General features: G+C 36.7%; 3 protein-coding genes across 3 annotated transcripts; 1 reads left to right on the forward strand and 2 right to left on the reverse strand.

The window, feature by feature from the left end:
* The first annotated feature begins 29,847 nt into the window (after window positions 1-29,847).
* On the forward strand, window positions 29,848-39,736 carry LOC147381137 (uncharacterized). Its single transcript, XM_086430800.1, has 2 exons — window positions 29,848-30,369; window positions 39,524-39,736. The coding sequence occupies exons 1-2, from the start codon at window positions 29,848-29,850 to the stop codon at window positions 39,734-39,736; spliced, it is 735 nt and encodes a 244-aa protein (XP_086286926.1).
* Window positions 39,737-57,171: 17,435 nt separating this feature from the next.
* On the reverse strand, window positions 57,172-58,287 carry LOC147381138 (uncharacterized). The gene has a single exon (XM_086430803.1). The coding sequence runs from the start codon at window positions 58,285-58,287 to the stop codon at window positions 57,172-57,174; it is 1,116 nt and encodes a 371-aa protein (XP_086286929.1).
* A 97-nt stretch (window positions 58,288-58,384) lies between these two features.
* Window positions 58,385-62,937, reverse strand: LOC147381139 (putative disease resistance protein RGA3). The gene is made up of 2 exons (XM_086430802.1): window positions 61,292-62,937; window positions 58,385-58,839 (listed from the first exon to the last, which is right to left on the reverse strand). The coding sequence occupies exons 1-2, from the start codon at window positions 62,336-62,338 to the stop codon at window positions 58,459-58,461; spliced, it is 1,428 nt and encodes a 475-aa protein (XP_086286928.1). The 5' UTR covers window positions 62,339-62,937; the 3' UTR covers window positions 58,385-58,458.
* Window positions 62,938-72,089: the final 9,152 nt, after the last annotated feature.

The raw sequence follows: 72,089 nt of genomic DNA on the forward strand, positions 1-72,089 counted from the left end.
GATATTTATTCGAGGACCCCTCTATCTGGGCGCTCAAAGAATTAAGGATATAATAAAATGGGGTTCTCCAAAAATTAAAGTCAATCTAGTAAGACTAAAGTCAAGATATTAAAAAGTCAATCAAGAAAGACTAAAGTCAAAGTATTAAAGTCAATCTCGTAAGACTAAAGTCAAAACCCTAATCTTAACTAATTTAGTCAATCTCATAAGACTAAAGTCGAAACCCTAAATCGAAACCTTAATCTAAACTAATCAAGTCAATCCCATAAGACTAAAGTCAAAACCCTAAATTAAAACCCTAAAGACTAAGTCAACCTCATAAGACTAAAGTCAAAACCCTAAAAGAAACCCTAATTCTTCTAAAAAACTTTATAAATAGGAGCCTCCACATCCTATTTTCGTATCAAATCAAAAACCCTAAGAGAAGTAGGTAAAAAAGCTTCCCTAACCTCCCACAAATCCTAATTTTGAAGTCTCAACTCCTTACCTAACACCCATACTTCGACTTTAGCTTGAAAAATACCCAGAAGCCCTTCAAAAACACCCCAAAATTGATAACAAAATTCCAAGAATCTAGATCTAAGGAAGAGATACCTTGCCTCTGAGATCCGAAATCAGATCCGGAGACGGAACGAAGTAAGGAGTACGGTACAAGGAGTAGTTTTATCAAATCTGAGGGAATAGAACCGTTGCGTTCGAAGGTAAAATCTCTTTTATTTTTTCTATCTAGGTTTTTGTTAGCAATGTAGTCTTATTTGAGATAAGTAGAGACTGGCATTGGCCGGGCGGGGTTGGTGCCTAACACCTTCCAACCCCGTAATGTGATCTCAAGATTCAATTTTTTCTTTAGTAGATTAGTTTCTTTATCCGTTTAGAGTCAGTATTCGGTTCCTAGACCGTAATAAGTAGGTGGCGACTCCCAAACCTCAAGGGTCAAAAGCGGATCCGCGCACCCCGCAGGTCGAGGGCGCTTTCACCCACACACAACGGACTTGACTATAGGCTGAGGACTCTGGATATTTCTTATAACTAGCAGGATTGAGGCAATGTGATCTTCAGGGAACAATTGTAATTTTTAGAGATTCAAGGGCCATTTTTTATTGTTGACTTGGTACTAACGTTTCTTTTAGTTGACCGGACTTCCAAACCTAACTAGGCGGTGGAAAATTGAGCTTAGGTGCAATGATAATTCTGAAACCATATCAAAGGTGGAGTAGGCTTTTAGCAATTAGAAATAGAGGTCCCTCTTAATAGCATTGGTTAGCCCCCTAGATTCAAAAACTCTAACCGATGAAATATTCCGATTACGAAACATTACATGAAGATGATTTACCAATTGATCATGAATCTTAGAAAATTTTGAATCACGATTAAGGACTGTACGATTTTCTAAAAGTAAGATCCAGATTGTACTAATCAGTACATCCATTAATATGATTTTTTTACTGATCCTGATCTTATTAAATATGAAATATTCAGTCCATTGAATTAAATTGGCCGATACGAGGTGATTGGGACCATCTACCCATTTGAATTTGGGTAGGTTTGACCCAATAGATCTAAATATTCTACTTGAATCACTTCATCAACTATTTTTTTAAGCTAATTAATCCAATCGGTCCATGTGTTGATTTATAAGATTCATTTACCAATTGGGCTAACTAACTTAATTTGATATTGGTCAGTATGTCTCATCAATTAAATTTACTGGGTGGGATCGGTATTACGGGTTGGATTGAAGTAGTGTGAATCGATCTAGTCACTTACCTTTGGGTTGGATTAAATAGAGCAACCCGGGAACACCCATAGTCAGTTCGGGTTGTGACATATAGGAAGGCTCCTAGACTCTAGGTTTACTATGTTCAATGCAATTTATTTGGCTACCCTTGCCCAAGTACACCTATATACCTCTCGAGCGTACTCAATCAGACGGTATGTGGTGACTTGATTTTATAGGTGATAATTTAAAACTTCAACCCACTTCTCTGAAGTCAAAAGCAGTCAGTTTAATCCCCAGATCAGAGGGTGGCGCGTGATGCTTGAGCATAGGCACTCTTAAATCACTTCTTTTCTAGAATAAACGTAGTCTATCCTTCTAGTACTATAGTACATCGGAGCAGGATCTCACTTAGGTACTGATTTTGATCAAGAAGTGCAACTGATGTACTTGGATCATCTTTGATATACCTATGGGTAATAGTCAAGAGTTGTAGCTTTCATAAATGATTTGGCATCTCACGAGGGGACCGACCACGTACTAGTACTACGTTGGCAAACGGGACATGTGACCGTGTTGCTCACAATAGGTCAAAGGCTCAGGTTGCTCCAGCCTGGGTGCATCGATATACCTTTCAGAGTCACCTGAGCAGACGGTACTGATGCCCCAGTTTGATATACCTTAAGGTACATGACTGGAGTTGTGATTTTCATGAATGACATCGCATCTCCGAAGAAACCGGGCCAAGCACTAGTGCCACGTTGGCAATATTGGGACATGCAAGTGTGCAAAACAGTAAACGTGCAAGTGGTGTGTGCAAAACAGGGTAAGGTGTGCTTGGGGCCTTTTTCAAACAAATGGGCCCATGGGCCAAATCAAACCAATCAAAATTTGGACATCACATAAAATCCATAGCATTGAGATCCACATAACGACACGCACATCAAAGTGTATAACAATCAAGATCATGGCATATCTAATGGCAATCAATCTGGGAAGTGAAACAAAGAGCAATGACGATCAATCAATTAGAATAGTATGGAAATAATATTAATCATTGAGACAGGCGCAAAATTTTTTCTTATTGTCCAATTGGGGATCAGTTTGGGTGGCTAAAAATAATTTAAGATTTCTATGAACATTGAATTGAGGGTAGATCGATAATTGTAGAGATGAGGAGTTATGACTTTTTTTTTTTTTAATTTAAAGAAATAAAGAAATATTGAATTCAGTTTTAACAAAATTGTTCCATTTGTTTTTAAAAAGAAAAATTGAATATTGTTTAAAATAAAAAATGTTGAAATAAATTTTTTTTTTAAAAATTTTTTTTTTTAAATGTTTTTTTTTTTTGTTTAAACGTTTTTTTTTAACTTTTTTTTTAAATTTTTTTTTATTTAAAATGTTTTTTTTTAAAACTTTTTTTTTAAACGTTTTTTTTTTTCTTTTCTTTTTAACGATTTTTTTTAACGTTTTTTTTTAAATGTTTTTTTTTTAAACATTTTTTTAAAACATTTTTTTAACTTTTTTTTTGAATTCTCTTATCATCACGAACAATATTAAAAAGACAATTTTTTTTATTTCCTATCACATCACTCATAAATAATTTATTTTCACAACTCGCCGCCTATGCCTAGTAATGTGCTAAAAAAAATTCATCCAACATTTAAAAAAAAAAAAATCATAACTCTCATCCCAACCACCATTATTCCGTCCTCAATTCATATGTCAATTTGAATATTTCATTATTTAGGGTCATTCTAAATGACTCTCGATTGAACCAAAAAGAAAAAATTATATGCCAAATCTAAAATATCTAAAATTGAACCAAAGGGTACCAATAAAGGATAATACAAACCCAAAAATAATCAAAACAATAAAAATGGATCAAATCCTTTTGATATCCTGCATTATTTAGGGTCATTCCAAATATCCCTAAATTGAATCATAGCAAATAATTTTTCATAATAATACATTAAAAATGATGCTGAGAGAATATAATTCAATCTCAGAAATAAACGAATCAAATAAACTAAAAATAAACAAAACAAATATAAAAAACTAGGTCTAAATGGCAATGTTCCCATACTTGGGAGTTTTCAAGTTTGATCCTCAATAATCCCCAGTGGAGTCGTCATTGAAAGCGCCCTCGATCGGCGGGTTGCGTGGATCCGCTTTTGATTTTTGAGGTTTGGGAGTCACCACCTTGTTATTCCGGTCTACGAACCGAACATTGACTCTAAAAGGTAAATAACATTAATCTATGAAAGAAAATACGGGTCTAGGGATCACGTTAAGGGGTTGGAAGGTGTTAGGCAATCCTGTCCAGCAAACGCCAGTCTCTACTATTCCCCAAAGAAGATTACATTGCTAAAGGACCTAAAAAAATAAATAAAATAATAAAAAAATAAAAAAATTTACCTTGATAATCGGAACAATGGTTCCCTCAGAACTGGCGGAGAGATTCCTTACTTCGTTTTTGTCACTGGATTCGCTTCTGATCTTCTAAGATGAAGTATCTTCTTCCTAGATTTGAGTGTTTTTTTATTTTTTGATGGATTTTTGGGTTTTTTTTGAGTTAAAGTTAGGGTATGGATGTTAGGTAAGGAGTTAGGACTTCCGAATTAGGATTTTGGAAAGGTTGAGGAGGCTTCTTGACCTATTTTTTCTAGGATTTTCTCTTGGATACGAAAATAGGTTATATAAACCCTTATTTATAGATTTTTTAGGTGCTTTTTAGATAGAGTTAATGTTTAATTACAATTACATTAGGTAGTTTTAGAGTTTAATTAGAATTCTATTAGGTTTAGGGTTTAACTTTGGTCTTATTAGATTGAATAGGGTTTTGACTTAAGTCTTACTTGATTGACTAGAATCTAGGGTTGTAACTTAAGTCTTACTTGATTGACTTGTGTAGACACCCCATTTTTGCATCCGCCTGATTAATCAACTCGTCAACCCGATCGCAATGATTCCCAATGATGGATGTTTCCATTGCTTTATTTTGTTACTAGAAATGTTTCAGAAATTCGGATGAGGTATCTCGAACTGATAAAACTGTAGAAACCATGCTACTCTAGGAAAATACGACTCTAGAAACATAGAAATCATCATTTTGCAGACAAAAAGAAGTTTCACGATAAAAATCACAAAAAAATGACCAAATTACCAAAATACCCTTAACCTCAAAATATCCCTAGAGTCTACGTTACGCTTAAGAAAACCCACTCAAATACATAAAACAACAAATCGAAACTAAATAAATCATTTCACCAATTTTAACAGAATTTGACAAAATTATGAAAATGCCCCTCATAAAGTTCACGTCCATTTTACACAAAAAATTTCATAAATGACACAAACCAACATTCCCATTGAATTTCTAACCAAAAAACTAATTCTAAAACATCTTAGAACATCAAAAATCGACTTGAAACGCGAAAAGTCCTCTCCGAGGGTAAAACGGTAATTTCATAATTTTTATAAATAAATTTTTTAAAATTAATAAATAAAATATTAAATAATTAAAGTGAAACATTAAAGAAATTAATTTAAAAATTTGAACCAAAAAAATCGATCAATCAGGCTCTTAGGTAAAATTGTTGAGGGTTGCCAAGATATTTTTTCAAGGACCCCTCCATTTGGGGGTCCAAAGAATTAAAGATATAATAGAGGGGGATTCTCCAAAAAATTAAAGTCAATCAAGAAAGACTAAAGTCAAGGTATTAGAGTCAATCAATTAAGACTAAAGTCAAAATCTTAAAGTCAATCAATTAAGACTAAAGTCAAAATCTTAAAGTCAATCAAATAAGACTAAGTCAAAATCTTAAAGTCAATCAAATAAGATCAAAATTCAAAACCCTAATAGAGTTCTAATTAAATAATAACTCTATTTAATAGAATTCTAATAAAATATAACTCTACCTAAAATAATTCTAATTAAAATACAACTCTACCTAAATAATTTTAACTAAAATACAACTATAACTAAAAGAATTCTAATTAAACACTAATTCTATCTAAATCAACCCTTAAAAAAAATTATAAATAGGGGTCCTCACACCCTATTTTCGTATCAAATCATAAACCTTAGGAAAAGTAGGTCAAGAAGCCTCCCCAACCTTCCCAAAACCCTAATTTTGAAGTCCTAACTCCTTACCTAACATCTATTCCTCAACTTTGGCTCAAAAAACACCCAAAAATCCTTTCAAAATACCTTCAAATCCATAAGAAAAATCAGAAAACTCACAGATCTAAGAAGAAGATACCTCAACTTGGAGATCAGAAATCAAATCCGGTGACGGGCGAATAGCAAGGAAATACATACGTAGATACTCTTCGTTGGTGCTGAGGGAAACATTGTAATCGACAAGGTAACTTTCTTTTATATTTTTTTTATTATAATTATTTGTTATTTTTTGTCTATTTTGCAATGTAACCGATTTTTGGGAAGAAGTAGAGATCGGCACTTGCCGGTCGGGGTTGGTGCCTAACACCTTCCAACCCCGTAACGTGATCCCCAAACCCATATTTTCTTTCGTAGATTAGTTGTCTTTGTTTTTAGAGTCAATGATCGGTTCTTAGATCGTAATAACTAGGTGGCGACTCCCAAACCTCAAAGGTCAAAAGTGGATCCGCGCACCCCGCGGATCAAGGGCTCTTTCAGTAGCGACTCCATTGGGGACCATTGAGGATCAGACTTGAAAAACCCCAAGTGTGGGATGCATTGCTAGTAAGACCTTTTTTTTTATTTTATTCTTAGTTATTTGTTTATTTTATTTTTTTTATCATTCTCTTTGGCTTAATTATGGATCATTTGTTTGGATTCCGAATATTTTATTTTGGCACATTTTCATGATTCAAACTATGATCATTTGGACTGACCCTAAATAATGCAGGATGTCAAGAGGATAATAGTGGGAAAAAATGGCTGTTGAACCATTTTCATTATTCAGTTTATTTAATATTTTTGGGTTGTATTATTTTTCTTGGCATTATTTGGATTGATTTTGGGTATGTCATTTTGGAATATTACTTTTTAAGATTCAATCTAGGGTCATTTTGGGATGACCCTAAATAATGAAATATTCAAATTGACATAAATTGATGATAAAATGATGGTGGTTGGGATAAGAGTTATGATTTTTTTTTTTTTAAAAGAAGAAAAAAAATAATTTTGGATGATTTTTTTTGGCACGTTACTAGGCATAGGCAGCGAGTTGTGAAAATAAATTATTTGTAAGTGATGTGGTAGGAAATAAAAAAAAATATTTTTTTTAATGTTGTTCATGATGAGGAGAGAATTTCAAGAAAAAAATCAGAAAAAAAAAAAAAAAAAAAAAAAAATTTACGTGGTGTGCCATTAGCAGAAAACACGTTATGCTATTTGTATCTTCTTCTCCATCTGTTGAAAAATGAAAAAACAGCAAGAGAGAGACGTCTCTCTCTCCTTCCTCTCTCTCTCTCTCTCTCTCTCTCTCTCTCTCTCTCTCTCTTTATCAATGGAGCTCATCAGCCGTTCTAATCACAATGAGAATCTCCCACCATTCTTTTCCAAGCAAACAAACCCACTTCTCTCTCTCTTTATCAATGGAGCTCATCAGCCGTTCTAATCACAATGAGAATCTCCCACCATTCTTTTCCAAGCAAACAAACCCACTTCTTGCAATTTCTTCATTTTCCACCATTAACAAGAAGAGAACCAGAATTCCTCTTTAGGACATTACTCATCTCTTCCACATATCTAAACAATACAATCCAATTCCAGATATTAATTCTCTTTTCTTCCTCAATTCGATCTGCCCAACAAATCCTAGGAAGAGAAAAGCACTCGAAGTTCTTGATTCGGTGCGGATGACTCGTTGGACGTTTCTAAGAAAGGATTTCAGATAGCGTTTTTCTGCATTGATTTCTTGATTGATCGAAAGATCAATTTTCATAGATGAAGCTAAGGGAAATTGCAGAAAATAAATGTATCAAATGTGGGGAAAATTTGGGATTTCTTGTTCTGATTTGAAGGGATTGATTCCTAATAAATTAAACCATGATTGTTTGAAAAAAAAAGGGGAGAAAACTCTTGATCCTAAAACTCGATCACCGAATCACATTGTTCCTCACCAAGAACTGATTTTACGAATTTTGGAGTTTTGATTTTGAAAGTTGGTATCCAGTACATCGAATCGTTTATATAACCTCATATCTGGGTTTCATAGTCTCAACTACCATAATCGATTGGACTATGAGGTTTCTCCAATTTGCGGTCCACACTCGTGAGACTTCCATGTTAACGACTCCGTTCTTTGCATCTAACGATTGCCTATGTTTTCGTTAAAGATCTTTGGTGTTCCAGTCTTGGGCTTGTCACAATTTGCCGTGGTTACATCTCGAGGTCTGTTGCTGGATCTTTAAATGACGAAGTTGACTGGCGGCCATTGAATTAGGCATTGGGTTGTAAGTAATGATGTTAGTGGCTTTCGATGTTCAAATCTATAGTTTAGTTTTCATTTTTTTTTATTTTTTTTCCAAATGAAAATAAAAAAAATAAAAATGATTTACTGGCAGCCCTTGCTTTATTTCAAGGAAAGAATGGTTATTTGGGAGTTATTACTACCACACCAATTGTTACTAACGCAACATCAGCAAGGTGCAGGTATTTTAATGATTTATAATGATGGGGCATTAGTAAAAATTGGAGGGGCAATAGCAGCTCTCTTCTGTTTTAATTTTTTTTTTTTAGTAAGATGCACTGTATTAAAGGTTTAGGGGATCCATTGTATCATGCAAAGTGTGTCTGATCACAAATGAAAATATTAAAAAAAAAAAATGTTTGTTTTCCTCACTAGTTAGTAAGATCTCAAATCTTGCTAAATGTCGATTTCGCCACGTGGCATCCAATAGTGATCCAATGCCACGTGCTTGTGGCAGATGAAATTTAAAAAAAAATTTAAAAGTAATTCCAAGAAAATTCTTAAAAATCAATTTTTATTTAAAATTTGATTTCATAGCCACTCATTTTCAAAACGTTGGATCAAAGTTATAAAAAAAATGTGAATTCCGCTTTTGGATCTGAGTTTTTCCATTAAATCTAGAGAGCTATGGTATTGGATTACCGATGAAATGACCACGTTGGCCTAGTGACCCTTAGTAAATTTTGAAATCTCTTTATGTTGGTCAAATTAAATTTTTTTTTTTTCAATTTACAAAAAAAAAAAAAGAATTTCATCATTCCTCATCTCAACAACTCAATATTTTATCCTCAATCCCATATCCTTCGAGAATCTCAATTTGGTTAGGGCCACCCAAAATAACCCTCAATTGGACCTTAAAAATTATAAAAATTATGGCTATTGCACTGTTTGGGTTTGATCAATTAGTTTATGCCATGCTCGTTAATTGATTTGCCATTAATCTTGATTAGATATATAATTGATGTATTTATTTGTGATTTTAATAACATTATTGGATTGGTATTTCTTTTGGCTAATATTTATGTGAAATCCAATATATGATGATATGATCAGGCCCATGGGCCCATTTGTTTGAAAAGGTCTCGGGCACACCCCACCCTGTTTTGCACACACCACATACACGTTTACTGTTTTGCACGCTTGCACGTCCAATATAGCCAACGTGACACTAGTGGGTGGCCCGGTCTCTTCGGAGATGCGACGTCATTCATGAAAACCACAACTCCAGTCACGTACCTTAGGGTATATCAAATTGGGGCATCAGTACCGTCTGATCAGGTGACTCTGAAAGGTATATCGATGCACCCAGGCTGGAGCGACCTGAGCCTTTGACCTATTGTAACCCACACAGTCATATGTCCCGATTGCCAACGTAGTACTAGTATGTGGTCGGTCCCTTCGTGGGATGCCAAACCATTTATGAAAGCTACAACCCTTGACTCGTACCCATAGGTATATCAAAGATAATCTAAGTACATCAATTGCACTTCTTGATCAAAATCGGTGTCTAAGCGAGATCCTGCCCCGCTGTACCCTACTGTACGAGGGGGATAGACTATGTCTATTCTAGACGAGAGGTATTTAAGTGGGCCCTTGCTCAGCATCGTGTGCCACCTCTCAACTGGGGATCAAACTGGCTGTTTTTGACTTCAGAGAAGTGAGTTGAAGTTTTAGATTATCACCTATACGGTATATCAAACCAAGTTACCACGTATCGAGAGGTATATAGGTGTATTTGGGCAAGGGTGGCCAGATAAAAATGCATTGCACGTAGTAAGCCTAGAGTCTAGAAACCTCCCCTATAGGTCACGACTCGAACTTATCATGGGTATTCCCAGGTTGTTATTTGAATGATGTATGAGATCAAAATGTATGGTTGTCCTCAAAGATAAAAAATTTTGCTTTTGAAAATTAAAATGGGTGCACCAATAAAGAATCTATTTCTTGTAATAATCCATAATGACCCAGTCCATCTCGATCCAACAATCATAATGGGCCGGGCCATTTAGATAAAAATGGAAATCAAATTCCTTGCTAAATTCGGGTTTCAACCCATTTTCAAAGAAAAAAAATGGTTTACAAAAGGAAAGTATTTTTCAGGAAAAATGTTTTCCAAAAGAAAAGAAAATGAAGGAAATGATTTACAAAAGATCTATTTTTACATGGAAAATTTTTGAAATATGTTTTTTACAAAAAATCTATTTTTGCATGGGTCTTGAAAAATTACCAAAATATGTTGCAAAAAATAATCAGATTTGTGAAAATTTTTATATAATAAAAACATTATTTTTCAATAATTTTCAAGAGTGTAATAGAATTATTTTCTTTCTGAATAATAATTGAACGGATGAATTGTTTTATAGATTGATGCACAGAATTCAATAAAATCTCAGGGTTCATTTAAAATGTTATTAAGGGGGTAACACTAAAGTTGATTAAATACATATTCGATTAGATTTCAGGATTATCATTGTACCTAAACTCAATCGTCCATCGTTTAGCTAGGGCTGTAAATCCGGTTAGTTAGAGTAAACGTCAATATCAAGTCAACAGTTAGAAATGACCTCAAAATTTCTCAACATCGCCCAGCTGTTCTTTGAAGATCACAGTGCCTCAGTCATGCTGGTTGTTAGCAATGTCTCAGTCCTCAGTCTTAATCAAGCCCGTTGTAGGTAGTCTTGAGTTTTCATGAGTCATTTGGGTTAATTTGAGTCCCTTTTTTTCAGTAAGGTGTAGACACCTCATTTTTGCACTCGCCTGATTAATCAACTCGTCAACCCGATCGCAATGATTCTCAATGATGGATGTGTATTCCATTGCTTTATTTCGTTACCAGATGTGTTTCAGAAATTCGGATGAGGTATCTCGAACTGACAAAACCTTAGAAACCACGCTACGCTAGGAAAATACGATTCCAGAAACATAGAAATCATCATTTTTCAAATAAAAAGAAGTTTTACGATAAAAATCACTAAAAATGACCAAATTATCAAAATACCCCTAACATCAAAATAACCCTAGAGCCTACGTTACGATTAGAAAAATCCTTTCAAACACATAAAACAATAAATCGAAATCAAATAAATCACTTCACCAATTTTCACAAAATTTGACAAAATTACGAAAATGCCCCTCATAAAGTTCACGACCATTTCACACAAAAATTTTCATAAATAACACAAAATAATATTTCCATTGAATTCCTTACGAAAAATCAATTCTAAAACATCCTAGAACATTAAAAACCGACTTAAAACGTGAAAAATCCTCTTTGGGGGTAAAACGGTAATTTCAAAATTTTCATAATTAAGAATTTTGAAATTAATAAATAAAATATTAAATAATTAAAGTGAAATATTAATGAAATTAATTTAAAATTTTTAACTAAAAAAATCGATCAATCGGGCTCTCATGGAATATTGTTGAGGGTTCATGAGATATTTCTTTAAAGACCCGTCCATTTGGGGGTCCAAAGAATTAAAGATATTTTAGAGGGGGGTTCTCCAAAACTTTAAAGTCAATGAAGCAAGACTAAAGTCAAGGTATTAAAGTCAATCAAGTAAGACTGAAGTCAAAATTAAAGTCAATTAAGCAAGGCTGAAGTCAAGATATTAAAAGTCAATCAATTAAGACTGAAGTCAAAATATTAAAAGTCAAACAAATAAGACCAAAAGTCAAAATCATAATAGAATTCTAATTAAATAATAACTCTATCTAATAGAGTTCTAACTAAAAAACAATTCTACCTAAAACAATTCTAATTAAAACACAATTCTACCTAAAACAATTTTAACTAAAACACAACTCTAACTAAAAGAACTCTAATTAAATACTAATTCTATCCAAATCAACCCTTAAAAAATTCTATAAATAGAGGTCCTCACACCCTATTTTCGTATCAAATCATAAACCCTAAGAGAAGTAGGTAAAAAAGTCCCCCTAGCCTCCCATAAACCCTAGTTTTGAAGCCCCAACTCCTTACCTAATACCCATACTTCGATTTTAGCTTAAAAAATACCTAAAAGCCCTTCAAAAACACCCTAAAATCCATAAAAAAATCCGAAGAATCCAGATCTAAGGAAGGGATACCTCGCCTCGAAGATCAGAAATCAGATCCGGAGACAGACCGAAGTAAGGAATTCTATACAAGGAATTACTTAATCAGATCTGAGGGAACGAAAAAGTTGTCTTCGGGAAGGTATAATTTCTTAATTTTTTTTATCTAGGTTTTTTTTAGCAATGTAATTTATTTGAAAAATTAGTAGAGACCGGCTTTGGTCGGGCGGGGTTGGTGCCTAACACCTTCCAACCCCGTAACGTGATCTCCGGACCCTTTTTTCTTTCGTAGATTAGTAATGTTTGCCTTTCTTAGTGTCAGTTTGGTTCCTAGACCTTAATAATTAGGTGGCGACTCCCAAACCTCAAGGGTCAAAAGTGGATCCGCGCACCCCGCTGATCGAGGACGCTTTCAGTGGCGACTCCACTGGGGACTATTGAGGATCAAACTTGAAAAACCCCAAGTATGGGAGCATTGCCAAGATGACCTAGTTTTTTTTATTATTTAGTTCGATTTATTTTATTTATTTTTTCTATTTATTTATTTTTGTGACTTGATTGTAGATGATTTTGGGTATTGCTTTTTTTTTTCAATTAAGGATCACTTTTTGATGACCCCTAAATAATTGAAGATTCAAATTGACATATGAAAATGATGGAATGATGAGGGTTGGGACAGTAATGTTAAAACATTTTTACAAAATATTCTATTAAGAATTAAGTCTAGGAACCTCTTAATAAAATGTAGATCTCATCGAGTAAATTAATTTAGAATCTGAGTTCACTCAATTTCTTTATCGGAAGCCTTAGATATCATCGACGCAAGTTCAATCTTTAAATCTAGAATTGTTGCTGAATGAAGGTTGGGACAACAATATTAAAACGTTTTTACAGAATATTTTAGTGAAAATTAAATCTGGGAACCTGTTAAGAAAACGTAGATCTCATCGAGTAGATTAATTTAGAATCTGAGTTCACTCAATTTCGTTATCGGAAGCCTTAGATATCATCGATGCAAGTTCAATCTGTAAATCTGGAATTGTTGCTGAATGAAGGTTGGGACAGAAATGTTAAAACGTTTTTACAGAATATTTTAGTGAGAATTAAGTCTAGAAACTTTTAATAAAACGTAGATCTCATCGAGTAGATTAATTTAGAACCTGAGTTCACTCAATTTCGTTATCAGAAGCTTTAGATATCATCGATGCAAGTTCAATCTGTAAATCTGGAATTGTTTTTGAATGAAGGTTGGGACAGCAATGTTAAAACGTTTTTACAGAACATTCTAGTGAGAACTAAGTCTGGGCACTTTTAATAAAATGTAGATCTCATCGATTAGATTAATTTAGAAGTTGAGTTCACTCGATTTCGTTATCGGAAGTCTTAGATATCATCGATGTAATTTTGGATTGTATTTTCCTAATTCACAGAAAATCTGAATTTATCTAATATTAGCACAATTAATGTTCCTGAGAGTGAGCTCATCTCAACCATTGTCATTCTATCATCAATGTAACATCTATTGGAATCTCGATTTATTTTGGATCACCCAAAAATGATCATTGATTGGACCTTAAAAATTATAAAAATTATGCTTATTGCAATGTTTGTTTAATCAATTATTATATGCCATGCTCATTAATTGATTTGCCATGATCTTAATAGATATTTTTTGATGTGCATGATTTGATCTTAATCTTGATGTGATGAATTATGTGAGTAATATTCATATGATATTCATGTTGTGGTGGTTTAATCTGGCCCATGAGCCCATGTATTTGAAAAAGATCCGGGCACACCCCACCCTATTTTGCACACACCACTAGCATATTTATCGTTTTGCACGCGTGCATGTCCCATATAGCCAACATGGCACTAGTGCGTGGCCCGATGTCTTCGGAGATACGACGTCATTCATGAAAACTACAACTCCAGTCACGTACCTTAGGGTATATCAAACTAGGGCATCAATATCGTCTGATCAGGTGATTCTGAGAGGTATATTGATACACCCAGGCTGGAGCGACTTGAGCCTTTAACCTATTGTGAGCCATATAGTCACATGTCTCGATTGCCAACGTAGTACTAGTACGTGGTCGGTCCCCTCGTGGGACGCCAAACCATTTATGAAAGCTACAACTCTTGACTCGTACCCGTAGGTGTAAAAGATAATCTAAGTATATCAATTGCACTTCTCGGTCAAAATCAGTGCCTAAGCAAGATCTTGTCCTGCTGTACCCTACTGTACGAGGGGGATAGACTACGTCTATCCTAGACGAGAGGTATTTAAGTAGGCCCTTGCTCAGCATCGTGCGCCACCTCTCAACTGGAAATCAAACTAGCTATTTTTGACTTCAGAGAAGTGGGTTGAGGTTTTAGATTATCACCTATACGGTATATCAAACTAAGTCACCACGTATCGAAAGGTATATAGGTGTGCTTGGGCAAGGGTGGCTAGATAAAAATGCATTGCATGTACTAAGCTTAGAAACTAAAAACCTTTCCTGTAGGTCACGACTCGAACTTATCGTGGGGATTCTCGGGTTGTTTATTGAATGGAACCTTTGGATTGATGAATATATGTGAATGATGTGAATGATGAGATCAGAGTGTATGATGTCCCTAAGGATCAAAAATGTTATTTTTGAAAATTAAAATGGGTGCACCAACCCAATAAAAAATCTATTTTAAACTTGACCCTGTCCATCTCGATCCAACGATCATTATGGGCCGAGCCATTGGAATCAAAATGAAATTCAAACTTTTTTCTGATTCGGATTTTAAACCCATTTTAAAAGAAGAAAAATGTTTTCCAGAAGAGAAATGCTTTTCAAAAGTAAAATATTTTCTGGAAGAATAAGATTTTCCAAAAGGAAATGCTTTCCCAAAAAGTTTTCTAAAAGAAAATGTTTTCTAAAAAAAAGAAAAGGAAGAAAATTATTTTTAAAAAAAAATGGTTTACAAAAAATCTATTTTCCCATGAAAAATTATTGAAATATTTTTGTGGAAGCTGTTATTCAATGAAAACATTATTTGTCAATATTTTTCAAGAGTGCAATAAAATTATTTTTCTGAATAATCATTACATTAATGAATTGTTTAATGGATTGGTGCACAGAATTCAATAAAATCTCAGGGTTCGTTTAAAATGTTATCAAGGGGGTAATCCTGGAATTGATTAAATTCACCTTCAATGAGGTTTAAGGGTTATCATTATATCTAAAAGCTCAATCGTCCATCGTCTAGCTAGGGTTGTAAATCCGATCAGTTAGAGTAAACGTCAATATCAAGTCAACAGTGAGAAATGACCTCAAAATTTCTCAACATCATCCAGTTGTTCTTTGAAGATCATAGTGCTCCGATCCTACCGGTTGTAAGCAATATCTCAGTCCTCAGTCCTAATCAAACTCGTATAGGTACTTGTCTTGAGTTTTTCATGAGTCATTTGGGTTAGCTCGAGTCCTTTTTTCAGCAAGGTCATGTCTTCTTTAAATTGAGTCTACTCTTTTCCTGTTTAGTCGAGTTAGTTTATCGAGTTTATAGAGGTATCTGTCGCCCCTTTTGAATTTGATTGGATAAAAAAAAATTTTGAATACCGCGAGCGCATTAACGAATTAACTAATAACTGGCTTCAAGGAGAAATTCCTCTAATAAGGAACCTCCTCTTGAATGAGAAAATAAATGTCTTGCTCGAGGAAGCAAAGGTCATTGACCTCGGAACAAAAATAATTCCCAAGAAATTCAGATTGGAACTAACTTATCCCCAGAGGAGCACAAAGAGATGATGAATTTATTCAGAAAATTCAAAAGACTTGCTTACATGGTCCTATGAGGATATGTCGAGTAAATTTGGAGTGTTGTTCAACATGAAATATATACCCATCCTGTGAGAACACCACATATACAAACCAAAATTGATTGACATAGTCAGAGGAAGGATTATAAAATATATCAGTGCTGGAATTTTAAAATCGATGGAATAGTTGAAACAGCCAATAAAAATCTCAAGACAATCATCGTGAAAATGTGTAAATCACACACCGGGATTGGCAGAAAAGTTACCATTCGCATTATGGACATATTACACTTCAATACAGTCTTCTACTAGAGTCACTCTAGTATGATATGGAAGCAATCTTACCGGTTAAAAGGGAAAATCCTGTATCTCAAGGTCTTGATGGAAGTTAATTGTTAGAAATAAATTGGGTCTGTCAATGGAGAGGAGTCACTCGCATGTTTGACAAGAAAGTCAAAGTTCATCACTTATAAGTCAAGGATCTAAGCATCAGACTACCAAAAAAAAATTTTGAGTACTCTTCCTCGATCATAGAAAGTTTGAACTCAATTGGAGAGATTCAATCATTAAGGAAATATTATCTGGAAAAACTGTTAGACTTCAAGATCATGATGGAATCGAATTACCAGAGTCAACCAACCTTGACCGGATCAAATGGTACTACATTTAAGGAGGCCACTTTTGGCCGAATCAATTTTCCTGCTACCCAGTTCATTATCTCCTTTCTCAGCCCTTTGCAGCCTTTTCAAAAAAAAAATGATGTTTTTTTATTTCTCAGCCCAATCACCTAACCTAGGGGAGGGAAAATTCGAACAACGTTTTGGTCTGATCCCAAAATTCTGGGGTACGTAGGCAACCTGAGAAATTACTTCAGGCCCGACCACATCAAAATAAAAAATTAAAAAAAAATAGATTCCCCGACAAAGAAAAAATCTAAAAAGAAAAAATTCAAAAGAAAAAATTGTCAAAGTGGTGAAAAAAAATTCAAAAGAAAAAGAAAAAATTCAAAAGGAAAAAGAAAATAATTTAAAAAAAAATGCCACACAAGGGGAATTTGGGTTTTTGAGCCTCAAAATTCTTTTCTTTTTATACCCAGTCCTAAGCCTACCCATAAAAGTCCTCCTAAGTACTGTGCGAAAAAGTCAAGGAAGATAGCAGAACATGATCAGACAGTAACTCCAGAAGTGAAGCCTCATAAGATGAAAACCCAGAAATGGCAACTTAGGAAAAAATTAAGGCAAGCTCACAAGGTTGAAAATCTGAAAGGACGACCTTGGTTAGGCATGCTCGCTAGATTGAAAACCTAAACAGGCAATCTAGGCAAAACTTAGAGCTATAAAAAAATAAAAGAAAATCTCCGTTGACTTGAGAAATTGAAAAGGCAGTCCGAGCCGAAATATAAGAAATCCGAATGATCAAGTTTCAATATCCAGTTTGAATCAAATATAGACTCAGTGGATACAAGTATCTCGTCTATGATTGATCTGAAGAGTTTCATGTCCCTAAGCGAACCGACGGGGAGAAAGAACAAATTCTATGATGAATTTCAGAAAGAAATATTTTGTTCCAATTTCTTTGAGCCTGACTTAAAATCTTCAATATAAAAAGTCAAAATTAAAAGTTAAATCTTTATTGCACTTGCGGTAATTAAGGATTTCAAACTTTCGTAACAAGGGCATTTTCTTTTTCTAAATAGTACAGTTTCCCCCCTTACACTAGAGGCATTTATTTTTAAATTATGTTCAATTATCCCGTGCAATGTTCCTTGTCAAACTAGGGGCATTTTTGTTCTGATGCCTGGTCAATTTCAACCCCAAAGGATAAGGTTAACTTTGAATTAAAGGTTACCCTCTTGATAACAATTTTGAAAACTCTTCAGATTTAAAGAGAGTTAAAATGATTACCGGACCTTCATAAAATCTAACTTTTATTATAAAAAAAAAAATCAAATGCAAGGTTAATCCCCCATTTGTTCCTTCAAAGCTTAGTTCATTATTCTTTCACCCTAGGCAGGTAGAGTAGGACTCCCAAAAAAATTAATTCATTACTCTTTCACTCCGAGTAGGTAGAGTAGAACTTCAAAAAAAAAAAATTAGTTCATTACTCTTTCACCCTGGGCAGGTAGAGTAGGACTCCCAAAAAAATTAGTTTATTACTCTTTCACTCCGAGTAGGTAGAGCAGAACTTCCCAAAATAATTAGTTCATTACTCTTTCACCATGGGCAGGTAGAATAGGACTCCCAAAAAAATTAGTTCATTACTCTTTCACTCCGAGTAGGTAGAGTAGAACTTCCCAAAAAAATTAGTTCATTACTCTTTCACCCTGGGCAGGTAGAGTAGGACTCCCAAAAAAATTAGTTCATTACTCTTTCACTCCGAGTAGGTAGAGTAGAAGTTCCCAAAATAATTAGTTCATTACTTCCCAAAATAATTAGTTCATTACTTTTTCACCCTGGGCAGGTAGAGTAGGACTCCCAAAATAATTAGTTCATTACTCTTTCACGCCGAGTAGGTAGAGTAGAAATTCCCAAAATAATTAGTTCATTACTCTTTCACCCTGGGTAGGTAGAGTAGGACTTTCAAAAAGCTTAGTTCATTACTCTTTCACTCCGAGTAGGTAGAGTAGAACTTTTCCAAAAAAAAAAAATTAGTTCATTACTCTTTCACCCTGGGCAGGTAGAGTAGGACTCCTAAAAAATTAGTTCATTACTCTTTCACTCCGAGTAGGTAGTAGAACTTCCCAAAAAAATTAGTTCATTACTCTTTCACCCTGGGCAGGTAGAGTAGGACTCTCAAAAAGGTTAGTTCATTACTCTTTCACTCAGAGTAGGTAGAGTAGAACTTTCCCAAAAAAGAAAAAAAAAATTTAGTTAATTACTCTTTCACCCTGGGCAGGTAGAGTAGGACTCCAAAAAAAAAGTTAGTTCATTACTCTTTCACTCCGAATAGGTAGAGTAGAACTTCCCAAAAAAATTAGTTCATTACTCTTTCACCCTGGGCAAGTAGAGTAGGACTTTCAAAAAATTAGTTTATTACTCGTTCACCTAGGGTAGGTAGAGGAAGACATTCAAATTTAACTCAGATTATGCTCACTTTGCTCAGATTATGCTTAGTTTTTTCTCAATCTTTGCTCAGTTTCACACAACACATACACTCACACTTGCACATTTTAGTCAGGGATAATTCTCTAAAATTCAAGGATCTGATACTGTCAGTGAGAGCTCACGCTCAAGGACTTGACAACTTTTTAGTTCGGAGAAAGTTTTACGCTCAAGGATCCGAACATCCTGACGAATTGCTAAATCAGGCTGCAAAATGAACTGTCACTAGCTTTGGCATTCGGATATCGCATTATCTATCAAAATAGATTTGCTATCTAGTTTGCTTCAACCCTCTACCAAAGAGGGGCATCTGTAGACACCTCATTTTTGCACTCGCCTGATTAATCAACTCGTCAATCCGATCGCAATGATTCCCAATGATGGATGTGTATTCCATTGCGTTATTTCGTTACCAGATGTGTTTTAGAAATCCGGATGAGGTATCTCGAACTGACAAAATCTTAGAAACCATGCTACGCTAGGAAAATACGATTCCAGAAACATAGAAATCATCATTTTTCAGATAAAAAGAAGCTTTACGATAAAAATCACTAAAACTGACCAAATTACCAAAATACCCCTAACATCAAAACAACCCTAGAGCCTACGTTACGATTAGGAAAATTCTTTCGAACACATAAAACAACAAATCGAAATCAAATAATTCACTTCGCCAATTTTCACAAAATTTGACAAAATTATGAAAATGCCCCTCATAAAATTCACGACCATTTCACATAAAAAATAATATTTCCATTGAATTCCTTACGAAAAATCGATTCTAAAACATCCTAGAACATTAAAAACCGACTTAAAACGTGAAAAGTCCTCTCCGGGGTAAAACGGTAATTTCACAATTTTCATAATTAAAAATTTCGAAATTAATAAATAAAACATTAAATAAATAAAGTGAAATATTAATGAAATTAATTTAAAAATTTTAACTAAAAAAATCGATCAATCGAGCTCTCATGGAAAATTGTTGAGGGTTCGTGCGATATTTCTTTAAAGACCCATCCATTTGGGGGTCCAAAGAATTAAAGATATTTTAGAGGGGGGTTCTCCAAAAATTTAAAGTCAATGAAGCAAGACTAAAGTCAAGGTATTAAAGTCAATCAAGTAAGACTGAAGTCAAAATTAAAGTCAATTAAGCAAGACTGAAGTCAAGATATTAAAAGTCAATCAATTAAGACTGAAGTCAAAATATTAAAAGTCAAACAAATAAGATCAAAAGTCAAAATCATAATAGAATTCTAATTAAATAATAACTCTATCTAATAGAGTTTTAACTAAAAAACAATTCTACCTAAAATAATTCTAATTAAAACACAATTCTACCTAAAACAATTCTAACTAAAACACAACTCTAACTAAAAGCACTCTAATTAAATATTAATTTTATCCAAATCAACCGTTAAAAAATTATATAAATAGAGGTCCTCACACCCTATTTTCGTATCAAATCATAAACCCTAAGAGAAGTAGGTAAAAAAGTCCCCCTAGCCTCCCATAAACCCTAGTTTTGAAGCCCCAACTCCTTACCTAACACCCATACTTCGATTTTAGCCTAAAAAACACCTAAAAATCCTTCAAAAACACCCTAAAATCCATAAACAAATCCGAAGAATCCAAATCTAAGGAAGGGATACCTCACCTCGGAGATTAGAAATCAGATCAGGAGACAGACCGAAGCAAGGAATTCTGTACAAGGAATTACTTAATCAGATCAGAGGGAATGATAAAGTTGTCTTCGGGAAGGTATAATTTCTTAATTTTTTTTATCTAGGTTTTTTTTAGCAATGTAATTTATTTAGAAAATTAGAAGAGACTGGCTTTGGCCGGGCGGGGTTGGTGCCTAACACCTTCCAACCCCGTAACCTGATCCCCGGACCCTTTTTTCTTTCATAGATTAGTAATGTTTGCCTTTCTTAGAGTCAGTTTGGTTCCTAGACCTTAATAACTAGGTGGCGACTCCCAAACCTCAAGGGTCAAAAGCGGATCCGCGCACCCCGCGGATCGAAGGCGCTTTCATAAGGTCATGTCTTCTTTTCGAGTCGACTCTGTTTTATATTGAGTCGAGTTAGTTTGTCGAGTCCTAGAGGTATTTGTCGCCCCATCTGAATTTGATTGGATAAAGAAAATTTCTGAATACCTTGAGCGCATTAACGAATTAACTATTAATCTGGCTTCAAGGATAGATTTCTTTCTTGAGCAAGAAAATAAGAGTCAGGCTTAACGTTTAATCGAGAAAACAAAGGTCATTGGCCTCGGAACATAAATTAATTCCTAAAGAGATTCAAATAGAAACCATCCTATCCCTTGAGGAACACAAGGGGATAATGGATTTTCTCAAAAATTTCAAAAGACTTGTTCGCGTGGGCTTATGAGGATATGTTAGGTGTAAGCTTGGGTGTTGTCTGACACAGATTAGATATTGACTTGATAAAATGAGATCAAAGAAAATGTTACAAAATGTATCAGTGCTAGACTTCTTAACATGGTAAAGCTCCTAGAATAGATTACATTCTCAGACTAATTAAATGGTTGAAAAGAAATTGATATCTGATCTATGTTCAAAGTTCAAGATTTTGCATCATCTCCCTACCGTCCTCAGTTTAATAGAGCGGTTGAAGCAAGCAACTAATAAGAGTCTCAAAATAACCATTGTGAAAATGTGTCAATCGCACCAGGATTAGTCAGAGAAGCTACCATTCATACTATGGGAGTACAGAAACAGTCTTACCAGTGGAAAGGGAATCCTGTATCTCAAGGTCTTGATGGAAAGTCAATTGCTAGAAACATACTAGACTCGCCATTGGGTACGAAGAGCTAAACTTGATTGAAGAAAAACAACTTAGGGTGCAAACTTATCAAAGAAAAATCCCTCGCACGTTTGACAAGAAGGTTAAAGTTCATTACTTACAAGTCATGGATTTAACCATTAGACTTCAAAGAAAACTAAGTACTCCTCCTCGACCATAGGAGGAAATCTGAAATTAATTGGAGAAATTCATCTATCAGTAAGAAAATACTACTTTGGAAAATCATCAGATTTCAAAGAGAATCGAGTACTTATTTTTGACCCTAAAGGGAAGTTCAAACCTAATTGGGGAGGTCCGTTGTGGCGCCCCGCCGAACACTAACACAAATCCCCATGTCAGATCTCGAGGTACTAGGTGGCACCTCGAAATTTCGGCATGGTCTCCTCTCTTTATGTTAGCATTCCAAGGCGTATAACCTGCACCTGATAAACGACATACAATCCTGCATATAAACAAATAAAATATAATACTAGCGGAAGCCTATATACATCTAATAACGAACGAAATATCAGAGTGCGGAAGAATAACCAGAATATAGGATTATACAAATATTTCTCACTCTAACAAAAGTTCTAACGCTCAAAATAAAATCTATAATATTACCTAAACAAACTAACACCACTAGAGGGATGTAGCCCCAATACTCACCAAGTGACGAACTCTGGCTGTCTATTTGACCCACCAGATGATTCTCACTTGTGCTCTATACCTGCCTCACCAAGCTTCAGATCTGAAACTAAAAAATAGAGAAGGAGAGGGTGAGTAACAATGGTTACCCAGTAAGGAGGAAAACAATTTCTGCCAATAACCTCTCCTAACATGAACGAATAAACATACTGAATCATTTAAAAATATGTAAAATTTTACATAAGAAACTACGATTAACTGGTACATATAGCCAGGGATGAGCAACTAACCATTTTAAAACTCACATTACATCGATCATCATTACTCACTATAACATTCTCTTTTTATACAAATCTAATTAATCAAATGGAAACAGTAAACATGGATTTCATTTTATATTTCAAAATAAGCAACAGATACATAATACACAATGGTGGAGTATTGGAATTAGAGAGTTGGGATTCACGACTAGATCGCTCCCAGTCGGGACATGATGTTACAATTCTTCCCTGGCTTTTAGTTCCTGATTTTGTGGCTGGTCGCTGTTTACCACGCTTGGTTGACCATTTATCCGGCTCAGGCTAGCCGTTTGACGTGACCGTAAGCAATGGGTCTCTTTTCGATGTGTCAGAACGTTCGACTACTATAGATTGTTAGTGATCACTGACTAATCATCTTCGTCTATGCCTATCAGGCGTGCATGTGATTCCCAAATATACAAACCATTCGTATACGACCACCTTTACATTACAAGTTCACTGGTAAAGATAGAGAGGAATAAACCTGGATTTCTGTTGTGACTCCATTCTCATACGCGTCCCATACCACGTATGAGCTTGGTGGTTCCTACCGTACATCCCAGGATAGTACACCACTCCGGATGATATGACGCACTATCCCTTCAGGCATTCACAAACTCTTTAACAGCTCACAAAATAGTTACATATATATATTATTTTCATTTGAAAACAAAAGAGAAATTAACAATACAAGGTTGAGAATAGATATCCAGTTTCCTACCATGCAAGTGTGGCCACCCGGCCTAAAATAAATAACATAACGGAAAAATACACAATGCCTCGCGCTAACAGAAATTTAAATAAACATGCAACCATTAACATTATTCCTGGATATCTGTTCACCAACCTACAAACAACACAACAACGTAAAATGCAGACATCACCCCTTGGTTGTGACTCTGACATTTTACCGTTTCATACCCTTTTTCCTTTTTTTCGATTGTTACAGTTTTCAATCTCTTCATAAAATATTCATTTTCTGATATTCATCAACTCAATATGAGTTCATTGAATATTAAATCACATTTTTCAACTATAGAATTTATTTCTATCAATAATATTGAAAAAAATACAAATTTCATATCGAAACGGGGTCCGAGCAATGCACAAGACCCAATTTATGGAAATAACCCGTAAAAATACCCTACCTACGTATAATTTATTAAAAATTCAATTAAACATATCAAACATGCAATTTCTGGCGTGAATTTTTAAAATAACAAAAGAATTCTATATTTTAAAAATACATCAAAATTTTTCTGATAAAATCCTAAATGCAACTTTCACAATCTACGATTATTAATAGAAATTGAGAGTTCCTTACAATCTCTAGGCAAAATGATCGAAGCATGTGCACGGAAATCGAGGCGATCGGCACGGAAATCGAGATGGACTGAACTTTGAAGCGACTGATTTTTGAAACCGGCCTGGTGGTTTCAAAGATCTCGATGTGCTCGTCTCTTCTCCCTTCTACGGCGAAAGACGGTTTGACCCCGAAATCGATGAAAATCGAGGTCGAAGTTACGAAATCTCCGTATAAAAATACAGCTGATTTTTGACTATACGGGGTGAAAAAGATGAGAAAACGGAAGGAATTTTGTTGGGTTATGTAGAGAATGAGGTTGTGGACGTTTCTCCCTTCTGCGTCGGAAGACAATTTGACCCCGAAACGGACGAAATCCGAGGTCAAAGTTTCAAAATTTTCGTATACAAATACGGCTGATTTTTGACGATATTGGATGAAATAGAAAGTGAAACGAAGAAAGGTTGGGTGGGTTTTGTAGATGTCGAGGCTGCGGATCTTTTTCTCTTCTGTGGCGATCGTCGAAAGTGGACCGTTTGTCATAGATCTACAGTTGAAATTCGAAGAAAAAAAACGAATTTTTTTTTCGTTGGCTGTTGGACGGTTGGAGAAGATGAGATATATAAAAAAAAAATTTTAATTTTATTTATATAAAAGTTGGGACGAAATCGGTATTTCGCCTATTGTTGTGATCGATGATAACTTGATCATCCGGACTCTAAAACTGACAAATGAATACTCTATTTCACCAAATTTTTCGTCTGGATCTAATGGTGCAGTCAATTTCTACAAATTATGTCTCCATCAAAAATTTACATTTTTAGCCTGAGGTGACCCCTAAACTTGATGTCGTTTTCGTTTTTGACGATAATTCGACTTCCTGATCTCCAAAAATGACAAATAAATAGTCCATGTTGAATAATTTTTTGTTATGAACCCAATGGTATCATCGAATTTTAAAAATTATTGCTCTAACAAAAAGTCACTGTTTTAGCCTGGTTTGACCCGGTAATCGAGGATTTTGCAACTTTTATATTCGGACTCGCATTTGAGCGTGCTTACAGGCTAAACTATGTTTTTTGATCATTTTGAATCTAATGGTGAGGTTAGATTCCATTAAAAATGATCAGAAACATCATAAAGTTTTACCCCTAAATCCCGACTTTCAAGATTTTCTTAAAATTCAACTATTTATTTTTCCTCGAGATACGAATTAAAAATTCGAGGTGTTACATTCTCCCCCCCTTAATAAAAATTTCGTCCTCGAAATTGAAATCATACTTATCAAACTTTGTCTCGATTCCACTAACACGACATGTATAATAAACACTACCTATTTTCGATTACTATCTATTCTTAGTCCCAAGCCAATCTCATTTATAACTCGTAGACTTATGTCTCCCATATTTTGTCAACCCATTACATTCATTAATTAATCACTCTATTTTAAACCCATACTCCAACAAATCCATTATTTGTATAATCCTAAGATAACAATCAATTTACCTTGTATCACTTCCCCACCAATGTCTATCAACCACAATCCTTTCACATCTTCTTTATTCTTCATCTTTACTTCTCTCATCAATTACATCGTCTATTATGTTTTACTTATACTTGCTATGAATATTACTGCTCAATGCATAGTCTTACCGCAAACACACCATTATCTTTATATTCAATTCAATATTACATTTCTACTTATTGCGATATTTCCTCAATACCTCTGTCATAACCTTTATAATTTAAAATCTTACTCGAGGGGATAAATCATACATCTATTTTCTCACAATTCCATTAAGTCATCATTAATGCAACATTGTCACAAGATTATGCTTTCTCACATTTTACATCGACCCACCTCCTAACTTATACGCTACTAAATCTCTTTAGGATGGATGTGGACACAAGTAGGTGATAGCCGCCGCTTCTATGAAATCATAATCTTTACTTATAACGCTTTCTTTTCAAGGAGTGAAAAGGAACCACGATCGAAGTCTTGAAGTGAGCGCTTGTCTGTAGAAAACATTGATCACGTAACGAGAACGATAATAATGAATCCCTCTACTAGAAGGCGATCGTGAAATGATAAGGTAAAAGAAGAGTTAGAGTCGACACCGAGGATAGAAAGATGAAAGGGAAATGATGATCTATCTTTTTAAAGAAGGAGAATCAATTCAAGAAGTCGTAAAGCAAGAGCTACTTTATCTAATAGTTCAATTGTTAGGCCTCCCAAAGTTAAGCCATCTTCAATCGAAAGGAAAGATACGCGACTCCCTGCGTTGATATTCGAGGAAGTAGCTCTCGACATGAAGGATATAAAAGAAACATTTGCTTATCTACTAGCATAATATACGAGTAATTGACTAGACTATTGATATAAAGACTAACGTACCAATTGAACATCACTTGTCTTTTCACACTTTACAATTATTCTAATACCTATTTTGCAAGTTCTTAAATGATCTTCCAAAAATCTTATTCTTTCTTCGCAAGGCCTCCCAATGGTATAAATAATTTCATTACTTGACCTGTGTCAGTGGTTTCTAGCTCTAGCAAGTGTGCAAACTCTTCACAAAATTATACAATCTAGAGGAATCAATATTGAGTAAAACTCCACGTTCTAACATTATAATTAGAAATTGTACCTTCCAAAACTTCATTGGAGACAGGTACTTTCTCTTGGGTCATAACCTTTGCTCGCGCTTGTGATAGAGGACATTCTCTCTTGATATGTCCCACCTGGTCACACGCGTAACAATGTCAATGATTTTGTCTTCGTAGATCTCTGTGGAGTAGACAGTTGGTAGACTGGGGTTTGTAGGCTCTAAACCTACCTTGTTGATTCCTTTGGCCTTGTTGGCATCATTGGAGTTCCAACTACTCTATAACTCGACGATTGGAGAACTCTACAACTTGATAGTGGAGGAGTTTTATATTGTGGATACACTGATCCGGGGAAGATTAGCCTCGAATATATCGGCCTCTTGGCCGGATCTGATCTGGGAATAAAAGAAATCTAAGGTCAATTCATTTGCCCCCTGGAGGTCTGAAACTCTATCTCCTCACGTTTTATCTTTTAAGCTTGATTTACTGTATCTCTATAATTGGTAGTCTCAATCATCGATCTCTTGGCCCTTAGGTAGGGTTATAGTCTTCTAAAGAATCTACGAGCCTTCTGCAAATCTGTCAGGATAAACTCGGGCGCATATCGTGACAACCTAGTAAACATCATATCATGGTCTGTAATCGATAGATTACCCTACATTAATCTCAAAAACTCCTAGTGCTTGATTTCTCGAGCAGTCTCCGATATAAATCTATCCTCTCGAATTCTACCCACTCAAACGATCCATTTCCCAATACATTCATCTCAAAACGTTACTAATGATTGGTATCCTCGTCCAACTAAAATGTAATCGACCGTCAACCACTGATCTCTTGGGCATTACATGTCACTCAAAATCTTTCAGGTCTTCAAAACCCACTTATTGACCTCAATCAGATCGAAAAAGTCCCCAAATCTTGATAGACGTAATCGTTGAAAATTCTACAACCACATCCTTGGATTTACCTGTCTTTTGGGCTGGGGAATTCTCTTATTCTTCAAAGGCACGATCTTGTGGTAATGGTCTCTAAGGTGGAATAGTATTTTCCTTTTGCGAAGAAGTCCAGCGCTTCCTCATTTCTTGGATTTAGTGGTGTGCCTTACAATCGTGGTAAGTCTTGTACCATCTCTCACTTCCGATCACTAGTCTTGTCTATTCGGGATGGCACGAATACGTTATCAACTTTATTTAAATATGGTGGCCTTATTGGTCCTTCAATTGGTTTGTCTAGCATAATCAATTGATATTGACCCGAACATTGTTCTCCTTTATATCCCAATTTACCACATTCGTAATATATCACAACTCTTCCTTTCGACTGATTTAGTAGTATATGTTGTTTCTTATAAAATTCTTCCATCCATTGAGTTGGTATGTCTATAATATTACACCTCACGTATGGTTATTTTTCCTATGAATTTGCTAGTTCCGTAATTGTTTATCTCTTATTACATACTAATTGCATTCTTTCCACTTGGCTTCGAGGTAGTGGTAGTTGTATTATTTATATCTCCTCTCTGAACTTGACATGACACTTAACCATCTGTCTCATGAATGACATTAGTTGTGCTATTAGGTCAGTGGTCTGATCTAAAACTTGTCTTGTCTTTATTGCGTTTCGACCTCTGCCTCGTCCACTCGTCTCGCTTGTGTTTATCCGTCACAAGGCACTTGTTAAAATAAGGCCTAAACCGCTCTTATGTAACTATGAATTAGTACCGTAGTTCAGAATTTAGCAATGGACTAAATTTCCATTACTAAAGAATAAACTTAGAATCCTATCTTAGGCTTACAAGGCTCTATAAACTTCTAGATACGGAAGAACTCGTAATTCCGATACGGAACTACTAATGAGTTCGGATATCGAATTCTTAGTGACACCCTATGATTATCGCTTTAATATTTGTGGTATCAGCCAAATCCTATAAACATAGCAGATCTGTATCCCATACGGATCTAATACTATGCTCTGATACCATCTGTGGCGTCCCGCCGAACACTAACACAAATCCCCATGTCAGATCTCGAGGTACTAGGTGGCACCTCGAAATTTCGGCATGGTCTCCTCTCTTTATGTTAGCATTCCAAGACGTATAACCTACACTTGATAAACGACATACAATCATGCATATAAACAAATAAAATATAATACTAGCGGAAGCCTATATACATCTAATAACAAACGAAAGATCAGAGTGCGGAAGAATAACCAGAATACAGGATTATACAAATATTTCTCACTCTAACAAAAGTCCTAACGCTCAAAACAAAATTTATAATATTACATGGGGAACCTTTTATTATAAAGTCATGCCTTTCGATCTAAAAAACGTTGGGGCCACATATCAGAGAGTAGCTACGACCTTATTGCACGACATGATACACAAGGAAGTTGAGGTTTATGTGGATGGCATGATAGTTAAATCTAAGGAACGATTGGGACATGCCGCTACACTAGAAAATTTTCTCACAAGGATTCAGAAATACCAGTTACGTCTCAACCCACAGAAATGCGTATTCGGAGTGACTTCAGGAAAATTACTAGGATTCGTGGTCAGTCAAAGAGGGATTGAAGTGGACCCTGGGAAAATCAAAACTATACAGGAAATGGTACCGCCTAAGACTGAAAAGCAGATTTGAGGGTTTTTAGGCAGAATTCAATATGTCAGCAGATTCATCGCTCAGCTCACCAATGTATGTGAGCCGATATTCAAACTTCTCAAAAAGAATGAACCGACAGTGTGAAATGAGCAATGCCAAAAAGCCTTTGATCAAGTCAAAGAGTATCTCGCGAATCCGCCTATTCTGGTTCCGCCTACCCCGGGTGAACCTCTTCTCCTTTACCTGTCAGTATAGAAGAAGCTATGGGATGTATGTTAGCACAGTATGACAAAGACAATCACAAAGAAAGAGCCATCTATTACATCAGCAAGCAAATGTTAGAATACGAAAGGAAATACTCAACTCTTGAAAAGACTTGCCTAGCATTAGTATGGGCTACTCAAAGGCTTCGACAATACATGCTTTCCCATTCAGTCATTTTGTTATCGCGGATGAATCACCTAAAATATCTCTTTGAAAAGTCGACATTGACAGGAAGGACTGCACGATGGTTACTACTGTTATCAGAATTCAATATCAAGCATGTTACACAAAAGTCTATCAAGGGAAGAGCAATAGTAGAGTACTTGGCCGACCATCCCGTAATAGAGGGAATAAGACCTGTCGATCAATTCCCATATGAAAATATCCTGAACCTCGAAGAAGAACTGCGAGACCAAGTATGGCAACTATACTTCGACGAAGCTGCAAATCAAAATGGGTATGGAATAGGGGCGGTTTTGTTATCTCTCAAAAAATGCCATATTCCGACCGCTATTAAGCTAGCTTTCTCCAATACGAATAATACAGTTGAATATGAAGCGTGTATCACCGGGTTAGAGGATGCATTGAATTTTGGTATCACAAAAATTGAAGTATTTGGAGATTTGGCCTTGGTCATACATCAATCGTTGGAAGAGTGGAAAACCAAGGATGCGAAACTGAAACCTTATCATGAATATCTGTTAAATCTGGTGAGGAAATTCAAAACCATCTTGTTTCAACATCTAGCAACGGAAGATAACATTTTCGCAAATGCCCTAGCTACTCTTTCTTCAATGATCCATTTACCTCCAGGCATGGAACTAAGGCCCATCACAATCGAAATCAAATATAAACCTGCATATTGCTACCAGGTCGACATCGCTGCTCGACTCCCTGACGGAAAGCCATGGTATACTGACATCAAGAAAGTCCTAGAAAAACAAGAGTTCCCGATTGAAGCATCTAGGAAAGAACGACAAACTCTGCAGAGATTCGCATCCCAGTTCATACTATGTGCAGGGAATTTATATAAGAGATCATATGACGGAATCCATTTGTCATGTGTTGACGAAAATCAAGCTGAACGAATAATATCAGAACTGCATTCGGGAGATTGTGGACCGCACATAAGTGGGAAAATGCTAGCCAAACGAATCATGAGGCAAGGGTATTATTGACCGACAATGGAAACAGATTGTCATCATTTGGTAAAGACCTGTCATAAGTGTCAAATACACGCTAACCTCATACACGTTCCGCCATCTCAGCTAGTTGGTTTGACCTCATCATGGCCGTTCTTTGTTTGGGGAATTGATATAATTGGTAAAATCACACCTAAAGCATCGAATGGACATGAGTACATTCTAGTGGCCATTGATTACTTCACAAAATGGGTAGAAGCCGCTTCGTACGCCGTTCTCACCACATCTAAAGTTGCCAAGTTCATCCAAGTGCATATTATCAGTCGATATGGGGTACCTTCTGAACTAATTTTGGATAATGGGTCACATTTCAAAGCTGAAGTCATTACACTGTGTTCAAAATTCAAGATCCGACATCACAAATCATCTCCCTACCGTTCTCAAACTAATGGAGCAGTGGAAGCAGCCAATAAGAATCTCAAGACGATCATCAGGAAAATGTGTCAATTGCACAGGGATTGGTCTAAAAAATTACCATTGGCGCTCTGGGCGTACCGCACCTCAATATGATCCTCCACTGGAGTCACCCCGTATTCACTTGTATACGGAATGGAAACTGTCATACCGGTTGAAATGGAATCCCTTCCCTCAGGATCTTAATGGAAAGTCAATTATCAAAAGCAGAATGAGTTCGTCACCGGTACGAAGAGCTACATTTAATTGATGAAAAACGACTTAGAGCCCTGTACCCGTGCAAGCTTATGAAAGAAGAGTAGCTCGAGCGTTTGATAAAAGAGTTAAAGTTCAAGACTTGCAAATTGGGGATGTAGTACTTAAAGAGAATCGAGTACCCATTTTCGATTCTAGAGGCAAATTCAAGACCAATTGGGGAAGTCCCTTCATCATTAAGGAGGTACTACCTGGGAAAGCTGTCAGATTTCAAGATCACGATGGTGTCAAACTACTAGAACCGACGAACCTTGACCAGATCAAGTGGTACTACATTTAAGGAGGCCATCTTTGGTCGAACTAATTTTCCTATTACCTAGTTCACACATCTCTTTTCTCAGCCCCTCGCAGCCTTTCTCAAAAAAAAAATAATAAAATAAAATAAAATGTTTTTTTTCTTTCTCAACCTGATTACCCAACCTAGGAGAGGGAATATTCAAACTATGTTTTGGTCTGATCCCAAAATTCTGGGGTACGTAGGCAACCTGAGAAGTTACTTCAGGCTCGACCACATCAAAATAAAAAAATGATATTATCAAAATGGGGAAGAAAATTCAAAGAAAAAGAAAATAACTTAAAAAATGCCGCACAAAGGGCATTTGGGTTTTGAGCCTTAAAATTCCTTTCTTTTATGCCCAGTCCTAAGCTTACCTATGAAAGTCCTCCTAAGTACCGTGTGAATAAGTCAAGGAAGGAAACAAAGCATGATCAGACAGTAACTCCAGAAGTTCAAAAAGGAATAAAAGCGAAAATAAAGCCTTTTAAGTTGAAAATCCGAGAGGGCAACTTAGGCAAAAATTAAGACAAACTCACAAGGTTGAAAATCGGAAAGGACGGCCTTGGCAACAATTAGAGTAAAGAAAATTGTAAGCTCGCTAAATCGAAAACCTGAAAAGGTGATCTAGGTAAAAGCTAGAGCAAGTTTGCTAGATTGAAAACTTGAAAAGGCAATCTAGGTAAAAATTAGAGCAATCAAAAAAATAAAATAAAATCTTCATTGAGTCGAAAATAAGGCAAACTAGAGCATCAGAAGTCCGAATGACCAAGCCTCTATTCCCAACTCAAACCAAGCAATGACTCAGAAACCACATGTATCTTTTCTACGATTGATCTGAACAGTTTTATTTTCCTAAGAGAACCAAAATGAGAAGAATGTGATCTCCAAGATGAATCTCAAGAGTGGATATTTGGTTCCAACAGTTGAACCCGACTCATGATCTTCAATAAAGTCAAAATTAAGAGTGAACCCTTATTGCACTTGTGATAATCTAAGACTTCTAATTTTCATATTGAGGGGCATTCCTTCTTATTTAGAAGTATATTTCCCCCTACACTAGGGGCATTTCGTTTTACAAACATGTTCAATTATCCTCAATACAACGTTCCCCATCAAATTAGGGGCATTTTTTGAAGCTAAGTCAATTTTGACCCCAAAAGATAAGGTTCACTCTAAATTAAAGGTTACCTTCTTGATAACATTTTTTTGAAACACCCGAGGTTCAAAGAAAGTTAAAACGTCAACCGGACCTTCATAAAATTCAACTTTTTTTTTAAAGTGTTGTTTTGCCCAAAATAATCCATTACTCTTCCACCCCGAGTATGTAGAGTAAGACATTCAACTTTTGCTCAGATGCCGCCGAGGGTGTTCTCGGATTATGCTAAGATACCGTTGAGGGTGTTCTCGGATTATGCTCAGATTTTGCTCAGATACCACCGAGGGTTTTCTCGGATTATGCTCAGATTTTGCTCAGAAGCCGCCGAGGGTTTTCTCGGATTATAGTTAGATTTTTCTCAGATGCTGCCGAGGGTGTTCTCGGATTATGCTCAGATACAGCCGAGGGTTTTCTCGGATTATGCTCAGATTTTACTCAGATGTCACCGAGGGTTTTCTCGGATTATACTCAGATTTTGCTCAGATGCCGCCGAAGGTGTTCTCGGACTATGCTCAGATACCGCTGAGGGTTTTCTCGGATTATGCTCAGATTTTGCTCAGATGCCGCTGAGGATTATACTCAGATTTTGCTCAGATGCCGCCGAGGGTGTTCTCGAATTATGCTCAGATACTGCCGAGGGTTTTCTCGGATTATGCTCAGATTTTGCTCAGATGCCGCTGAGGGTTTTCTCGAATTATACTCAGATTTTGCTCAGATGCCTCCGAGGGTGTTCTCAGATTATGCTTAGATACCACCGAGGGTCTTCTCAGATTTTGCTCAGATGCCGCCGAGGGCTCAGATACCACCGAGGGTCTTCTCAGATTTTGTTCAGATATCGCCGAGGGTTTTCTCGGATTATGCTTAGGGTCTGCTTAGATTTTATGTTTACACATGTTTTCTATTGTAAACTTGTTATCCTCCCAACATGAATGCGCAGAATGGAGATGCGCCTTTTCAAAATCATCACTGCACAATTGCACACACACTCGCAATACATTTGCATCAGTCAAGGAAAATTTCTCAAAGTTCTAGGATTTGACATTTTAAGTCTAAGGAGAGGTTACTCTCAAGGATCTGGACGTCTCGACAAATTACCGAATCAGGCTGCAAAATGAGCTGTCACTAGCTTTGGCATTCGGATGTCGTGCTATCTATCACAGTAGTTGGCCATCTAGTTTGGTTCCACTCTCTGCCAAAGAGGGGCATCTGTAGATACCCCATTTTTACATTTGCCAAATTCGACAATTCGTCACTCGGTTACTGTGAATTCTTAATGATGATCACAAAGAATTCGAAGGCTTGTGAGTACTATCTCTGATTCCCTCAGTTTCCACTCTTTTCATCTCCCTTACTCGTTACGACTCGACATAGAAATTTACGCACGCTTAGGATCTCCACACGTTACACCTAATTTAGAAAGCACGTACACTTAGGTTCGCTACATAGTTCAATAACCTAGAGACCTTGCCACGCTAGGAAAATACGACGTTGAAACATAGAAATAATCACGTTGAGACTAAAATAAACCTTACGCTAGAATTCGTAAAAATTCACAAAAATTGACCAAATGATGGAAATACCTCTCATAAATTTTGGACCTCCGAGAGACTTCGAAAGTACCTCCATTACACTCATAACATGATTTCGAGTCTAACGGGACCCAAACCGACGAAAACAAAAAAATTTAGGAAAAATTATAAAAATGACCGAAACCCCCCTCAACCTCCAAATTCAACTTAGAGATCCCGATCCTTAGGAAAATGTAATAAAAATTGAAATTCAGTTAAAACCAAATCTAACTAAAAATAGAATTCAAATTAAAAATTAAACAATTCAAACAATTAAAACGAAAAATAAAACTCAAATTAAAAATTAAACAATTCAAACCAAAAATAAAACTCAAATTAAAAAATTCAAACAATTAAAACTAAAAATAAAACTCAAATTAAAAGTTAAACAATAAAAAAATTAAAATTAAAATATAGCAGTAATTAAGCAACAATTAAAATTAAGTAATTAAACAATTAAGACTAAAATCAAGCAACAATTAAACATTTAAAAATCAAACAACCGATAAGATTAAAATCAAAACGCAATCAAGAAATTAAAACCAATAAAAAAAAATTCTAAAATCAATTGACCAAAATTCCAATTTACCAACCATTAAAATTAAATTAAAAAGCTAATCAACAAATTTAAAATCCAATTAACCCAATCCAAAATCGAATTAATACTCAACCAATGGAAGCAAAATTAAGTCAACCAATCACAACCCGGTGGTGGATAATTATTGTAATGCGAGTAGCGTGGGATTGCCCCACCACCAATCTCCCAAAAAAGAAATAAAAAGCTATAGAAGAGAAATACGTGTTAATTGAAAGAAAATAGGAGAAAGAAAATCAAAAAATTAGAAAGAGAAAAAAAAATGAAAAATAAAAACTGAGTTTCAATATAAAGAAGGACGTCTCCTTCTTCTTGAATTCTCTCATCTCCGGCTTATTCTTTGTTCATGCCTTCTTCTCGGATGGCTGCTGCACCAATGCCTCAAGCCTTCTCATCTCTCTTCTTTTGGTAGCTCTTAGACTTTTGAACCTGCCCCTTCGGCTGAACCAACCCCCATCTTCATTCCCTCTCTTCTCTTCAGGTCCATCTCAGCCTCATCTTCTTCCACTTATTCTTATCTGTATTGCCCAACCTTGCTGTCACTTTCCTCTCCCCCACTAAACCAGCAACAACTACCTCACCCTGCTACCCCCATCTTCCCTACAATCCCTGCAACGTTTTCTTGCTGCCCCACATTTTTTTCAGCAACGTCTCTCTCTGTTTTCATCTCCTTCATCACACAACACAACCAGCCATCCTCTCTCTCTGTTCCTTGCTGCCCAACTCCCAACAATCTTATTCTACTTCTCTCTATGAAAGGAAGTCCCCTCTCTCTACCTGCTTGCATCTCCACAGCCACAGTGCATACAAGTTTTGGAGTTGTATCTGAGGGAACCAATTCTTTACTATTTCATCCTACAGGTAATTGTTGTTAGTTTTTTTTTATTTCTCTGTTTTCTTTCTTTTCCCCTTCATCCTTCGTGGCATTCTATATATTCCTCTCTCTGTTTTGTAGGCTAAAATTTGCCTTCATGTGAAGTTATGCCGATTTGTGACGTCATGATCATCGTGAAGTTGGTACGAGATAGATTTTTTTTAGTGATGCTATATGATGAATTTTGTCACTCTTTTGATATTTTTTATTTTTTTATTTTTTCTTTGTATTTTTATTGCATATTGATAAAAAAAAATATGTTCTAGGGCTAGGAGAATGTTTTTGTTATGTTTCTTTTTTTTACTCTTGCATCGGAGTAGGATTATAGATTTCTTTTATTTGTTTTCATATTTTTATAAATAGGATTGGAAGAATGTTTGTTTTATGCGTATGTTCCAAACTTTTTAATTTTTGTTTTTTACTTTTTTCTTTCTTATTGCATGTCAATAGGTTAGGAGAATCTTTTATTCTTTAGTTTTTTTTATGTAGGTTTCTAGGTGTTTTATTTTTTATTTTTTATTTTTTTGATAGGATTAGAGGTTTCTTTATATTTACTTTGCATATTGACTGGATTGGGAGAATGTTTGATTTTTTATTTTTTTATTTTTATTTTTATTTTTTATTTTATTTTTTTATGCACAATTTTTTGTGTTTTATTTGTTCTTTTACGTATTGATAGGTTTTTTGCACGTCAATAGGTTAGGAGAATCTTTTTATTCTTTAATTTTTTTTTATGTAGGTTTCTAGGTGTTTTATTTTATTTTATTTTAATTTTTTTTTTTTTTGCATGTTAGTAGGATTAGGGGATTTCTTTTTTTCTTTAAACATCATGATCACTATGCTCGAATTGGATTTTCATGATTTCTGATGATATTCAAACTCTTCGTATTATTTTCAGATTTTTCCATGTGGTTGATGTATCTTTTGCTTTAACGAATGTGCATGTTGTTGAATGACTATTATTTTGACAAAATAGAAAATCATGTACGCATGCTTGTTTTGGTTAGTTTAAGGATTCGATGAACATGGAAATTTTCTTGTAGATTTTTCTTTCAAATTTGAAAATTTTATGCAATGATATTTGGCAATCTCCACTTTAGTAAGTATGATATCCTAGATTCTTTGTTATTTGGTAAGTTTCTAATTTGATGATTTTTGGAAAATTCACAATCTTTTAATTTGGGACTTCATTGTTTATATAATTTTCCTTTTTGGAGATTATTTGTGGATCATTAGAAAACTCAAATTTGAAAACTTTCTAATATGGGATTGCATAGTTTCCTATTTTGGGAGAATATTCATAGATTTCTAATTCAGAAATTTCATATTTTAGTAATTTTCCAATTTAGAAGATTCTACATTTTTATATTTAGGAGGTTCATGTTCATGGAAATTTGGGAGTTTCAAATTTAGAAACTTACATTTTAGGAATGTTCTATTTTAGAAAGTGTATCTTTTTAAATTTTTAATTTGGGAATTCAGCATATATCTCTTGAATTCTAATTTAGGAAATTTCACATTCCTAATTTGGAAATATTATAAGTCCCAATTTGACAGGTTTCTATTTGTAATCTTCCTATTTAGAATATTCTCATGAGTTTCTATTTTGGACAGTTTGGGGAATACTCGCAGGTGGAATTTCTTAATTGATTTCAGGTCATGGAGCTAATTAGGGCTTTTTCAAACCCTTCCATATTTTGTGGAATTCAAAAAATGATCATGTAACAGCTGGGACAATTTAGCCATAGGATTTGTTTGGAAAATCACACATAAATTGATGATGGTGATTGGACTGTGACCTTGACAATAGTTTTTGTAGGTTGACCATAGGATGATTTTAGATTGTAGTAGAAAACGATCATCTTGATCGGGAGGGTTCGATGCCTAACACCTTCCGAAATCCGTAATCTAACCCTTTATCCATATCTTTGATCCGTGGACCAACCCATATCAATTTGGAGTTATTTATGGTTCCTAGACCTAAACTAGGTGGTGACTCCTATTTCTCAAAAGTCCCCCATTTATAAATCAGACCCCTATCCACTATTTAGTGAAGAACGGGTCGAGGCGATTTCACCAAGTAAATCCGATCGATCTTCACTAGGGAAGGTTCAAGTTTGTAACACCCCATATTTTTAACTCGTATCTCGAGGAGATCAGATAGTATTTATTCAAAGAATATTCTAAAAAGATAACTTAGAGTAAAGTACTCGGATTATGCTAAGTTCATTTTTGTTGAAAATCGACTTCTCCATTAGTTTCAAAATGATCGAAATATATACTTTAGCCTATAAGCAAACTTGAATTCGAGTTTGGGTGAAAAAGTTAACGAATCCTCGAATTTCGCGTTAAGTGGGATCCAAAATAGTAAAATTTTGTTAGAGCAAGAATCAAAAAACTTTGATGACATCATTAGGTCCGCAACGAAAAATTATTCGAAACGATATACTCGTTTGTCATTTTTCGAGTCCGGATAGTCAAGTTACGGTCGAAACTAGAAATGATGGGAAAATTACAAGTATGCCATCAGCTTTTTATAAAAGAAAGTAAACTTACTTTTATTCTCATTTGTTTCCATTTTCTCTAAAGAACCAAAAACTCATATTTTCTCAACCTAGGATTTTCTCCTCTCTTTTCCTCAAGATCCGTTGAGAGCGAATGACCGTTGAACCCCGACAAAGAAGACAAAGTTGTCGGCTACGACGATAGCTACAACCTCACCCTCTTTGTTAACCCATTCACATCCGTTTCCTCACCTTCCATCAAAAATCGAAGAGTAACTTAGGGTATCATCACACTCGGAGCTTCACCTTGTTAGTAGAGACTCGTCTTCTAGGGCAGAAGTGGAGGAGAGTGCCGTTGTCGAAGGAGTTGCAAACCCTCGTCCTCTTTACATCAAACTCAACTCAGCATCAACTCTTTCACCACCAACCTTGATCATTGTGCGAGTTTATCACGATCGACGTCCACAAATCAAGTAGGGGACTTTCGATTCCTATTGGTAACTTTAGATTTCGAAATGTGCATTTAGGTTTTGAAACAAAACTTATTGTTTGCATTTAAATCGTAGAAAGTTGTTGTTTGATTTTAAATTCATGGTAGAAGTAGATGTTTTGATTATGTTTTATCAAGTTTTAACCATAAACTCATGGGTGGGTTGAATGATTCGAAGAACGGAAGAAGAATCCGAAAAAGGGATCGAAAACTTGAAAGTTCGAGTGATGATTCAGTGCGGTTGGTGGGAAGGGTCGGTGCCACCGGCACCTGCCGAAGGCATTCTGTCGGTCCCACCGACAGAATGAGGTTTCTGCCACCGAAGAACCTAAGAACCGTGAGAAATTTTTATGTTGTCGGTAGGAGGCGTCGGTCCCACCGACATCTGCCGAAGGCTATACTATCAGTCCCACCGATAGAATCCCGATTCTGCCACCAACCATCTGCTGACAGAAACAATTCTTCAAATTTGACTTCCGTCTTCTGTGTTGCCTTCCTCATACCTTATATTTGATTTCCCACCCTTCAGATTGACAGAATGAGGTTTTTGCCACCGACGAACCCAAGAACCGTGAGAAATTTTTATGCTGTCGGCAGGAGGCGTCGGTCCCACCAACATCTGTCGAAGGCTATACTGTCGGTCCTACCAACAGAATCCCGGTTCTGCCACCGACCATCTGCTGATAGAAATAGTTCTTCAGAACTGACTTCTGTCTTCTGTGTTGCCCTCCTCACACCTTAATACAACTTTACCAATTAATCCAAGCTGACCAAATAAATCATCATGCATCTTCATTATGTAAATGATATATTAACGCCTAACCTCTTATCCACCGGTGGCCAAACGACTCAGAAAGAAGTACTTACCACCAGACAATCCTCCGTATTTTCTACGCTCGCAACCAACCATGAGCACTTCAGAGCAACCTCAGCAGACAGCGACAAAAGTAATAACGGATCTCGCCTCACAGCTTGATTTGGTAGTGAAGGCACTAGGAAAATACGATAAGATTCTTGATCTGATGATGGCCAATCCAAGTATCATCCAGGCTATCCAACATCAAGCTTTTGGCTCAAATCAGGCCATGCTAGAGCAACCACAACAACAACCTTTGCAAGTACAGAATACCTCACCACCCACCGTTCCTACCAATCAAGGACCTCCAATTCACATTCATTACAATCCACCACGACATGAGGTCGTTCAAGATGAAGAATGTGAATTCAAGGCAGGTAAGGTAAGGAGTACCACAGAGGAGAGACTTGCAAGCAAGCTCGAGGCAGTCGAGGAAGAGATCAGAAGGATGAAAGGCAAAGACTCCACAAATGGAATGAGATTCAAAGATCTGTGCCTATACCCTAATGCATCATTGCTGCTAAAGTTCAAGTGTCCCAACTTTGAAAAATACAATGGCATTGGGTGTCCTCTGTCCTACTTGAAGCTCTATTGTGGGTATATGTGCCAGTTTGATGACGATGACAGGTTGTTGGTTCAGCTCTTCCAAAAGAGTCTAACAGGGGCGGCCCTCTCGTGGTTCTCTCAATTAGATCATTCTCGAATTAAGAGCTGGTAGGATCTGGCCACAATTTTCTTCGAGGAATACAGTTCAATACAGACATGGGATTGGACAGAAATGACATGGCCGAGATGACTCTGAAGCCAAAGGAAAGTGTGAAAGAATATGCCCAAAGGTGGCGAGAATCGACTTCTAAAGTTAAGCTACCAATGACTGAACAAGAGATGAACACCATATTCATCTCAACTCTGGACCACTCATTCTACACACATTTAATGGGTCATACAACTGCAAGCTTCTCGTCATTGGTCCAAGTGACGGATCGAATTGAAGACGCTATTCGGTCAAGACTGATCTACGACTTGTCTAATCTAAAGGCACCAACAGGGGGGTCTACTCAACGGAAACCGATGGTCTTGAACAAGAAAAATGATGAACCCCAAGTGAATAATGTACAACCTGTTCATCTTTTCTTCATCTCAGCACCAAGCTAGAAGTCGCAAACACCCCAGTTTAACCTGCCTCAAGCAACACCTATTCTGCAAGCCTTTCAGTTTGGTTAAAATCCCGTATTTGGTCAGAACCCACAATTTGCCCAGAATCATCAAACCGAGCAGCATAGACCCAACAGGATCCCTCGAGTCTTCACTCGTTTGCCTATGACTCTATCCGAACTACTCCCAGCACTACTCAGGGGAGAATATCTCACTAAGAGGCAGCTAAACCCAGATGCGATAAAGGGACCAGGGTACAATCCCAATCAATTCTACGAATTTCATATGGGTGCACCGGGGCGTGCCACTGACCAATGTTAGCAACTCAAGTACCAAGTTCAGAATCTAATTGACAGGAAAACGATCATCTTGGATGGTCCGGCAGACCAAGTACCTCAGCAGAATATCAATTAGAACCCGTTACCGACACATAATGGGAGAGGCAATGGGCCAACAGTCAGTGCCATAGAGAGGGATGAACTGAGCTTCAACCCTTCAGTTTTGATAGTACCTATTGGCTCTAAAGTTAGAGTCAATTTGAGGAAAGAACCAACATCATCAAGCATCAATGCATTACTACAAGATACAACCAACCAACCACTATCCCAACTTCCAGTCAACCTAGCCAATCTCACCATTCACTCCAATTCCCGAACCTCAAGTCCTTCACGACTACCTCTCATTATACCCTACACATTATCAACTTCAAGCTCTTCCTCTCGGCCACCTCTCATTATACCTTGCACCATACTGACTTCAGGCCCTTCTTCCCAACCACCTCTTATCATACCTTACACTGCACCGACCCCTCAAACTTCAAGCTTCTCCTCCCGACCACCCCTCATCCTGTCTTACACCAACCCACAAATCCCAAACATCACTACATCAACCGTCAAGCCCAATCAACCACCTCTCACCCTTCATCTAAAATCGGACCCTCAACCCATGACTATCATATCCCCTAAATCATTTCCATACCGCTCAAATCAAACCGTCCAATGGAGTTATGAGACAATGATTGTGACATCTGCAGGGGTTGAGAAGCCAAAAAAGACGATGATCACGGACATTGGTCATATGACTAGATCAGGGAGGTGCTACAAAGTACCAGGAAAAAAACAAAAAAGACAGAACGAGGAAGAGGATAGAAGAAAAAAAAAGGGAAAAAGAAAGCTGGTAGAGGAGGAACAAATACCACAAGGAGAACCAGAGAGGAAGAAGAGCAGAGTAATTGACAAGGAGGCAGCTGACCTTCTCAAACTCATTCGAAAGAGTGATTACAACATAGTTAAGCAGTTGAACAGAATGCTAGCTCAAATCAGTATCTTTGACCTGCTTTTAAACTCAGAGCATCATCAGGAAGCATTACTCAAAGTCCTTAATAGTGCACATGTACCTGAGACCACCTCATCAGAAGAATTGGGAAAGACAGTAGGTCAGATCATAGCCCCCAATCCGATCACCTTCACATAGGATGAATTTATCAACGGGGGGCGTGGACACATTGAGCCATTGCACATTATGGTAATGTTCAAAGGTATGATGGTAGCAAGGGTATTGATTGATAATGGCTCGGTTCTAAATGTTTGTCCTCTACAGACTCTGCACAAGCTAAATGCAGAATTGTCTCACCTCAAGCCGACTAAGAGGACCATCAGGGCTTTTGACAACAGAAAAATTGAGTCGCTAGGAGAACTGGATCTTCTTGTCACCATAGGATCATGCACATTCGAAGTGACATTCGAGATCTTGGACATACCCTCAGCATTCAATCTCCTCCTAGGAAGACCTTGGATTCATATCGCTGGAGCAGTTCTTTCTTCCTTACATCAACGGGTCAAATTCATTATGGGACAAAGGGTGATCTCCGTCTTTGCTGAGAATCTTATACCCATCGATCAATCGCCAGATGTACCTTATATAGATGTGAAAATGACTGGGGACAAAGAGGGATATCACACTTTCCAGTTCACATCTATCAACCATATCCCAAGGGGAAATGAGAAGACAAAGGCAGAATTTTCAAAAACAAATTTGATGATCGGACGAGGGATGAAGAAGGCGGGATATCGTCCGAAACAAAGGTTAGGGCCTAAAGGAAAAGGCAGGGCCACTTTGATCAGCATGCAAAAACACACTCCCTACTTTGGTCTTGGTTTCAAGCCTACGAGGAAGGACATATCTGATATGAATGATAAAAAGAGGGAGTTTCGACTTGAACGAAGACAGGATCGAGAGCCTAATGTATGGAACTTGGACAAAGTACCACACATCAGCATCAGCTTCCCACAATCCTTGAAGAGGCCAGATGACTTATGAGAACTACCACCGACGAACCACACAGGAGAACCAAGTATAGTAAATATCGAGCCCGTTCAATTGCAAGAAGACTCATTCGTTGAGTCCCCATATTCTTTTTACAAATGGCATGGACATCTTGTTCGGAGGGGATTCCGAATGGAGTTAAGAGGAAGAAGAAAGAGAGCCTGCTAAGGTGGAAGTCGTAATATGCGAAGAAGAAAGATCACTGTTCCCCTTTCAAATCGATTGGAGATCTGTCGTAATTCCACCCACCCTACAAGTACTTGGACTTGACAACAGTCATCCGGAAGTAATGGTCATATCTGAACTATCAAGGGAGCCACTCACCAGACATATCTACCCGACAAAAGAAAGGTAAGTTTTCAAGAATTGGAAAGAATACCCAATCACTTACGAGGTCGCCATGGGCCAGAATCCCTATGGCCTCAAAAGAAAATGCCATTAGTAGAATCTCATTTGCCCGAACACCGTAATGAGCCCTCGTCCTCGGAGCAAGACTATATTGGGGGTTCACTATCGTCGCTAATGAATTTGCATGATTTTTCTTTATCTTGTTTCAGGTATACGGATAATCCGTAAAATCCAAAAAAATAAAAAATCTTTCAAAATCCAAAAAAATCAAAAATCCAAAAAATCCAAAATTTTTCAAAATTTAAAAAAAAATCAAAAACTTTGCAAAATTCAAAAAAATCAAATGTCTTCAAAAACTTAAAAAAATCAGAAATCTTCAAAATACCAAAGGTTTTCAAAGAATTTCCTCAGTTGAAGGAATCCTATGATAGAATAGAGTATGAAAGAGATTAATACGACTTTGACCTTGAGCTCAACTTTGATCTCGTGGGGATCGAAGAAGAGTCAGAGGAAGAGGTTGAGTATCCTCCAAAAGAAATCAAAGAACTTATGGAACGTAACGAGAAGGGTGTTCAGCCAAATATAGAGGATACAAATTCAGTGAACCTAGGCACCAAAGATGACCCACACATCATTAAGATCGGGGCCCTATTGAGGATTAAACAGAAAGAAGAGATGACAAAGTTTTTACAACAGTACCAAGATGTCTTCGCATGGTCCTATCAAGACATGTCCAGGTTAGACACAGATCTAGTCATCCACAAGGTACCTATTAGATCAGAAAGTAAGCCAGTCAAGCGAAAATTACGAAGGTTGAAATCAGAGTAGAGACTTAAAGTCAAGGATGAAGTAATGAAGCAGTTCCAAGCAGGGTTTCTCGTAGTATCCACCTACCCTGAGTGGCTCACTAATGTCGTTCATGTACCAAAGAAAGATGGAAAGGTACGCATGTATGTAGACTACCGGGATCTAAATAGAGCCAGTCCTAAATATGACTTTCCGTTACCACACATCGACACTTTGGTCGATAATACAGCAGGGCACGGTATGTTCTCCTTCATGAACGACTTCTTGGGTTACAATCAAATAAAAATGGTGAAAGAAGATCAAGAGAAGACTGTGTTCATCACACCTTGGGGCACCTTTCACTATAAGGTCATGCCATTCAGTCTCAAGAATGTTGGGACAACGTATCAACGAGCTATGACTGCTTTGTTTCATTACATGATTGACAAGGAGATATAAGTATACGTGGACGACATGATAGCTAAATCAAATCTCGACGAGAATCATCTGGTAGACTTGAAGAAATTGTTTGATCGATTAAGGAAGTACAGTTTAAGACTCAATCTGGCAATATGTGTATTTGGAGCAACATCAGGGAAGCTGTTGGGGTTCATTGTCAGTAGAAGAGGCATCGAGATCGATCCGGCCAAAACAAAGTACATTATAAATATGGAGTCACCCAAATCAGAGAAAGAGATCAAGGGATTCCTAGGGAGAATTTAGTACATTAGTCGGTTCATCGCACAACTAACACCGATCTATGAGCCAGTATTCAAATTACTGTAGAAAAATGAGCTGAAAGAATGGAATGAAAACTGTCAAGAAGCTTTCGACAAGATTAAGAGATACCTGCTTAATCTACCAGTCTTAGTTCCACCTATACCAGGTCGACCTCTACTAATGTATATTTCCGTGCAAGAAAACTCTATGGGTTGTGTACTGGGGCAACATGATGAAACTAGCTGAAAAGAGCAAGCCATCTATTACCTTAGCAAGAAGTTCACAAGTTACGAGGCAAACTATTCAACCCTCGAAAAGACGTGTTGTGCCCTTGTCTGGGCATCACAACGGTTACGCCACTACTTGCTCAGTTACTTGACTATGCTCATTACTCGGATGGACCCCTTGAAGTATCTCTTCGAGAAGTCGGCACTAACGGGACGTACCGTAAAATGGCAGCTACTATTATCTGAGTTCGACATCACCTATGTCACTCAAAAAGCCATCAAAGGACAAGTCATTGCTAACTTCTTTACGGAACACCCTCTGCCTGACTATGAGCCACTAAAGACAAATTTTCCTGATGAAGCCATTTTGTTTGCTGAAGCCGAGAACGATGATGAAGAATCTAATTGGAAAATGTACTTCGACGGAGCAGTAAATCAAAAGGAAAACGGAATTGGGGCAGTCCTATTCCAGCCAGACGGAATTCATATCCCCATTACAATCAGATTAAGGTTTCAGTATTCCAACAACGAAGTTAAGTACGAAGCATGCATTGTGGGGTTGAAAGTAGCGATCAACATTGAAGTGGATGAAATATACGTATTCGGAGACTCAAGTCTAGTAGTCTACCAGACAACGGGAGAATGGAAGACCCGAGAACAGAGACTAGTTCCTTATCATGAGTATCTCGATGATTTGTGCTCAAATTTCGTCCAGGTCTCATTCAGTTATATGTCGAGGGCTAAGAACTAGTTTGTAGATGCATTGGCTACTTTGGCATCAATGATCAGCATCTCTGAAGATACCATAGTCGACCCTCTTGAGATTGGTATTCAAGATGATCCAGCGTATTGCTTGCTTGTGGAGATCGAAGAACCTGAGGAAAAATCATGGTATGCAGACATCAAGGCATTCTTAGAAGATCGAACTTTCCCACCCGATGCCACAACAACCAACCGAAAAACTATTCAGAGATTGGCAGGACAGTTCTTCTTGAGTAGTGGAGTCTTATACAAAAAGTCGCATCACGAGGTCCTCCTCAGGTGTGTAACACAAACAGAAGCTCAACGCTTAATCAAGACCGTGCATGGAGGAGTCTGTGGACCTCACATGAATGGACATATGCTCGCAAAGAAAATTATGAGAATGGATTACTACTGGATGACTATAGAGAGCGACGGGTACCAACATGTTCGGAAGTGTCATTTGTGTCAAATCTATGCCAACAAAATCAATGCACCACCTTTAAAATTGCACAATATGATTTCTCATTGGCCCTTCTCACTCTGGGGCATGGACGTCATCGGGCAGATCAATCCTCAAGCTTCCAATGGGCATCGCTGCATCTTGGTTGCCATCGACTACTTTTCAAAATGGGTAGAAGCTGCGTCCTACGCCAATATTACAAGGGGCGATGTCTTGAAGTTTGTGAAGAACAACATAATATGTCGGTACGGCCTTCCAAGCAGGATAGTAACCGATAACGCCAAAAATCTCAAGAACAAAGACATGTCCAAAATGTGCAAGGATTTTCAGATCACCCATCACAACTCAGTCATTTACGGACCAAAGATGAACGGAGCAGTTGAAGTCGCTAACAAAAACATCAAGAAGATCATCGAAAAAATGGTCGTTACGTACAAGGATTGGCACGAGATGTTACCCTTCGCTCTACATGCTTATCGAACGTCAATCCGAACTTCGACTGGGACAACGCCTTATTCACTGGTCTACGGAATGGAAGCAATCTTGCCCGTTGAGGTTGAGATTCCCTCCCTCCGATTCTTAAAAGAAGTTGAATTGGATGAGGCAGAATGGGTCCAAGCCCGATTCGACCAGTTAAACTTAATAGAGGAGAAACGAATTTCAGCAATCTGTCATGGGCAAACTTATCAACGGAGAATAGCACGAGCTTATAACAAGAAGGTTCAACCTAGAAAGTTCTCACAAGGGGACCTAGTTTTGAAGAAGATTCTACCAATACAAGAAGATGCGAGAGGAAAGTTTCGTCCAAATTACGAGGGGCCTTTCGTCGTCCAAAAGGTACTGTCCGGAGGAGCGCTGATTCTCACAGAGATGGACGGGGAAGTCTTTCCGCAACCGATCAGTGCCGACATCGTTAAAAAATATTACGCCTAAAAGTCATCCTTTGAAATGAAGAGATGCCATCTTTCTACTACCTGAACAACCATCTACCCTCAGTTAACCCTTTTTGAGCTATCACATTCATTTCTTAACGCAGGACCGGGGCAAATCACCGCTATCAAGGAAATCAAATAAACAAAAAAAAAAAACAATCAAAAGTCAAAACAAAAATATCAAAGTATACTCTTGGCCCGCATGAGGATAAACTGTGAATGGCTAAAAGTACAAAAAATCAAAAAGTCAAAAAACCTCGAATGTCTAATCTCAAGCTCGACCTAAATCTCTTACCTAAACAAGTTCGTGTGACGATGGGAGGAGACATAGATCATATTTTCGAAACAAAAATAGACAAACCCCGTGTCCAATCTACCCCTCAATGAATCCAGACTCAGCCTTCCTTACATCTTTCACAACCTAGCCTAAGCCTACGTTTCGTCCTATTTAAAGTCCTCTCAGATCAAGGAATGGCTCAAGGTAACTCGATCACGGTGGAAGCATATCATGAAAAACATCGCCAGGGTATAGTTGATTTTGCTACTTAACTCGGATTTCAAGCCGCCAAAGTTGTTGGAAGACCCGAGAGGGGAGGTCAGGTCAAATATTTGAAAAAAGAGCGACTCGAAGTGTAGAGTCATTGATCTCGAAGCTCAACTTGAATCACCGCACCATGAAAATCGTCGGACGAACTCGAGAGGGGAGTCCATATCTGTTACTCAAGAAAGAGTGCCACTAGAAGAGTAGAGTGTTCGATCTCGCAGCTCAACTTGAGTCACCAAACCACAAGAGGCATAGAGAAACCGAAAATGTATTCAAAGCAAAAAAATCTATAAAGTAAGCATAGACTGAAAGGGCATAGTGAAAACCTGCAAGGGCATTATGAGTAAAAAAATCAATCTATGACAAGATCAAAACCACCGGCATGATAAAAACCAAAAAAGGGTGTCGATACGCAAAAATGTGGAAATCGGGTTTGGTGAGAACCGTAACTAGCGCCAAGGGAAAAAATGAAAAAAAAACAAAAAATAAAAAATAAGAAAAAATAAAATAAAATAAAATAAAAAAAACAACTCCTAGCCCGCAAGAATATAAACTGTGAACGACAAAAATCTCGAAATACTCAATGTTCCAACGGATACAGCGAAGATAACTCAGTCAAAATTCTCAGTCTCGGGGATGACTCTAAATAGGCTAAGGATTAGCTGACACTTGTATCCTCGACATTTGGCAAAGGCACCATGATCGTTGACATTTAGAGTCATCAAATACTAGTCTATCACAGATTATTCGACAAAGGTGATCTTTTAAAACCTAAAAAACAAAAAACAAAAAATAAAAAAAATAAAAATGAAAAAAAAAATGCATCATAAAAAATTACAATTTTTGGCCTATGACGAATAATCTAGGACTTTTCTTCAAACCCAGAGTTTTCAAAAGTAATAGATATATCTAAGGCCACTATATAAAAAAACCTAATTCGTTCATTTCAAATAGTGCTACATCATTCTTCTCAAAAATGGGGTACAAAAAGGAACAATGGGCAATGAACCACTCATATATTCTCTTGAGGAGTATAGTAGGCATCAAGTCTATCCTCTAAGGCTTTGATCTGAGAAGTTCGATCAATGATGATTCTCTTCACATTTGAAGCAGAACCACTTACCAAATACTCAACTATAATGCCGCCATGCATCCTCAAAGCAAGCGTCTCTTAAAAACGGCAACGTCACACCAAGCATCTCCAGACGATCCCGTAACTTTCATGAAAAGAGAAGAAGGAAGTTCGAAATTTGGAATTAACAAGGAAAAAGAAAAATATCTCAAAATTGCGTTGTATGATTTAAAACGTCAATCACTTTCAAAATTTTTAAAAAAATCAATCCAAAACTTAAAACGAGCTCCGCGCCACGAAGTCAAGGGTTTCAAAAAGGCCAACCCTGTCAAACCCCGTGCTTGGGTAGCCACATCTTACAAAAATCTTCAATCCATTCGACGTTTTTAATCATCATGCAATAAATTATTTCGGATTTGTGCAAATAAAGGGTCTAATTTATTCTTTACAGTTCTTTGCAAGCAACTCCTACAAAGAAGGGCAGCTGTAGACACCCCAATTTGCACGAACCCGTTAGGAAAAATCCAAATTTTCTCGAATTGATTTCGAGTTAGACTTAAGCTTTTCAATGGACCCGCATTGCCACTTGGCATCATTATTCATGCATACATGCATACTTATTGCATCTCATATCATTGCATGCCCATACCTTGTCCTTAATCCACTTTAAACCCATATCCATCACCCATACCTTATCCCAAGTCCATAAATAAAGTCCATATCCTAAACCCAAAACCAAGTCCATCCTAAGCACAAAACCAAGTCTATCCTAAGCCCGAACCTAAGTCTATATCCTAACCCAAATCCAAGCCCAACACCAAGTCCACTCAAAACCCATTCTCTCATACCCCTTCACAAGATGACACATGTTGATACCTCATAAGCCCCCAATACCCAATGCATCATCTAATTGAAGAGACAACTTTTCCCTTGTGAAAATTCAAGAATGCCCTTCCCAAAAAGGTTTGTCAAACTAAAAATATACTTTGGTCTTTGGTAATAATTCATAAAATTGAGAAAACTTCCAATCATACCCTCAAAAGGTGAGAATCTTCAAGTACATATATGGAGTTCTCCCATTAGTCCATTTCAAAAACATACATCCACCCTTGCTTTATGAGTTATTTACAAATGAATCAAGATCTACTTTTTACCTACTACTTTACCTTTACACATGTCATTCTCCTACTTTCCCTCTCAAAAAGTACTTTGTTCTCCTATTGGTCCATTTCAAAAAAATATCCTTCCACCCTTGCTTTATAAGTTATTTACAAATGAACCAAAGTCTACTTTTCACCTACCACTCTACCTTTACACATGTCACTCCCCTATTCATCCTCCCAAAAGTACTTTTATTCTCTTACCTCTATTTATCAAAAAATCAAAGATCAAAGAATGTTTTTAGGATTTCTTCACAAATGTTATATTTACCCTCATACAAATGAAAATTTCAAAAAGAAACAACCTAAACCTCATGTCCATTTTCTTTATTTTTAGGGTTGGATCACTTTATCCCCAAAAGTCCTCCAAAAACTTTATAAATACCCTCATTTTTTAAGAACAATTTATGCTCTCAAGCCCCCATCTCTCAATTTAGAAACTCTACCAAAATTCCTACCCATTCTCTCATCTCCTAATTTCAACTCACTCAACCCTTAACCATCTCACTCAACTCTCAAGTCTACCTCTCAAGATTCAAGACCACCAAGGGATAAGGTAGGGTTAAGATGTAGTTTATTTGTTTTAAAGCTTGCATCTTCTTCTTCTAACCCTCTAATTTATTATCCTTTTTTTAGAAATCCCTTAGGATGTAATGCATACCCTCTCCCATCCCCGGTAGATTGGACTAAGGTTCGATCGAAAGGATGGGGGTTGAAGCCATTTTTACCTTAATTTCATGCATCATATTGTACACAATACACAAATTCACTTATGTATGACAATGATGAAGAGATGTGCCACCTTCTTGATGGGGTGAAACACTAAGTTTCTAGCCATGCATACATGCATCAAGGTTGTGGTCTCAAGGGAACTCCATCATGGAGTCTCTCTAAAAGCTCAAACCTACATTCATATTCATAAATTTAATGTGACCACATGGGTCATTCTTTCTCATAGAATGCCCTTAATGTCACTTTGAAATCAAAACCCTTTAAAAAAGGGACATTTTACTCTAAAGCATACACTACCCTTGTCATGCATTCTTATGCATTTTAGTATTTATTTTCTTAAATTTTTACAAAATAAAATGATCAAGCAAGGTAATCACCTTTGGTGGAGAGGATGGGGTGCCTAACACCTTCCCCATTCTCTAACCGGACCTCCTTACCTAGATCTTAGGTAGACCTTGCCCTTTCCAATACATGAGAGTCACTACAATGCCATGGAAAAAATGGTTTTTCAAAAAATTGATTTGGGTGCCCATTCACACCCATTTCCAAAAAAGAATGGTGGCGACTCCAAACAATGTAGCATTGAGGTTCATGACGAACATTTCATGTTTACAATTTCTATTGGGGTAGTTGCTAAGTAGATGCCTGGAGTCTCCTCGTCCATTGGCTTGCTCAAAACCAGAGGTGTCCCAAGATAGGTTTTCAAGTCTAGAAATGCCTTTTCACATTCCTCTATCCACTCGAATCCGGTCCCCTTTTTAAGTAACATAAAAAGGGTTCGATACTTATATGAGGTTCTTGACATGAACCAATTGAGTACATCTACCCAACCTATTAACTTCTGCATTTTCTTTCACATTGGTTGGCGAAGGCATTTTCGACAATGCCCTTATCCAATCTGGTTTGGCTTCTATCCTTTTTTTTGTCACCATATAGCCCAGAAACTTCTTTGCCGACACTGTGAATGTGCACTTCTTTGGGTTGAGGCGCATCCCATACCCCTTAGCCGAGCGAACATCTCCCCCAAGTAATCCATATGGTCTTTTGACCGCTTGCTCTTTACGAGCATGTTGTCAATATATACTTCCATAATATCCCCGACCTTATCCTCGAACATCTTGGTAGCCAACCTTTGATATGTCACTCCAACGTTCTTCAATTCGAACACCATCACCTTGTAGTAAAAAAGCCTTGCTTCGTAATGAAAGTGGTCTTCTCCTGAACCCTCGGGGGCAAGTAGTTGTAGCAAGAATACCCATTCATAAAAGAAAAATATTTCATGCCTAGTAGTTGCGTTTACCAATCTCGATCCTTGGAAGAAGGAATCTGTCCTTTGGGAACGCTTTATTGAGGTTAATGAAGTCAATGCAGACCCATACTTGATTATCTTTCTTTGGTACTGCCACTATATAAACAATCCAAGTCGGATACTGCACCTCTCTAATGAATCCAAGCTTGAATAATTTTTCCATTTCTTCCTTAACTACATGCTTCAGCCTTGGTTCTAACCTTTGAGGTTTCTGTTGCATCGGTCGGGACCCAGGGTCCATGTGTACGTGATTTGAAGATCTATACCAGGCATGTCTCCCAATGACTAAGTGAAAATATCTTTGTTCCCTCTTAAAAATTCTATCATCTTTTCTATTTCTCATTCTCCATACCCAACCCAATAAAGGTCCGGTGTATACCTTTTTCCCCAAGATCCACCTCATTCACCTGTTCTACCGTTGATATCTGTTTCGCCAACGATTCCTTCTATAATTGCTATTGATTCCCAACCTTAGGTGGGTCAGCTTTCACCTTTTCAATCCAATCCTAATATTCCTTTTTCCTAATTTATTACATTAGTGAGGTAGTTCTGAGCTACTACCTGATCACTTTTAGTCTTCATGGCTCTTGATTGGTCAAGAAATGCATGACTTGGTGGTAGTTAAAAGCATGACTTATATGGAATGTATCCATCTCCTCCCTAATATAGCGTTGTATGCCGAGTTAGCATCTACTATCACGAACCTGATCATTACTACATCGGGTCCCATTACAACGGATAGTGTGATTTCTCTCATTGGGATTACCGGACTTCCATTAAACCCATAAATATTGACCTATGCCTATTCCAACCCTTCGAGCACTCCCATCTATTTGATTTTCGAGAGGAATAAAATGTCCACTGCACTCCCAACATCGATGAGTATTCTTTTCAGATCAACCGTCTCTACTATTAGTGTGATGATCAGGGCGTCATTGTGTGGGTTGGTTACTCCTTTTAAGTCTTCTTGAGTGAACACGATTTTACTTCCCTAGATTGACTCAGAGACCCAAGCCACGATGCCCCCTCTATGACTTGATGAACTTCCCTCTCATGTTGTGATTTCCTGACCTTAGTGAGATGTGAAATCCTGACCACCCTATGGGAACCAAATTCTCCAACGAAGGGGGTGGATCTCGCCTCCTGGGTTCCTCTGTTACAATTGTAACATACCTTTTGAGCTTTGATTATATCCTGAATTACATGTTTTAGCCTCTAGCAATCACCTATTGGATGATTCTCTACCTTATTCTATTTGTAGTACGGCTTCCCCATTTTGCCTATATAATTCAAAAGAGGTGGCATGAAGCTAGGGTCGTTCTATGTGCTTATCTTAGAAGGTCTTTCTGTTATGTGTGTGAGGACCCTTCTTGAATCCCATGAATTCTGACTTGTAGCCTATCTCATCATTTTCTTGCTCATCCCCTTTTTCCTCTTCTTTCCTTTTGCCCTCGGTTTTAGCTTTGGTCAGTGTAATGATGTGCACAACGGTCATGTTTCTCGAGCCCTACTCTTCAGGGTTTCCTCCAAGGTGATGTACTTCTCAATTGTGATGTATAAATCCTCCAACCTTTCTGGTGGGTCGATGATTAGCTCCTTGTGCAACCTTATTTCTAATGTGACTGTGTTGGCGTATGCTTGAATTACCATGTCATCATTAGAGTTCTTTACCAATAATAATTGGGTGCAAAATCGAGCCATGAAAGCATGGATGCTTTCCATTTCCTCATACCTTTGGTAAAATAGTATGTTGACCTTGACTTTCTTGTGCCAGTTGTGAATGTACTTAGCCACAAAGAGCTCCTCCAATTATTGAAAGTTCTCGACCAAGGCTTGTGGCAGACTTTGGAACCACAAGATGGCTCCCAACTGCAAGGTGGATGGGAACATCTTGTATGTGAGCACGTCATTTCCCTGATAAACGATCATTAGGTTCTTGTAATGCATGATGTGCTCTACATGGTCCTTAGTTCCGTCAAAAGAGTCGAACTTGGGCATGTGGAACTTCCTCTATGGCTTGGAGTTTTGGATTCGCCTCTGTGAACGATGATATCCTTAAATCCCTGACGACCGAGTAAGCGAGGCAACCGACTTGCTCCCCTCTAACAATAGCATCCTCCCTTCACCTCAGTAAATCTTCCACCTTAAACAAAGTTAATGGTTGGGTGGTACATTTCTTCCGTTATTGATCTAATTTCTCTTAGACCAAACTTCGAGGTCGCAATTCCCAATTCAACACCCAACATCATCGTCGTTGCCCCCTCTGTTCTTTGATCCTTCAGTGTTTTGTTGTCACAACTGCTCGTTCTCTCTTCTGAGGGCTCGGATCTCATTTAATTGTCGCTTTATACTCTACTTCAGATCTATCCTTACTTGTGCCAATAGGTTGCGAACGTCCTCCATGGGATTTTAGTTATCTTGCATTCCTTGGGATGCAAGAGCCTCACTTTTCATTGCAACTCTCATTGTTTCAATTCTTGTAGCAGTTTCTATGGCCACCTGTGCTTCAAATCCTGTTGCACCCCTTCGGCCATTGTTCCTTGTGTTTGCCATGTGTACGTCGTGTTTTTTTGTTTAATCCCACTAATAGCACCAATTGTAAAGGTGATTTTTCTGATCACCTCGAGATCTTCACTTCTTGATTGGACTATCTTCTTCTCCTTGAATTCTTCCCTATTTCACAAAGCCTCCGATGCCTAAGTCAGCTCTAGAGAAAATTTGATAGAGTCTTAATGCAAGAAAATATCGTACCTTTGATGTGGGGATCCTTTATTTATAGAGAGAGGATTGCCATTTTGCACATTTTCCTTCCTTATCCCTTCTATTTTGGGATGAGAAATATGTGGGATTCCCTTACTAGGAGTCCTTTCTAATTTAATTGTCCAAATCCTGAAAAATCAAGGAGCAGAGTACTTTCTACTTATAAAACTTTATCTTCCCAACCTTCATTCAAGCTCCTTCTCTTGATGAACCACCTGACCAACTGCAACACACAGGTCAGAAGAATGCCCCAAATGAACTTTTTTTTTTTTCTTTCTTAATGACACGTGTCATTATTCCTTCACAAGAACTAAATTGAAACCAACTCATTGAGGTGGGGGTTCATCTAGAAGAAGAAGAAAAGAGGTTGTTGATGGAATGTCTAGAAAGGAACCAAGATGTACTTGCTTGATTATTTGAGGACATGCTGAGAGTAAGTCGAGGGCTCGCGTGCCACCAATTGAATGTGAGACAGAACCATAATCCAGTAGAACAAAAACCGTGGCGACTTCCACCTGTACTCAGAGAAACTTTAATGTTATTTATTTAGTGGGTCGAGATCCACTGACTCATGAGAAAAGACATGATCCAAACTGTTTTAAAAAAATATATAAAAATTCCAACAATCAAGACTTATACATTTCCCATAACACACATGTTCAAAATAATGGTTGGATTTTGAATTTAAACAATTAAGATCATATGTTTTTTTCATGAATCACCGGATCCTAACCCTTATTTAAAAATGAAGCCTTTCTACTTATCCTCGAAGTAAAATGTCATTTTCTAATTAATCGACTGGGAAGTATAGAATAAGATATCCTAGAGCAATCACACAACAGGACTCCACAACAAATCCCAAATAGAATGGGTACCCAATTGCAAACTCCAAAATTTAAAGAGAAAGAGTTTTCCATCAAATTAGGACATTGTAGACATGTGAGACGCAACTGATTTATTGATTCAAGCAGTGGTTGCGATGTTCATACAATGTGGGCTCAAAATTGTTTTAATTATGAAAACAAAATTCCCTATAAAGGTTAGCAATTCTTAGGGTCTACTTATTTTTATCAACAAATTAGAAGCCCTCTTCCAGCCTTTTGTAGTATCACACCAACAAAAATTGGCAAATTAATTTTCAATCAAGAAACTAATTAACAGGTTTCAATTTTAGTTAAAGAACTTGGAGTTGGTCTTGTACATAGTGACAAAATAGGGGTATCATTCATATATTATACATAGTGATATAGAAGTGTATAATTCATATATTAAACATAACATTTAACAAAATTATAAATTTTCATATTATTAAACAAAATTCATTTTAAATATAATATAAAAATATATTTTTCAAAACTTAACAAATAAGTCTGGATTAAATCATTGATTGCAAGAATTGCAAATTAATGGTGACTTTAAAAAAAAAAATGGGTGAATTTATTTCTTCTTTGTGAGAAGCGAAACTTATTCATTAAGTATCGAAAACATTGAGCTTTGGAAGATTGATTACTTTGATCGATCAACAAGTATGGTATCTGAAAACCCACTTTAGGTTTTAAGATTTAATTTATAGAGAGCATTTAAATGTACAAAATATCTAGTATGAATTTGTAACAACTAATTCGTTTTTTTACAAAAGAACACCTAGATTTTCTTCTGTCTACTAGTACTGGCTCCTCTTGATCTCTCACCAACACATGCTTCTACAGCTGCAACAATCCGAGCTTCAAATTTATAACCTTTTAAGGCCACTCTCACCTTCCTGACCACCTGTTGCTTCATCACGCGCCGCTCTGCCGTCGAAAGATTCTTACACTTATCCATCCCTTTGAGAAACCCAACAACCATGTCGCCTGAACCTCCAACATTCTTCTCGAGCCTTGCAAGCTTCTCCACCACTTGAAAAGAAAACATCTGATCTATGCTTGCTTTGTTGCCCACCTCAACAAGGTCGTGTATACAATGCACACACACCTCCCTTGTTTTGTGCGATTTGCTCTCAACCAAATGAGCCAACCTCTCGATGAAACCCATTTGGACTATTCGATTAAAAACGAGGGTCCCACCTTGCCCAAAGAACATCTGATGGAGAGTTGTGTATGTCCTGCAACTCCACGATGTTGCATTGCATCATCTTGACTAGCTCGGGAACAACATCGTACTCAAGAAACTTCCAGATGCACGGCTCTCCACCCAAACAGGCCAGCTTCATTAGTAGAAAAGCAGATTCTGATCTTGTTGAGTTGTTTCCAGAGTGTCTGAGTTGCAACAACTCTGATAATCTTTCAATCAGGGGACTTTGGATTATCATTTCTCGGATCGTAGCCTCACCCGCCTTTTCAATCACAGATACAAGCTCCTGCATTGCCTCCAATACTAGGTTCTGATCTCTGTCGAGAATCTTGTGAATGAGATCTTCAAATGTCTGTATTTTAGGTGCAATTGGGACATTTCTATCGGACAAAACAAATCTTTCCAAGCTTAGCCTCGCATGCCAAGGCAAGAGGTTGAGTGTACCCGACCGAAGAAACCTATTCACATGTGGGCCACCTAACTCATAGAACACCTTCAGTGTGACGATTGCATGGTGTTGTGTGACTTCTGATCCATTCTCAAGAAGCTTAATTAGACTCTTGTCGACCCCAAAATCAAACATTTTCTCAATTGCCTTCAATTTTCCTGCTTTGGTCAATGAAATCAACATTGTGAACACACTCTCATGCCACTCTTCAGTGTTAGACGCGAGCAAATCAACCAACCTATTTATGGGTATGCTTTGGAGAACCTTATCAATGGTATCTGGGCTTCCATATTCAGCAAACTTTGCAAGAACCATCGATATGTTGGTTTGGGTCATGGGGTCCTCACAGTTTTCCAAAACATGAGCAAGCTTGTCAACTGTACCAACGGTTTCAAGTGATTGGACATACTCATTATAATCATTCTTACTAAATATATTACTAATTGCCCTTGCAAACCCTGCAACAAGATCCGGTGAACCGAAATAGATCAAATCTGTAGTCCTTGGGCCCAATATGCTACAAAAGCTTGCTCTACTAGCTTCAAGTTCGGATATTGAGTTGCTAGCCATGAGAGCTTGAACAATGGCTTCTAAGGTGATTATTGCCTGTTTTTCTTTTAATACATCAAGGGAAGAGTTCATCTTCTGCTCTACAATGATTTTAACTTCTTCTTTCCCGAAAATGAAAAGCCATGGAGTGATGGATGCAGTGACATCTGGCGTAATACACTTAGCAGCATTTCAACTGCCTCATTGGTCTTACTGTCGAGATACAAAGAAACCATGTCATGTACTTGGTACATGGGATAAGAATCAGTTTTGACCCTCAACAAGCTTGCAGACTGCGAGAAGGAACAATGTGTCCTGGCCTAGCACCAACCATAGAGCTTCTAGACACGCTTCTGGGATGGATTCGGCCCATGATAGCACTGCAAGAGATATGAAAAGCCGTCTCGAGTCTTCCAGCATGGTTTCTAGACTGAACTCAAATGAGCCAAAGATGGTTAATTTGTTCTCAGCTTCTTTCTCATTCACGTATGAGATGGGACCCGGGGCACATGTGGCATAGATAGAGAGATTGCTGATGGCCCTTTCCCATGTCTCAGCTCTTGTTTCTTTCCTCAGAGCCTTACCCATGACAGCAACTGTAAGAGGGTGGTGGCCACAACGTTCAAGCAAGCTCTCGGCAACACTCTACAAGATGAAATATGGGATAGTTCATGTATATAAATTGGAGTAAAGGAATAAAATATTTAATAATTATCTGTTACATTATCTGTTACCCAAGTATAAATATAGAGAGTTACTATTGCTACATCAACTTTTACTAACGCCACACCAACTGTGCAATTCTTTTGGTGATTTACATAGGAATTGGTGTGGCAATATCAGCTCTCTTTCACATTATATTCCATTGATATAGAGTGTAAGCCCAACAGGGCACTAAGTATTGGATTTGGGGAATCCTAAATAAGTGAATTTTGGACTTGGTGGAATACTGTGAATTATATAAAAGAAGTGATCCTTATAAAATAACAAGAATAGCGAATACTGAGATGAAATGTCTCATGATTCGTACGATATATCAACATTCAAGATCATGTCATAGAACTTATAATCTATTGTAATAAAATGTCTACTAATATATTTCAATTAAGGAATGGAAGAACGAAAGGAATATGGAAGTGTTGCACCAGAATCCGACACGTTTCTAAAATAGGTATGTAAGTTGTCTAGAATAATCGAAGCAACAGAGGATTTGTATTTTATTAATGCCATGCAACTAAATAACTATTTACCCACACACGATGGTGATCAATGGTGTCTCAAAACACTGATTTATCCGCACTTCTTCCAGGCACAAATCACGATTTATGTCCCAGTTTTACCGTTATTAATGAATAATCATGTTTATGCCTCATATTATCTCTTTACATGATTTATCATCTTAATCAGGTATAATTGCATGAATAACGCATTTATCAGAAAACTGATTACGTGCGTGTTTGATTATGTAGGTCAAAGATTAGAAGAACAAAATGAGACACAAAATAGAGTTTCGTCTTTGCTTTGCAACTAAGAGAGTTCTAGAAGGACTCCAGCCAGGACCCAACAAATTATGGGTCAACTTCACTGTGGTGCGGCAAGCTCAACCCGCAGTGCTATAAAAGTGAGAAAGTTCGCCATAATTTTGCGCAGATCATTTATGTATGCATAAAGCAATCAATTTGTGGTAGTGTCTCATAAAGGATCCTTCCAAAAGCCCTTATTCCTTCTAGAAATAGGACCCTTGCCTATTATGGAGAAAGTTCTTAGCCTTAGGTCCCTTCCTTTAGTCTTTTGTCCTTGAGCCAATTCTTCTATAATTTTCTATTTTCAATAGGTTTTAGTTTTGTAAATATTGAGAGAGGAGAGAGTGTAACTTTGATCTTCATGAATACAAGTGTTCTTCTTCTTCTCTATCTTTCTTTTACTCTTACGATGACCCTAGGCTAATCTCCCTCCATTAGAGAGTTGGGAAGCCTAGAACAAGTTTTATTTATGTTGTAATTTAGTTGCGATTCCTCTATGTTTTGCTTTAATGTTTATGGGTTCTCTTCAAGGCTTGTCAAACTCCTATGGAACAAAGCTAAGAGATGAACCCTTGCACCCTTTATGCTAGAGTTTGATGGTTCATACTTTGGTAAGATCAAGATGTTCTGTGCTTAGTTTAGATATTGGGTAGTAAGGGCTTCATACCACAGTGAGTGAAGGAGCCCTAACTTTGATTCCCAACTGTGTGCAATTCTTTTCTTTGGATTGAGATAACAAGATGATAGAAACTAGATTAGACTGGGTAGATGGCTCTGGGTGGATCCTTCTCTCTAATGGCTTCCATTGCTATACTTTTAATTTAATTTCCAGCACTTTACATTTCTATTTTTGTGACTCACTTTTAACTCAAACTGTTTTAATATTTGGTTTTCAACCATTTCTACCTCAAGAACGATTCTCCCCTTATCCCTTTTGGTTCGACCCTTTGCTTGCCAACCAAGTTAAGGAAAAATTTAAATTCTAATCAACATTTCTAAGGGAATATAACGACACGATCAAATGGTAAAAGTTCCTCTCTATTTAGATACCATGCCAAGTGTTGAGTTTAGTCCCACATTGGACACTTATTGCCTTGTCTCTCTCCTTATAAGCTCCTGGGCCTCTCCACTCATTGTCAATTGGTTTTGAGTTGGACCCCCAAATTTATCATGGTATCAGAGCGGGCCTTTCTCTCCTCTATGTCACTCAATTCATATATCCACGTGCTTTGGCCCGGTCTGGCTCACAAATGCGGGGGCGTGTTGAGTTTAGTCTCACATCAGACACTCATTGCATGTCTCTCTCTTTATAAGCTTTTGGGCCTCTCCACTCATTGCTAATTGGTTTTGAGTTGGACCCCCAAATTTATCACTATGATATTGATCGGCCTAAAGACTATGGGATCAAAGTGGTGGAGAAGGAGATCAACAAAAATTAAATTTGGAAGCAGAGGACCAATTCAAAAATTGATTCGAGAACCATAATTAATTTCTAACAAAATGTTAAAATAATAATAATATAATTGAATTCATTTCACTTTGAAGGTCAAGAATGTATATAGTTTTTTTCATACCGGAAGCTCGTCCAGATTGAGTAGGCTATGGTAGAGAAGAATAGCTTTGCTTATTTCCCTTGTGTCGTCTTTGCATATTTCCACTTTCGCTGCCTCTGTTATTTCATAAACAGCCTCATTTCTAGTGGTTACCAAGAATCTACAATCATTATCAGACATCTTTGCAAACCGCTCAACTATATCTTGCTCCCACACATCATCAAGAAGTATCAAAATACTCTTGCCAAACAAGGCTTCTTGTAGCAAGTAACATACATAATCGAGATCCCCACTATTGTCATCCCTAATCTTCTTCCAAAATCCAATCTGCACCAAAAATTTACAGATTTTTCTAGCTAGGCGTTTTTGATATTCAGCCTTACTTCCATTGCAAGCAACTCTACTGCACCACTGACCAAACCTAAGTTCAATGGCCCCATGTATAAACTTCATTGGAGTAGCAGAAGCTACTTGACGAGCCAAGCATGATTTTCCAATACTCGATAACCCAACAATGAGGATGACCCGATGAGAACATTCTTGCTCCAATAAATTTATCAAATAGTGACACTTATTAGAAATTGGGTACCCTTGCACTCCACTGATTCTCAATCGAACAGGTGTGTTTTGTGTGGTTGAGTCTATAACTTTCTCAACATCCCCAGCCAGCTTTTGAGATTCAAGCCACCAGTTCAAGTCATCTTGGATTGAACGTATTAGTTTCGAGAGGGGGTCTCCTACAACAGAGCTCCAAAAAACCTTAGCCATGTTCTTAATTCTACTTTTGGACACAGTCTTCCTTGCCTTTCCAATGTTTGGATGTAACCGTTTGATAAGTTCATTCAAGCTTTGAATTTGGTGCTCTAATTGAGGATTATGAAGCTTGTGCGCGTGTTTTTGCTTCATCCGCCGGGTCAAAATTTCAAGCTCAAATACGAACTTCTCTAGGTTCTGAATTCTCTTCGGAGCTTCATCTAGATTCCTAGATGCTTGCTCTAATGCAACAACAGCTCCTACCATGCTAGAAACAATTTGTGTAGCCGAAGATAAAACTTGCAAAGCATCCATTTTCACCCAAGATGAGACTACCAATATTCCGATTAATATAAAAATAAATAAATAAATAAACAAGTTGTGCACTTAAACCATTTATCTAAGTAAAAAAGAAGCACCCTAACAATCAAGCCCGGTTTTTCCAAATGAGGAGTAAAAATCTCTTTGTAGAAGTCATAAACCATGAGATCCCTAATCTTCACAAGCAAATAATACACAATCACCAAAATGAAATATACTTATGGACATCAAGCTTCATAAGATTGTCTAAATAATTGAAAACCCAATTTAGGGTTTAGGATCAAGAGAACTTCATAATAACCAAATCCAACACCTGTAAAAAAAAAAAAACCAATTCTGATAATATGAAATTCGATAATACCCAAGAATCTCTTAACTTAATCAACCCAAAATCAGCTCCGAATTCTCAAATAATCTGTCAAAAAACCCATCAACTCCACTGAGTTCTAACATATCACCCATGAACAATCAAAACCCATTCCCCAAAAAAGAACACATGGTCATCAGCAAAATCAATGTTCTCTTCCCTTGATGGTGATGGTGGGGTGACAGTAACTCAAGAAGCTAGCAGAATCGTCTTGAATAAAAATTGCATGAAATTGAGAACATGGTTTTTAAACTCGTCCGAGACCGAGACGTATCGCCCGAGTTAACTCGGTATCGCAGCCTAACGATACAAACTCACAATGAGTCATGAGACAACCGCGTATCGTGAGATATGCGAGTCGTCTCGGACGATATTTTCGCAAAACTCGTCCGAGACAAACGAGATATCCGAGACATTAAAAATTTTACATTAACTCACGAGACAAACGAGTTGTATCGGACGAGATTTTTAAAATCTCGTCCGAGTTAACCGAGTCAACCGAGTTTTGCGAAAAAAAAAAGTTACAAATGAATTTGTAATTTGTTGTGATAAATACTTAAATGTATTTTTGATAATTTGTTTTATTTTTTCTTTAGAAGTTTTTTGATGAAAATTTCATTAGAAATTTATACTAATCTTTAGGAAACATGTGTTTTATTTAATGGGTAGCGTTCAATGACTAACTTTTTGGCAAAACATTTTTCAAAACATGAGTTAGAAGTTTTGGAATGGGCTGATTTTTGGTGAGGATGATCTCTACAGTGAGGAAATCATCCTCACAAAAAATCAGCCCATTCCAAAACTTCTAACCCATGTTTACAAGTTGAAAAATCGTGGACCGTTCATTTTTTGTAAATTATTTTTTATGGGGTTAGAAGTTTTGGAATGGGCTGATTTTGGGTGATGATGATCTCCTCACCGTAGAGATCATCCTTGCCAAAAATTAGCCCATTCCAAAACTTCTAAGTCATGTTTTGAAAATGTTTTGCCAAAAAGTTAGCCATTGAACGGGACCCTTATTTAATTACCTAGAATTTGATTGATAGGTATATTATGAACTTTTTTTTAATTTTATATTTTTTGTGGGGTTCATTTTTTAATAGGAATCAATTTTGAATTTTTCCTGAATTTTTCAGATTTTTTAGATTTTTTAAATGGTTAAAAACCATTGTTTCAATGTTGAACGAGACGACTCGACGAGACGAGACGTATCGTCCGAGTCAACTCGGTATCAGAGGTGAACGAGACGAGACCAAATACCGAGTTTAAAAACCATGATTGAGAAAGAGAATAGAGGTAGGTGTTCTTACCTCATCTAGAAGTACAAACTGAAGAAATCCTTGGAATTCTCTTTAGTTCAAAGTCTAAATCCATCATTTAAGCCATTGAAAATAACGAAAACATTGTACTAACTAAGTCAACGACCAATCTTTGTTCAAACCATGGTTTTTAAACTCGGTATCGCGTCTTATCTCGTTCAGCTCCGATATTGAGTTGTCTCGGATGAGTTTTCCGATACATTTGAGACATCTCATGAGATAATTCAAAAAATTACACTGTAAAACATAAAACTCGATCAAAAAATGACTGTGAGTTGATCTCGTTCAGCTCAGATACCGAGTTAACTCGGGCGATACATCTCGATCTCGGACGAGTTTAAAAACCATGGTTCAAACCCGATGTCTCGTCTCGTCTCAATCCTCACTCTATACCAAGTTGAATCGTTCGAGTCATCTCGTCTTAGTTGAATCAAATCATTAAAAATCAATTTAATAAATAAATATTTATCATTGTTCTTTTACTAGAGGGTTGCATGTGGTTAAAAAATTAGAGTTTATATATGACTATTTTTTTTTTAATTACTTTAAAATTATTTCCATTCCTTTTTTATGTTTTTTTTTTAAAATTTTTTTATTCAAGGTTTTAATTTGGATGTTAATTGATTTTGTCTGACCACCCAACACATATACATCTAGGGTGTATGTTTATTTTCTTCTATTTTTTGGTTACTTAAAGTGTTGTAAATTAATTTTTAATTCATCATTTATTTAGGTTTTTAATTAGGGATTTTAATTGAATTCCCTTTTAAAACCTTCAATTTATCTGTGTAGGATTACTAAAGTGGTACCTGAAAATTGAAAAATTATCGAAATAATGGTAATTTACCATTTTGATAAATAAGTTTTTTTATTTTTATAAAACTGATGTATTTTGAAATGAACAATAATATTTGTAATTTTTTTTTCTACTTTATTTTATAAAATAATATATGTCACACCCCCTTGATCCAACACAAATCCAAGATTTCTTTGCTAGATCTCAAGGCATGATAAACTACTCAACTCATTTTACATATAATAATAAGATAACAATTCATGTTTCCAACAATTATAATGCAACAAAATATATATAAATGACAATATAAAATTAGAGTGTGGAAACTAATCAATAATAATCATGATCCATAATCCTTAAATCTCCTAAAAATATATCACACCAAGATAAACAAAAGACATATCTAAGTTACAATACTAAATAAAAGCACACAATGCCCTAACATAAGTTTCTCATGCTGAAACATAAATAACCTAAATTCTAAATATTTCTCAAATTGATGGAGATTGCAACTCATTGAGATCTCAACCCTAGATATCTTCTCATAAATTGGCTCCTTAATAGTCGAAATATCTAAAATGGTGAATAGTAAAGAGGGTAATGAGAATTACTCAACAGAAAATCTAATGTCCTAACATCTAGTCACGACATGAAACATATAATCATACTGAAATTTAAATCATGAAAATTTTGATATAATATAGTATTCGAATAAAGACTAAGTGAAAAAAAGTAAACAATTGTAATAATCATTTATCTATCAGTTCTATAGTTAAATTTTTTTTATCACGCTTTAGAAATTTAAAACATCTATCAGTCATCACATAATAAAGAAAAATACATAATACAAATATGACAGTGTAATCGATAAAAGCGTTAAGGAACATGTCGATATGACGACCTTGACTATGGCATTTCGATATTCGCAATTATTATCGACGTGAAATCTCACCATTCCTATTTGATTTTGTGGTCGGTCATTGCTACTATATTTGGATGATCATTTATTCAATTTAGACTGACCATTAAACAAGGTCCAAATACTTGAACCAATTATGTTGATCATTTGTTTGATGATTACACTTTTAATGATCTATTAGTACAAGAGAGACTCCTCGTGTCTAAGCTTATTAAACGATGCAATTTGAACCTCGACTATCTCTACACTATACAAATACCACATTTACACGTAGATATTCTCCAAAAAGAATAGAAAATCAAGTGTTATCCTAGATTGACTCATTGCTTCTGAAAATATATCAGCGAAACATTCTTTTTAGGTTTTTCACGACCCTTTTCAATTTTTTTTTTTGTATTGTATGTATATATATATAGGGTCACGTTCAATGGCAAACTTTTTAGCAAACTTTATGGCAAAACATTTTTTGAAACTTGAGTTAGAAGTTTTGGAATGGGCTGATTTTTTGTGATGATGATCTCTACGGTGAGGAGATTATCATCATCAAAAATCAGCCCATTCCAAAACTTCTAACCCCATCAAAAACAGTTTACAAAAAATGGACGGTCCACAAATTTTCAACTTGTAAACATGGGTTAGAAGTTTTAGAATGGGCTGATTTTCGGTGAGGATGATCTCCTCACCGTAGAGATCATCCTCACCAAAAACCAGCCCATTCCAAAACTTATACCTCATGTTTTGAAAAATATTTTGCCAAAAAGTGAGCCATTGAACGCTACCCATATATATATATATATATATATATACAGGGGCAGAGCTAGTAAGGAGCTGGTGGGGGCAATTTCCCCCTACAGAACTTTGAGACACCCCTATATATATATATACAGGGGCAGAGCTAGTAAGGAGTTGGTGGGGGAAATTTCCCCCTACAGAACTTTGAGACACCCCTATATTTTCAACTAATTACATGTCTCATTTGTCCCCACTCCCTCAATTCTCTCCCCATTTTCCCCCACACCCTTACCTCCCTCAAAATTTTGCCCCCACATAACTTTGAGACACCCCTATATTTTAAACTAATCACATGCCCCATTTGTCCCCATTCCCTCACCTCTCTCCCCATTTCTCCTTACACCCTCACCTCCCTCCAATTTTTGCCCCCACATAATTTTGAGACACCCCTATATTTTCAACTAATTGAATGCCTCATTTGTCCCCACTTCCTCACCTCTTCAATTTTTTGTTGATGACATTGCCTCTTGATCGGGACTTCTCAAATACTAATTGGAAATGACTTAAATATCATTTTCTTCAACTTTTAACCAAAAACCTCTTAATTTCTCCCTAAAACCATTCATCTTCACTAACACAACTAACCATAGTTTGCCCCCACTACAGGAAAATCTTGGCTCCACCCCTTTTTCTATCTAATTAATGTTTTATAAGCTTCACTAGAATAATTTTTTAATTAGTTGGATAATTCGAATTGAACCACACATCCAAAAATGCATTCAATGTCTTGGATTATAAGCCACGAATCTACTTATGGACAATTACATCACTTTCATTTTTCATTTTATTATTTTTGAAAACGCTAGATTCCAACTCCTCCATCAAACAAATAATTGAGATAAGAGGAATAACGAATATTTCCTAAAAATCAATGCTGATCGCCTAGGAACCAATACAATTTTTTTTTCTAGGGGTACATTTTTGTTGAAAACCTATATCATCTCAAGCATCTGTTTGACGGAGAGCCTCAACATGAGGCTAAACTTTTATTTGAAAATATGAATAATATACCCCATTTGTCCCCACTGAACTTTAAGACACCTCTATATTTTCAACTAATTAGATGCCCCATTTGTCCCCACTCCCTCACCTCTTCAATTTTTTGTTGATGACTTTGCCTCTCGACTGTGACTTCTCAAATATTATTTGGAAATGACCTAGATATCATTTTCTTCAACTTCTAACTTAAAACCTCTTAATTTCTCCCTAAAATCATTCATCTTCACTATACAACTAACCATAGTTTGCCCCCACTACAGGATATATATATAATTTCTTTCTATAAAGAATACTAACAAATGTATGGTAATGACATCTAGCCAATGTTACATCATTTTCAACCATCTATCAATCTATTCATTCATCTATCAATAAATCACATCTCACGTGACATAGCCACTAAAAAATGCTAGTATCACTGACCCATCAAACATTTGATAACATAGGTTCCCTTTATCCATTCATTACTTCATCGATAAATAATCTATAATTCTAGGTACCTATCAAAGTACATCTTTCTTAAAAATATTTTTTATTCTAACATATCAACCAATTCTACATGATGATTCTGGTTGACTAGAAAAATTTAGAAAATGCGATTAAACAATAAACAGTTAAAATTATAGAAAGTTATGAAAATTTGTCTAAGTGTGAATGCTCCTTCGGACATCTGTGGGATGCTGCAGATCCTCTATGTTTTTGAGTTGCCACCTAGTTTAGGTTTAGGAAGCATAAGATGACTCTGAATGGAATTCAGTTCGGTCTACGATAAAGACAATGGGTAAGGAGTCAAACTACGAGTTTCGGGAGGTGTTAGGCATCAAATCAGCCCGATCAAGACGATCAGTTTCTACTACGATCCAAGACTATCCTATGATCAATGAGTGAAGACTAAAGTCAAACTAGGGTCAAAGTGATGTCAAAGTCAACTACAAGTGACTATAATCAAGGTCAAGGTTAAAGATTGACCATCATCATCATCATATTATGCTAGATTAGCTAATTGAGTCCTATAGCTTAAATTTTCTAAAATTGGATTACATGATTTTCTCGAATTTTGTATTTTTAATAAAGAAATATTAATTCTCAAAAAGCCTAATTTACCCAATGTGGCAAACATTAGTGAATAGATGTAATACCAAATGCATAAAAAAAATCAATGAATCAACTTGATGACCAAATTTTATAAAAGAAAAAAAATCGAATTAAGTGCTAACAAGTCAACTCGTAAAAAAATTCGGAAATAAACTTAATGAGTGTGAAGAAAAAATAAAAATATATATATTTTGTTGTTGTTAAGCCTAAAGTGACTTCTTAGGTTGCCTACGTACCCTAGATATCTTTTGGGATCAGACCAAACGTAGTTCGAAAAATACACGTTAAATCTCAAAAAACTTGTCCAGGTCAACGAGTTGGCTCGGTGACTTTTAAAATTTGATAAAAATTAACTTAGCCTACTTAGAAAAAAATATTTTGTTTTAATCTTGAAATGTGAATTTTTGAAAAAGTGAGATGACTCATTGAATAAACAAAAGAAAACTTTTATGCATTGAATTGACTCGATAAAAAGTATAAAAATAAAATAAAGAAACAACTCGACTAACCTTAAAGAAGTGCAAAAATCCAATTGTTAGGATCCCTTCAAAAAAACCTATAGAGTCTCAACATGATGTTTTCTCCACAGTTTGATTAAACCGATATGTGATAATCTCTTTTATCGCATATGTGTGATCGTCCGAAAAGAATTGCTACAAAGCTCGGGATGGGACAAACAATGAAGAGGTATTACAAATTGAAGTTGTAGTGAGTAGGGTTGCAAGTTGAAGGTGTTTCTGCTTCAAGGATGGAAGTGTGAAGAATGGGTTGTGGACAATGAAAATATGAAACCGAGAAGGTTTGTTAAGTGGTTTTATGGCTGCAAGAAAACGTGGATTTGTGGAGGTTGCTTGGGCTACTATAACAAAGGTCTATGGAGGTTTAATGAAGGGAGGGAAGAAGAATGAAGAGGATGATAGAGAAACATCTGTTGGGGTTGCCTGGATGTGATGAAAATAGTAAGAAAAGCTATGAGTTTGCTACGATGAAGATGATGATAATAGAAGAGGTTGTTTGAGATAAAGAGGATGTGATGAGGTTGAGAATGTGAACAATGGGTAGAGGATGAAAGTGAAGTGAAGATGTTTATGGGTTGGTTTGGTGGAGGAAGAAGACGATGGTGATGAAGAAGTTCGATTAAGAATGAAGAAGATAATAATGGTGATGAGTTCAACTATTGGAGGTGATGAGAATGGAGAGTTGTGTTGGAGGTCGAGGTAAGTAACTCTGCCCTATTCCTTATTTTTCTTCTTTTAAATTTTTTTTTCTTGCTATTTTTTTTTGTGGAACCCTTTGCTACGCTTTTATTTCATTTTTATTTTAATTTTGAAACCTTTCTATTGCATTTTTTTTCTTATTTTCCTTCCTTTCTTGCCGAATCTCCTTAGTTTTATGTGAGTCATTAGAGAACTCTCTTTTCTAAACATGCATAGGGTGCTGCTTATATAGACAAAAATAAGGAGAGGTCAAGTCCCATAAGGAATCTCTCTCTCTTATGTAGTTTCAACTGAGCCTTTGGGGGGGAAAGAGGTCAAGTAATCATAGGACTCTTTCTCTCTCTTACTCGATTTTTTTCCTTCTTTACACTTCTCTTGGGTGAACCAAATGTGGGAGAATTCTCCTACAATTGAAATACATTGGCAATGATCCCATGCATCTCAGGTGTCTTGCAATGAATCCACTCTAAAATTCAATTTGTCAATTTAATTCCAAGCGCGATCGATTGGTTAATTATCCAAATTTTGCGTCAATTGATGATTTAGATTTTTAAAATTGATTAGGTAATTTGGTGATTTTCATTTTAAAAGGTTTGTTAATTAGTTTGATCGATAGATTCATAGATAAAAGTTCTTTGAAAGAGTTGAGCCAATTGTTCCTCACTCAGTCCCTGAGCTTGTATGATATTGATATATACTTTTACGTGAGTTCTGAGACATCCAATCTTATCAAACTGATCCATATCTGGTATGGTGAATTTCTCTAGCATACGAAAAATAAGAAATAATGTCATTGTCCTTAATCTAAGGGCAAAATCATTCGAATCTTTGATATTCTTCAGAGTAGTTTTAATTTAAGTTATTCGATAGGCTAAGACAAGGTTGATGGGTATTTTATATGTTTTTTGGTCTTCATCGAGGTCAAATATATCCTGAGGCTATTTAATTTTATCTTTCTTCTTTTTAGTTTTCAGGCTAGCAATTTGTGCTTTAACAGATGTAGTGATTTGCACTTGGAAAAAATTCAAAAATTTGATGAAGTGTCACTTGGAACATGGTAGTTGTTCCTTTACAGGGCAATGATAGGTTACTCGAACTTGACGACAATATTCATTTTTTTTTATAAATAGCATTGTATTCAAGAACCAAATTCAAATCGGTCGAGATGACCGACCTGGAAAAACAAGACAAGACTAATCACGAAACAAGACAACAAATCGTATCCCACCTACACACAAAATCTTCAAAAAACAAACCCCTAAGCTCCTTAAATACTTTCGACCAACAAAAGATAAGACCCAAGATAGACATAATTGTTTGTGGACAATCTAATTGCTTCCCCTCGAAGATGCGCCTATTTCTCTCAATCCACACCCCCAACAAATTGCGAATGGCGTAATGTTCCACAACATCCTCTTTGTGCCACCAAACGTGTGTCCAATTGACGACCAACTAGTGAAGATATCCTTAACTGATCTCAGTAGGCATGTTGAAATCCCAAATAACTTAAAAAAATGAGTCCAAATGGCATGTGAGAATTTACAATGGATTAGAAGGTGATCCGAATATTCTTCATCTTCCATACATAACACACAGCAACTATCCCCGCACAATCCATGCCGCATCAAACAAATCCGTCGTTTGAATCCTTCCTAGAACCGTCGTCCACGTGAAGAAAGCAACTTTGCTTGGCACTTTTGGACCCCAAATCGAGTCATGAGGGAAGAGAGAAGCCCCATTGCTATTCAAAGATTGATAGAAGGAACGAACCGAAAATCTTCCATCTTTACTTGCCGTCCAAATCCTCTTATCTTCCCTTCCCGTACGTAACTCGATTCTTGAAGCGTCACCGACTAACCTGCCAACTTCTTGAAGTTCCAACTCATTAATGCCCCTTCAAAAACCAAGGTCCCATGCAAAGTCTCCGCCCATGGCTCAACGAATGGATGTGATTGGTTGCCCTTTCTTCAAGGATAAGGAATACAACATTGGGAATACCTCCATTAGAGGTCGATTTCCACACCATGTGTCTTCCGAGAATCTTACTCGACTGCCTTCCACTTTGAATTTGACTCTCGCTTTGAATAAGGGGATAATCTTCATGATGCCCTTCTACATCCCGCACCCATATGGTTGTCTGGTTGGTCCACTTTCCCACCCTGTCTGACTGGACTTGTACTTACTTTCTATAACTCGTCTCCATAAGTTGTCCCCATCGTTTCCAAACCTCCACAACCATTT

This window comes from Akebia trifoliata, unplaced genomic scaffold (genome assembly GCF_017979445.1).
Source record: "Akebia trifoliata isolate Shusen 1 unplaced genomic scaffold, ASM1797944v1 Contig00728, whole genome shotgun sequence".
NCBI lineage: Eukaryota > Viridiplantae > Streptophyta > Magnoliopsida > Ranunculales > Lardizabalaceae > Akebia > Akebia trifoliata.

Excerpts from the sequence above, each read along its gene's own strand:
- LOC147381139 (XM_086430802.1), bottom strand. The coding sequence starts at position 62,338 with ATGGATGCTTTGCAAGTTTTATCTTCGGCTACACAAATTGTTTCTAGC. Across the intron at positions 58,840-61,291 it reads TCAATCTGGACGAGCTTCCG|AGTGTTGCCGAGAGCTTGCT; the intron begins GTATGAAAAAAA and ends TTCATCTTGTAG.
- LOC147381137 (XM_086430800.1), top strand. The coding sequence starts at position 29,848 with ATGAATCACCTAAAATATCTCTTTGAAAAGTCGACATTGACAGGAAGG. Across the intron at positions 30,370-39,523 it reads ATGAATATCTGTTAAATCTG|ATTGACAGAATGAGGTTTTT; the intron begins GTGAGGAAATTC and ends CCCACCCTTCAG.
- LOC147381138 (XM_086430803.1), bottom strand. The coding sequence starts at position 58,287 with ATGAACTCTTCCCTTGATGTATTAAAAGAAAAACAGGCAATAATCACC.